Source organism: Lytechinus variegatus, chromosome 9 (genome assembly GCF_018143015.1).
Source record: "Lytechinus variegatus isolate NC3 chromosome 9, Lvar_3.0, whole genome shotgun sequence".
Classification (NCBI taxonomy): Eukaryota; Metazoa; Echinodermata; class Echinoidea; order Temnopleuroida; family Toxopneustidae; genus Lytechinus; species Lytechinus variegatus.
In genome coordinates this window covers 23,661,486-23,733,574 of record NC_054748.1, presented here as the reverse complement: position 1 = coordinate 23,733,574, position 72,089 = coordinate 23,661,486, and the positions used below count along the sequence as shown (strand labels likewise).

The window sequence follows — 72,089 nt, the reverse complement described above, 5'->3', positions numbered from 1 at the left end:
TTATTTCTTTGGTAACACCTGTATAAAAATGAGGGTGGGGGATTAAACATTTGCACGGGCCTATTTTACTTCATTTTGTAAATATGTTTAGAAAATATCAACTATTGCATGATTAGGTTGTTAATGTTGAAAATAAATCAGAATGACGGGGCAAATATACATGAATGACCGCGTGAAGAAGAGTGACGAGTCCTCCCACCTTTAACGTCATTTATTAACTAAAAAACCTGAAAATTAGTGACACCATAAATTTTTCCTTTCTTAAAGGAAAATTGTCGTGTGAAGTGAATGGTGTAGTCAATCCTATGAATTTTAATCGAAGAGGGGCTAATTTGATGGATCTCATTGTCAAGTATGAGGACAGATTGGGTCATTTTCACTACATGGGAAACATTTCGTCAACATTTTTGTACGAAACGTTGTCACATCAGAACTATCCTGTTTTCACATTGGCTAATAAGCACAGGTCATGTGGGAACTGTCGGATAAAACAGAATTTGTTTTATAAAACGTCTGACAAGACCTTTCATGAAAACGCTCCCCCGATCTAAGTGATGGCCCCCAACAAATCTATGCATACAAGACTCAGCGTACCTTCAAGACTGCAACTAACACTGACGTCTTGATTGTGATTGCAATCATAGACAGGGTTGAGAGGGGCCCCTTCATGGGGACATTGGACGATGCTAAGCTCGACTCCCATACACTCCACGTTGCTCAGTAAGATATCCCCCGTGCCAAGGTTCTGACCCCTAGGAATAACGGACGATTCCCCTCTGTATCCAAGCTGCCTGCACACAACTGTGGCGTCCTCACCGTCGAATCCATTGCCGCAGACGGTTCCCCATGCACCGTTGTATTGTACTTCTACTCGTCCATCGTTAGGAGTGTCACCGTCAACCAGTCGAACCGGAAGTGGAGTTGCTTTGAACGATGCAAATAAAAAAAAATCAATTTCATTATAGCTCTCAATTGTAATACCTTTTTCATTGTCGAGGGTTCCAGTTCTACGTTTACTTCGGTTAGCATAATTTTGTGCGAGGGTGTTTATAATTATGTCTGTTGGCGAATGCCCATGTTCACTATAGCTATTCCTTTGCCCTTTGAAGGACGTTTGCAAATCTGTTGCTGCTCTCTTTCAACCAGATAACTTCCAGTTTGCCATTACACAATCATGATAATATACCCAGACTATTTAAATTTTGATTCACTTCAGTCAACATTATCAATACGTTTAATTGGGGTCAGTCACAATTTTTGAGGAGCTAATAGGCTGGGGATATAGAAATTGATACTCATTTTCCGAATCCTGGGTTCATCCTAGCACTAGCGAACCTAAGGTGGGGGCAGGGGGTGCAGTCCCCCCCCCCCCCGACAAGCAACAACTAATCCACTGGCCCATCCTTTGAACCTGAAGACCTTTTTTAAGTCTTTTTTTTGGGGGGGGGGTTGAAGACCTTAAGTTTGTCAAAATATCCTAAACAAAATTGCCCTGTCCCCCTTTGGAAAATCCTAGGTACGCCAGCGTCCAACAGGGATCAATCCTGTTGGCTTACAAGGGCAAGTTGAAGATGAAAATCACCCAGATAAACAGGTTATAGTACAAATAGCAGAAAAAAATAATAAAGACACATTGGTGAAGGTTTGAGGAAAGTCAATAAAAGAATACAAAAAAAGTTGTTCGAATTTTAATCATTTGATTTGTGACGTTATATGCAAGCAGATTTCCTACATATCATATGGTTAAAAGTAAATGAAACGTCGATTTCTGAGAAAATTGGAAATGTTTTATTTTTACCCTTAGTATATCTATGCACAAATAATTTCACATCTGCTCCTTAAAAGAAAACGAAAGATACTTCATCAAGAACTATTAAACATGAAATTATGCATTTTATATTACAAAACAGATGGGGCAGCAGCTTATTTATGACGCCACAAATAAAAGAAAACCTCTAAAATTGTATTTAATCTTAAATGGATTTTCCTCAAACCTTCACTAATATTTTTTCTGTCATTTTTACAACAAAGTATTTGTCAGGGTGAACCCCCCCCCCCTTAATGCACACCAGGGACCTATTTCATAAAACTTATTGAAATACCAAATTTACAGTAACAGTTAAAAGCTACTGAAATCCCTTTATCTCATTGGCTGAAAGTAGAATTGTTGTAGAAATTAATGTGTTTGGTATTGTATCAAGTCTTTATGAAACGGAACCTGGGCTCCGTAACACAAAGATTAGCGATCAATCGCTAAATGAACTGACCAATCAAGATCTATTTTACAGGCGCAGTTGGTTTAAAATACTGACTAGAGACCAATCATCGCAAACCTTCGTGTTGCGGAGCCCAGGGTCCCTTAATACAAAGGTTAGCGATTGATTGTACGCTTGATTTTTACGATTGATTGTACATTTTAGTCAATGGAATCAATCCTAGAAAAATGTTCTACAATCATTGCTAAGCTTCGTGTTACGGGCCCCAGGTCTTGAATTTGTTGGTAAGTTCGAATTTGGACTCTCAACAATTATCGTGACTCTTCCAGGATTCAAGAGAATCAGGGGAAGGGCTGTTCACAATCCCGTCAACTGAATTGTTTGTTCAAATATTTTTTCAGGAGATAGTTTATCAATGAAAATCAAATATACAGTGCGTCCCAGAATAAACGAAACCGAGATTTAGCGATAATTTATCATAACTTAATCATAAATAGAATAGATAAATGACCTACCAATTTAAAGCTTAGAATCTCCTCTTTCATCTGATATTACTTAGCTTATTTCTTATTCACGCATGAAAAACAATTTGAAGAAAGGATACCAAAAACTCATTTGGCGAGGGGTATCTGGGTTTCAAAAAGAAAACCACATTTCTGAAAAGTTCAATATCTGCTCTTTAATTTGATACCTCAATTACAGAAAATGGTCAAGAAATAAAAAAGTTCTGGTCATTTGAAATAAGGCTTGTATTTCCATAATTTCATGAGGTAAACGTGTTTTCACCGGTTTCCCACAGAAGCTTTCGCATGGTGAACAAAACATTTAATGCATGGCTGATCGTCAACAAAACGGAGTGTTGAGTGAGCTTGAAAGCCAGCCTGGAGAACCTCTTAATTTTTTGAAATTATTGAAATTCAAGCCTTATTTCAAATGACCAGAACTTTGCTATTTCTTGACCATTTTCTGAAATTTAGGTATCAAATTAAAGAGCAGATATTGAACTTTTCAAAAATGTGGTTTTCTTTTTGAAACCCAGATACCCCCCGCCAAATGGGTTTTTGATATCCTTTCTTCAAGTTGTATTTGCTCACTTGTGCGTGAATGAGAAATAATCTAAGTATTATCAGATAAAAGAAGAGATTCTAAGCTTTAAATTGGTGGGTCATTTGTCTATTTCATTTATGATTAAGTAATGATAAATGATCGCTAAATCTCGGTTTCTTTTTTCTGGGACGCACTATAGTATCAAAATTACTAATCAATGATGACATACCGATTCCACTACATACAGCCGATTCACAATTAAAATAAAAAAAACCTCCAGGCCCAATGTTATCATAACTATGTAAAACGCATTTAAAATGTAATAATAATTATAATGAACTTACATCTTTGACTGAAGGAAGTAGCCACATAAAGGCACATGTCATGGACATCGCGAAACCCAGAGTACAGGGGAATATAGACATTCTCGATTTCTTCCATGGAAATACCTCCTACGACGCCAGTAACCACTCCAAGAGTACTCTGAACAACATCTATGCATTTCTGGTTATCTGTGAGGACAGTAAGGAAACTTGCAACCAGTTGTCCTGCACCGTCGATCACGGCTTCATCCCTTGAAATGGTCTGTATGTAGTCACAAAGCGATTCCCTGTTTGGAAAGTCTACCATTAAAGCAATGAGATCAGGTAGAACGTTTGTCAGAATTTCAACATCTACCCCAGGAGTATCAACGAGATCGTCGCGAATGGTTTGAACGAAGTCGTCCCAGTTGTCGCAGATCTCTGAGGCGATTGGGATGAAGCCTGCCAGGATTTGCACCATAAACTCTGTGGCAAGGTCGCGTGGTGGGATGTCTTCACTCGTCAAGCGACCCACTGCCGAGCATACACTGTCCTGATCGAGCGTGGTGATGTCCAGTACATTTTCGACAGCTTGAGTCAATATAGATACGGGGTCAAAGTTTCGAAGACCTTCAATGCCCAAAGGTGGGCCATCCAACAATGCGTAGCTAGGTCCAAAAGACGGTAAGGGATAAACACAAATAAATGGAGTTATGGGTTCGAGGAAAGATGGGAAACCAGTGGGGAGGTACCCTGGTGTCGAACGGCTTTGAGTACTTGTTGTCGGAGGGGTCTCAGTCGTTGAAGGATACGGGTTGAAGGGTTCTTGTGATATGATTGAGTAGATAAGTGCGCACATCTGTTCGCCATCGAAGGAAGTTCCACTCTCCAAAGCTGCCAGCACGGGGTCGCATATACCTCGGAATAAATCAGGGCCTATAGCTGCTGTTAAACGTGGCGCCACCAAGAGGCAAAAGTCGCCCATTCCTTCGACAAGGCCAGAGGATTCCCAAATGGCAGCGATAGCGTCGAGCGTGTTTGCTGCTGTCAGAAAAGGCATGAGCTCCCCGGGGAACTTGAGGATAAAGATGTTGCCCATTAATGTACTCTTGAAAGTATGGATGTTCACACTGATACACTGCATCCCAGTCAATACTTGGACCACTAGGAAGAGGGCATGGTGTGAGTTCTCCTGTATGAATAATTGAATACAAAGATCAAGCAATAAAAGAGTTTATGCACTGATAATACAATAATAATAATAATCATAATATTTGGAATGATAATGGTAAAGTTAAAGCTAGTGGCATTGTATGTGATAATACAATTACAATAATAGTAAAATTTGAATAATATCAAATAACAGTATGTTTTAAATCTAATGCCATGAAATGGATATGTGATCCTTATCTTGACAAAACACTTAGTCTGCGACTCTATTATAGTGAGTCTGCGATCGGAAGTAATACCTCCTTCTTCCATACAATGATGGTGATGATGAGGATGATGATGGTGACAATGACGACGATGATGATGACGATCATCAAAATCATGAATATGTTCTGAATATGGCTTCACTTACTTCGACAAAGAACACCTGCGTGGCCCCAGCTACCGCAGCCGCTTTGTCCAGGATCGGAATGTTGACAGGAAAGGAGGTAGTTCTCCCCGCCAGTACAGTCCAGACTGCGGAAGACGCCGGGGACTGTGCCAAATCCATACCGTGAGCAGCACTGGTGGGCGATGGCAGCGTCGAATCCTAACTGGCGGCAAACCACCTCGGCCTCTTCATTACCGAAGGCAGTGTCACATACCGGAGTCCAGACGCCGTTGTAGAAGATCTCTACGCGACCCTCCAGTTCAGTAGGTCCATCGGCCAAACGCAAACTGCCCTCACCCACTGACGTGAAAAAAGAAATCATTACTCTGGACTTAAAGGAGAATGAAACCATTGGAACAAGATAGCTTGTGTGAAAACAAAAATAAAAAAAACAGATCAACGAAAGTTTGAGAAAAATCAAACAAATAATGAGAAAGTTATGAGCATTTGAATATTGCGATCACTAATGCTATGGAGATAGCAAATTGGCAATGCGACAAAGATGTGTGATGTCACTTGTGAACAACTCTCCCCATTACTTTAGTATATATTTCACTAGAATTGCCTCTTTTATCACTATCTATCTATAATTCATGTGTTCTGTCTACATGAGGGCATGTAATACTTTTTAAAGAATACATCATGGATAAAGAGTTTGTATCATCATAAGAAAAAGCAAAAAGAGACATTTTGAGGGTACTTTATAGTCCACCAAAGGGAAAGTTGTTCATCAGTGACATCACACATCCTTGTCGCATTGCCAATGTGAGGATCTCCATAGCATTAGTGATTGCAATATTCAAATGCTCATAACTTTCTCACTATTTGTCCGATTTTTCTCAAACTTTCTTTATTCTTATTCTTTGATTTTTCTGTTTCTACACAAGCCTATTTGTTCCAAAGGTTTCATTCCCCTTTAAATTCTGCACTCAAAAGTATGGTAGATTAGAACGCACCATTTTATAGAAGGAGCAAGTCGTGAGAGAACAAAAGAAAGGGGAAATGGTCCATCCAAGTTGTGAGTCAGTTAAACTGATATGGAAAGAGACATGGACATAGTGTGAAGTTTATATTCACGAAAGAGGATTGTGTATTTCACTCATAATGATAATTTATATGAAATAGCACTGGGATAGGGCAGCAAGTAGTAATACCTTGGTCACATTTGCTCTACGGCGGCCGTACGGCGAATCGAAAACAGCCGTTTTCAAATTTTATGTACGAGCTACGTAGAAGTGGTTTGTATAAAAATGAATAAAATGGCTGTTTCGACTCGCCGTACGGCCGCCGTAGAGTAAATGTGACCATGGTATAAACACAGCGAATTGCACTTTTCATAAAATGGCGAAACACTACAAGTGCCTTTTTTTTTGGGGGGGGGGGTGACAAAACAGGTGAAGCATACTTTCATAAACTGAAACGGATACCATGAATCAAGTAAAATATTAAAATCCAAGCAATGACGCTCCCCCTTTATGGATTCTTAAAAATAGAATATAAACAGAATACACATTACATGATCTAATTATTATTTACAACAATATGATTTATGATGCCCCCGTCTTTCGTAAAAGGTGGTCACTTGTGAATAAGATCATCGACTAAATATAGGTATATATACACTCAGCAAAAAAAGTTCTTGGACACTTCTTGAATTCAACCAGGAGACACTCTTCAAGATGTCCGGCGTTATCTCCGAGAAGAATGCGACATCACCCCAGAGCAAGTTCGCCGACTTGTGACAAGCATGTGACATCGATGTGCTGCACACATTCAGAGCCAGGGTGGACAACATTGCATTGGCGGCGGAAGGAAAAAAAATTTGGGGGTGTCTACCTGAAATTTTGGGATGGACACATGTAAAAAATTGGACAAGTGCTACCAAATTTTCCACAAGCAAAAAAAAAAAAAAAAAAAAGGTAATCAACCTAAATTTTAGAGCGGTGACAACACACATTTCAATGGGGGTCCACGTGAATTTAGGGGGGGACGCGGAGAAAAAAATTTACAAGCAAAAAAAAAAAAAAAAGTTAGCAAAAAGAATTTTAGGAGGGAACCGTCCCCCACCTAAAATTTAGGAGGGGACACGTCCCCCCCGTCCCCCCCCCGCTTCCGCCGCCTATGGTGGACAAACGAGGTATTGAATTTTCTTTTGCTTATGCCAAGATACTGGAATTTGACATTTGTTTCATCGATAAACTTTGATTTAAAATTCTAGTAGAAGAGTGATGCATCCAAGGTGGATAACTTTCTCTTCTCTTTTAGAGTGGTATTTGACGTAAAGTTTGCTTTTATGCCACATAAACTTTCACAACCGATGCAATGGCTGGTCCATTTCTTGCAATTTTCTTTTACTGACATTGCTATTGTTTAAAGCATTTAACCACCCATGCATGACTGTTAACATGAAAATTTCATATCATACTGGAAGAGGAATATTGTCTGGTCATGTTGACATACAATAATTTGCCTTTAATCAAATATCTATATGGAATATTTTCACTTTTATAAGTGTCAAAGAACTTTTTTTGCTGAGTATTATATATATATTTTTTCTATCAGAATACTTTTCTACTTCTACTATTCTACTTCTATAGTTTTTATCAACACTCACTTCTAATATATCTCATAATAATATTTATGCCGTATTATATTTACTGCCTGGTTATGTTATAACGAGTAAATATATTAGTCATGATGATTTAGGAGGGGTGTATTTGTATATGACTCTTGTGAGGTCCCCGATGGGACCCGCTATTTGCAAAAATCTTCTCTCCGAATTGCCCCATTTGTTATTAAAATAGACCATGTAGACTGCCCGACTTTATCAATATCTTTATACCTTAATGCCTTAATCTCCTCGAATTGCACAATATTATTTCCAGATTTTATACAGATGTTAAATTTTCGCATGTTAGGACAATTGGGTATACAAATTCAAATCACTACATCCCAATGAAAACTCATTTCAATAGAAAGTCAATCATTGTTTATCAGGAGAGTAAATTCCCGAATAACTAATAATTAACAGGTTTTTGTCGTTAATCATGTGAAATCCACGAGCTTAAATAAGAAATCACAAGCCGGGCAACAAATAACATTCTGGGCAGTGGTTTCAGGAAACAAAACATGCTTTCACAACGACAAATCATGTTAGGAAACATTTTATTTTGTTTAGCATTGGAATATACTCACTAACAGTTGGTAATGATGCCTGAATATTTACATGATTTATCTGGCCAAATATTCCCCTCCCTTTCCAACCAAAAGGTAAAATTAAACGAATTAAACCTGAAATGAAACACACTAAACAAAGTTAATCATTGCCCTGCAGTGGAGGTGCCGAAGCACCCTCCAAATTTCATTGGAAATTGAAAAAAATGTAACAAAATGACTTTCATTTTGTAGTAAACCCTTTGTAGTGAAACTTTTTTTTCTTATCAAATTTGCGTCAGCACCCCCGGTAAAAAATAAACGTTCCCAGGGCCCTGAAGTTGTGTCATGGCATATCGAATCGCTTGCAAGTTTTAGCATTGCAAAATGAACCCTTCGCGCCACTTTGCGGGTAAACCAGAGAGCCGTCTTACAAAGAGTTACTATTGATCCAATTTACCTCAACTGTATGGAAATCCATCGGTGTCATATTTTTTTTACATGGAATTTGCATAATATCCTATGTAAGCAAAAAAGAAGCACACTGAATTTTCAAGAAAGTGATAGATGTATGGATACACAGCATATAGCTTTAGAATAGTTGGAAGAAACATGCATTTTAGATGTTGATGGCCATCCATAGTGTTGTGGTCGATCGGATCACTCACAATTTGTAAGACTGAGCCCAGAAGAGTTATGAAACTTACCCCCTGGAGGTGAAACAGCCGAGGTAGAAACGACAAAAACTATCAGGACGAAACTCAAAAGACTACCTGACATGGTCTCTCTATAGTAGAAGCACAACTATAAATACGACTTTTCGATGACGATGTTGTACACAGTAAAAACGCTGTTTTTATACAACGCCGTTTTACCGAAGTATAACTAGACAAGTGCTCACAATCCCAAACAAAAATATGAAAAAATAGATATTTGATTCTTAATAAATCAAGCAAGGTTGCTTCAACTATTAAACGGCTACTGTTATGGATATACAGTAAACAACGTTGTATCGAATTTTGAACATCGTTTTAACCGTGTAATTACCGGAGCTCGATCTGTCAGGGTACCAGTTTCAGTTTAGCAGCAAGAGAACCCAGACTTAGTTGACTGTAGCCTGGTTGGTAATATCTTCCTAATTTAAACAACGGGATCTCTCGGGGATCATCAACAGAATTCAAATCCATGTCCACGTCAAGATGTAATCCTAGGACAGGTGTCTTCTCATTGGATGAACAAATGACCAATCACATTTCTGTATCTCAGCCGAAACTACCATCAGAAATAGTGAGGCCCTTATATTAACACTTGGATTTCATGTAGGTGTAGGGTCAGCCGGGTAAAGGCATAGCAAGATAGCACTTTCAACTACATTTCAGAAGAACTTGATTATTTCCAGGTCCCCCTTTGAGTGCAGGTGTAATAATCCAGGTTTTCACCCACAAACAAAAATGAAAATGAGATAGGTCATGCTTTTAAACTAACTTCATTGTTAAAACAAAATAATAGGAATAAGAAGTAAGCGGTTCATTGCGACCTTTGCAAATTCTGCAAGAAAATGAAGTGAATGAGCCAAAAAGGGATAATTGTCAATATGAAAATAATTCTGCAGTAAATTCTGCACTAATAACTGGTCAATTCGGTAAGGTATTGTACTGAATTCTTTTTTATAACTGGAAACCTGACTGCTGGGATCCAGAGCTTTCTTCCAGAACTTCGGGTAAAGGTAAACACGTCGCACCAATGGACCGTAACCCATAAAAATCTGTAAATGTTTGTTGAAAGAGCTTTTATCACCACCCATGGATTCAATTCAGTCAAATTAAACATTTATTTCCAAATATTAAAACATTAATACAATTTCAAAAAATCAACAATACAATGGAGGTAGCAATTCTGTAAGCAATGCTTGTGCCGAGCATGCCGAGTACACCGTGACATAAAATCAATTAAGACATAATACATATAAAAAATATCCATACAAAGTACATGACATAACAATGAAAAAAGGGAGATAGCCCTATGACACAAATGAATATGATTACGATCGCGCCAACATGGCCAAAGTAGTTCTTTTTGTTGAAACAAGGCCTATATATTATTAATGGTATTAAGGCCTATTTATTAAGGCCTATATATTATTAATGGTATTAATGCCGATTTTAATACGTTGATCTTCCTTACGTCCCGCCCTTATCATCCTAGGTTCATTAGACGCCTGTTCTATATTCCAAGGTTCCGAAATCAACTTCTACCTACCAGTACTTGCCCACAAGAAGGCTTGAAAAGCCCTCGACCGTCTTTAGAGTTGTTTATTACACCTCAAAGAAAAAATATATCTACCCACGCTTCCTCTCTTATGAAGCGCGTTAATTGGTGTCACCTTTCCAAGCAGGTATTAACACTGATCAACATCTGAAAGACGATCCGGGCTTCTCATGACCTGGGGACGGGGAGGGGGTTGGGAGGTAGAACATCCATCACCTTTTTATCATTTTTTTTCTCTCTTGACAATTAAAGAGAAATGCCAGTAGTTGCAGTAAACACTGGTTTCATGAGAAAGTCTGTAAAACCAGGCTTAACTGTCAGAATATCATCGAGGATCTTGATCTGGTACAGTTACGTAAACTGAACTTAGTGAAATCTTGAAATCTACGCTGAAAAACGTTCACGCTGAAGATCACCAACACAGATAGGCACACGTGGGACAGTGTATTATTATTGCTGGAATAAAGACCCGACGGAAGTGACCGAATCCGCGCTTATTTTGATTATTTCTCAGCAATTACACAAGTTCTCCCAGAATCCTTTGGCATATATGTTTTATTCATACAAACAGACACTTGGGTGGTCATTATTAGATTCTGTAAAAAGTCATTTTGAGATCGTTACCAAAACTGGAATTTATCTTTAATACATCTTGTTGATATTTCATTTTGTAATTGTTGAAACGCATAAGTATTAATTTCCAGTATCTTTGAAGTTTGATGTATAATTTGCATAACAATATGGGAAATGGATTTATTGTATAATTTATGATCATGTTTCAAATAATTTTTTACAACTTGTTTATGGAATGTGAATGTGTATTGTGATCTGGCAAAATACAATAAAAACATTCTTAAAAAACATCAATCCTGATTTGCTGGTGGTGACGTTCGGTACATGCATAACATATAGGCGGATCCAGGGGGGGTGAGGGGCCCGAGCAAGACAAAAAAAGGAAAAAGGTAAAAAGAAAGAGATAAAAAGGGGAAAAGGCGAAAAGGAGGGGAAAAGAAGGAAAAGAGAGAAGAAAAAAGAAGAGGAGGAAGACGTGTGAATAAAATACGATGTGGGGAACACTTGGAAAATAAAAAGAATCTTTCATGCCACATATATTTTTACCGCTCGCGCTTCGAGCTCGCAATACCTGTTAGTTGCTTTTCATATCTTGTTCAATATGGTGACAGCCCGCTAGACCGAAGGTCCGGTAGACCGAGGGTCCGGTAGACCGAAGGCCCGCGAGGCCGAAGGTCCGCGAGACCGACTTTTTTTCCCTTCATCGGTTGCCGGTTGAAAGCTTGATATTCCAAGCATTTTGGTAACAGTGATTAAGATGGGTAACTAAAAGAACAATATTGACGCAAGCGCGCGAGCTGAAAATTTTGATATTTTGATCTGAAAAAATTGACAGTTTAATGGATGTTTTTAATAAAGAACAAGATGTATATCCAACCAAATAATATTATTGCAAATCGAAGCGGAAGTTTTTTTTTTGAGGTTTACCTGAAAACGGGACATTCTATTCACCTATTTAATCATGAATAGGTTTATTGCTAAAGAAGTGATGCTAGTGCAAAACGCGAGCTGAAAAAAATTATATTCCACTCTGAAAAACGGACATTTTGAGCACGATTTTGAATAAAGAACGAGTTGTGCATCTCAATTTCGCTTGCCGATTTCTGTCTAACATTACAATCTTATTTGATTTTTACACATCCGGAATTATTGGGGGGGGGGGGTAAAACGATATGTTTGCCCCCCCATCCCCCAGGTTCGACGCCTCTGATCGTAAGTTTATACAGTAGAAGAAACACCCCCTCCCTGCACCACACCCCACCCCCTAGAGAGACGTTTCGTACGCGCATTACGTGTTTCGAACCACCGCTAGGGTGGTGGTGAGCAGGCGTGCTCGCATGATAATTTATTGGTGAGATATGTGTCTCTTTCTCATGAGTCATGAAATCCTAGCAACGCCACTGATTCTATTTAGTTACCGGGAATTATTTGGCACCCCCTCCCGTTAACAGACACCTATTATACGCCACTTCAACGAGGCGTCTTAAACCACTCGACCGCGGCAACCGATGAAGGGAAAAAAAGTCGGTCTCGCGGACCTTCGGTCTCGCGGACCTTCGGTCTCGCGGACCCTCGGTCTCGCGGTCCCTCGGTCTCGCGGACCCTCGGCCTCGCGGACCTTCGGTCAAGTGGTCGGACCCCGTTCAATATGGATTTTGGAAGTTTGTAAGTCAATATACAAAACATCTTTCACCTCAGAAATTGAACTTTCATTATTTTGTGTGATTTACAATTTTTTTTTTAAGTGCTCTGTAAAAATGTCAGTTTTATGGTCTGAGTTACTAACCTTTTCTGCTCGTGCTGCGCGCTCGAAAATTTTTGATGTATTAGGTACCTATTATTTTCGTGTATTCCATAAAGTTGTCAAAATATCCTTTTTCAGGTCTGATTGTCAAAACGTATTAGCCAGCGCTACACGCTCGCATTTCGATTGGCGAGTTGTGTATGTCTTAATATTGATTATACGACAAACTACTTAAAACCCCCTTTCCATGACAAGTTTATCAAAAAATTTGGCTCGCGATTTGCGCTCGCTTCAATGATTAAGATGTATTAACTGATGCATCTTATTCTTATTTACAACAATGCTTGAAATGTCAAGTTTTCAGGCCATAATTTCATCAGATTTCGGAACCTCATTAGGCATTAATGAATAAGATATTATTCAAATTGTCCCTTTTGTTTCATCTCTCAGCAAAAGGAATTGGAAGATAGTCGTCATTTTCATATGAATATCTTGAGGATGTCCCGGTGCTATGTTAAAATTCAAAGTAATAATAATGTGCGATTCACATCCTCCTTACAATTTTCCTACAATGTGTTTGAAATATATAGAGCTGAAATCGACTCTTTTTTTTGGATCGGAATATCAAATAGCTTAAGCTCGCGCTTCACGCTGGCTTTTATTTTCATGACAAAAGATGTATTTAGAATGCCTAGATTCTAGGTCAAATGTGAAACACGAGCTCGCGCATGTTTATTCAGATACTCTACTTGTTCTCTGTATTATCCAGTGTCAAGTCACAACATCATAAATTGTCTGATTGCACTTTGTGCTGGCATTAATAATGTAGAAAGATTCCCTTTTACTCATTCTTTTCATGATTTACAAAACATAAATAGAGTGTCCCGTTTTCAGGTCTAAATCTGGATTTTTCCCGCTCGCACTTCGCGCTCGCATCAGTTGCTTAGTTATATACCTATCACATTTACGATTTCAAAAATTGATTGAATTTTTACATTCTTCATGTAGTAATGTCAAAAATTTTCAGCTCGTACTTCGCGCTCGCATTATTTGATTGTTTATATATGTATTCGTGGCTATAATTGCAAGCAGTCCTTAACAAGTACCTTTTCGATCAGTTCAAAACGTACATAAAAAATTCTGCTTGCGCTTTGCGCTCGCATTGTTAATGTAAGGGAGATCCCCACTTACTCATTCTTTCCCTGATTTACAAAACTTCAATAGAGTGTCTCGTTCAGTAGGTCTAAATCTCGAAATTTTCCGCTCGCGCTTTGCGCTCGCATTAATTATCTAGTTATATACTTATTCTGTTCAAGTGCTTGGAATTTCCATTCCTTAGATAAAAATTTGAGCTCGCGCTTCGCGCTCGCATTATATGGTATTAAAAATGTGTTACGTCTCCATGGCTAAATACAAGCAGTCTTTAACAGTATTCTTTCCATCACTTTATTTCTGCTCGCGCTTCACGTTCTTAGTAATTATATATTTGCGTATACATCTCTTTCAGGATAACAATCATTGCCCAGAATGTTCAAAATTATAGGAAAAAAAGACATGAGTTTTCCAAAAAATAAATTATATAAATAAGAATTATGATATAATATATTTATGTCTATACATAAAAACCAAGAAATGACTATTAGGAATACCCCTTCAAAGAAACCAAAAATCATCTTCGAGGGGCCGATAAACCAAGACTTAACATGACTTGAATTCACATCCTGTATTAATACATATCTAAAATAGTAATGCGTCGTACGGACGCCGAAAAAATGGCTTTTTTAGAAACCTCATGTTTGTGCTCAAAAGTCTGTGAGTTGGGCAGATAAATTTCATTGAAACTGAACTCAAATTGACACTCACTAACCCAAGAACAAACACATTTATAAAAGAAACCAAAATAAACATTCATGAATAAATAAAGCAAATTATAATTTTCTAGAACATTGTGACGTACGGGACATTCAAAATGTGTCGTACGGGACATCTCTAAATTGAAGCCAAACTTTCTTACTTTATGTCATTTTGACTTCTTCAATCACATTATTTGGCTGATGATAATGATAATCCTATCACACTAAGACATTCATTAGGTAAGAAACCGCTATTAGCTGAATATTTCTGTCAATACATCATAAACAAAATAATGTGTCGTACGGGACAATTGTGTGTCGTACAGGACACTTCTGTGTCGTACGGGACACTTGTGTGTCGTACGGGATACTTGTGTGTCGTACGGGACACTTGTGTGTTGTACAGGCACTTGCGTGTTGTACTGGGCAGCCTGAATAAAAAAATGAACTTTTTATCAATCAGAAGGAGCATTGCCCCTAAATTCTTCCTTTTTTATGAAAAATCTTTTAATAAGTAGTCATTCAGGACAATATACCTAAGTAACCTCAATATATACATTGGGGCATGTTGGGAGCAATATGTTATATTTTTTTCATGATGGGAAATGTACAAGTGTTCACAGCATTTCACAACTGTCCCTTGTAATTCCACAAAATTTTTCCAAAGAAATGCGGTTCTACTTTTTCAAACCCATCTGCATTTCATGAAACCATATGGTTTGTCTTATTTTCCAGATTTTTTTTTACAACTTGAAAAAAGTAAGGAGTTTCAATACTGTATATAAAAAAAAAAGTGATCATCAAGGGAAGTCCAAATAGATGACCATGATGATTGATATGTATTTTTTTGTTACATCTTATAATAATTCCACATTAGCATGCAAGAGGAAGTCATCTTTCAGACTAGTTTTCATGCTCAATGAAAAGAAATTAACCTGCTCTGATCAGTGAAAATCACAAGTTTAGCTGAAGGGATTCACAAAAGAATAAGCCTACATGAAATCAATTAAATTGTTTGGAATCACCTATTTCATGTTCTATGGAGATAAACAAAGTACTTTTTCAGTTCACTTTATGTTAAATCAATTAAATGAATTTAAATATGCCTACTATTTATGGTTTCTGAATCCAAATCTTTCAATTAAATGCATTATTATATTGTGTGTCGTACGGGACAACTTTTAATAGTATAATAATTGAAAAATGAAGGGCAGTAATTAGATCCTTATGGGATAAATCGATCACCCATGGGTCAAACAAATAGAAACTGATTTTATGAAATTGCATTATAAAAAATAAAATTGTAGGAAAAACTTTTTCATTGTCATGTGTCGTACGGGACATTGCCAAAAATAGGTTTGGAAAAATCAGGGCTGCCCCTATTATGGATCATGAAAATGTTGTAGATATCATTTGGAACCATCAATGATATATTATTCTATTGACCTGCAATATTTTCAATCTTCTCTTGCTTTGCAAATAATTGTTTCAGGCTGAGTTTGTACTTGACTATTCAATTAGCAAAATTATTGAAATTTAAAATTCCATTGTTCCCCCAAATTAAAACTATATATGTCTTCACCTTTGGTTAAAACTCATGATTTTCATAAAATTTAGGTATCATAGTGAAATATTACACTACTTGTGACTTATTGAAAGCATGTTGGAATTTATGATATTTTTGAAGTTCTAGTGTGGAATCGCCCTCTTACGTATACGTAAACTCCCAAAGGGAGCTAGAGAGGGAAGAACTCTTCCGTGCGTTTTCATTTTCCATAGGTTTTGTACATACCAACATGATGGCTGCCGGTGGCAAATTTGGAGGTTGATTTTGGAGGGTCAATATTTTATTCATGAGAATGACGTCAAATTACGCAAAATACACTTTTATGATTGGCTAAAACGCTCATGTTTTATTCATATCTTATAAATTAAACGCGTTTTTTCCTTCCCACAATTCCACACCAGATCAGTGCGAAGTGTTGTTCTTTTGGACTCTGCAAATTTCCAGTTTCTACAACGATATAGCTCGACTAATCATCTGTTTATACATGTAGAATTGATGTTCGAAATCATGATTTCTGAGTGAACTTAATCTTGGAGGAAACATCAATACTAATCTAATGACATTCCATAGGAATAAAAGTAAGTTAAGTTCATTTTCACGTTTTGACCTCACTTGCAATGGTAATGCGTTTCCTGGAGTTCGGGGCTCATCCCGTATTACTTTTCTACGCAAACCTCACGTTCCATACATTCCCATTTCTTTTGCCTGATTTCCAAATAAATCTGTCATTGAGTTTCTGAAATAATAGGCCTATGCCTAACTTACTCTTTGTCGTAGATCTAGACCTTCATCGTAATGTTTCATGTAGGCCAAAAGTAAACCTGTATTTCAGTTTAATTGTCAATTATCAGGGGTAGATGTGGATTTGTTTCATACCTCTTATTTTAGTAACGACAAACTGTCGATTTTGGTCAGAGCAGGATCCGGCCTTTGATGATATCGCCAGTGCTAGTCAGCTAGCGAGATTGTCGATGTAGTCATGCATGGGGTATGAAAATAGCGGGGACGGACTAGGCCAAACTTCAAGCTTGAAAGTTGAAGTTTAGGCCTAGTCCGTCATCTTCATATAAATAAGTATAGCGAAATTCTCAGCAGTTTCGTTTATTCATTAAATCTTTATACTTCAGAGTAATCAGTGTTGCAGTCCAAATGATAATGTTGTAGTGTTAGATTTGAATGAAATGGCTTGGCCTAGACGTAATTCAAGTTTTTATTTGAACAGGATGCCCTGGGCCTGGCCTGGGGTGGTATTTTGAAAATGTTCTAAGTGTTTACTTCATTCAAATGTGATGTGATTCTTTAGTTATTATATACTGGAACAGCATAGACCAGGTCCTGATTTAGCTATACAGCTGGAGCAATATGTGGTTGGAAATATTTTATTTTAATAAACAGTCGGGTACCTGGTATGCCTGTCTGTGAAACTTTATGATAGAGAGAGGATGAAGTTTTTGGACCAGATACTTTTTTTCCAGTTTGGAATATTCATAGGCCAAGGATATGGGCAGCTTGAAATTTTTAAAATATTGTTTAAGAAGAGTAATTTTATTTATCTGCTCTAAAACTCTCAACTGTAAAAAATTTAATTGAAGATCCAATGGGACCAAGTTCTTAGCAGTTTACACCCAGTCAGAAAGACAAAATTGAGAACCATGCAGATCAACAAGTGTGAGTTACAATCTAATGAGGAACAGGATATCTGAATTGGAAAATTGCAAGGTATGTTTGTTGTTTTAATAATAATACAGGCTTTATCTAAGGTCATCATCCCCCCCAAAAAAAAACAATACCCCCGGTAGTCTAAATAAATATCCCCCCTTTGGAGGATGGGGGGGGGGGCTATGGCCTATTGAGCTGAATCAAGATAAGATATCATGTAGAATTAAAGCTCCATTGAGAGTTAATATTTTTTTTAATTCAGATTTACCAGTATTTCCATTTTCACCAATGCATACTAATTATCCATACCTTCTATGTACTTGTACAAAAAAACCCCATGATATTAACATTTATCTGATAAATATTTTAATTTGCACTCTTTATTATTAAAACATACTGTAAATAGTTATATTGATCTATTAATTTATCTGGATGTAGGACAAAAGTGACTACATGTGCTAAACACATGTAGTCACTTAAGCACTTAAGAGTATTAAATACTGCTTAAATCTTCTTAATAAACTGGACTAGATGAGTTAGAATAATTTACATCAGCAGCTTATTTTGTTCTTTTCTCTATTTGTGTTCGCCATGCAGGTTTCCCACTTCCCAAGCTGTTTAAAGGGGTGATCCGGGCTGAAAATACTCATATTTTAATAAATAATAGTAGAATTCACTGCACTGAGTAAAACGCCGAAAATTTCATCAAAATCGGATAGCAAATAATAAAGTTATTGAAGTTTAGAATTTAGCAATATTTTGTGAAAACAGTCGTCATGAATATTAATTTGGTGGGCTGATGATGTCACATCTCCACTTTCCGTTTTCTTATGTTATTACATGAAATCATATTTTTTTCATTATTTCATACTTGTGTGAATTATATGTCTCCCTTATAATGAAATAAGTTGTAGCAATATATATCTAGTTCACTATATCAGTTGAGATTTGAGAGTAGAGTATTCTTTCTTGAAAATAGTCCTGAAAAGGACTGTAAACCAGAAGGAATTGATGAGTTGAGAACATCTCCTGAAGACGGAGAGTCAACCTGTCCGTCGAGTCTCTCTACTACTCATCTCTACTAGCCGACTCAAGCCAACATCTCCTCATCAGCTCTACTACTCAAGCTGTTCTCAACTCATCAATTCCTTCTGTTTTACAGTCCTTTTCAGGACTACTTTCAAGAAAGAATACTCTACTCTCAAATCTACACTTTCTCGCCTATCACTTTCTTCTCTTCTATCCACTGTTTCTATAACACTCCACATGGTGTACCGTAAACCACATCAGCGATCAAATATCATGTATAAAATATGAAACATTTATGTCTTTATTTTTCCTAATATAGTAAGTGGTGATGACTATGATCTTATGATGTTGCATATCAATTATCAAAACAAAGATATGTGTGGTTGTTATATATAAGAATTGCAAGAGCAATTACATTCATTTATTTAGTCATTTCCTCTTTAAGGATATTTGTAGCATAAAATGTTTAAGAATGTTCCAGTACAGCTTTATCAGACATGAGTAATCTTAAATAATCTTTATTTCTGGAATTTACAATCAATAGATAATGCGGACAAAAGACTGATTGTTAGTGGAAATGAACAATACACAGCAAAAACTGTGGTGTACACAGAGGACCACACCAGTGATTTTACACCGGTGTTAAATTGGTGGTGTTAGTTTTACACCTATAGGTGTTATTACAGCACCTTTGCATGTTACATTTACACTCTTTGGTGTTATGTTCAATCTCCAGGGTGTTATTTTAACACCTCAGGGTGTGGTCCTCTATTAACACCAATTAGTGTCAGTTTTAACACCACAGTTTTTACAGTGTGTAGGATTAGCTACTTTGCTTAAAATTGTGAATTTCACTGAGGTCATTCAAGAATGTTCTAAAATAAGACTGCTCCAGAAAGGAGAATGTTCTTTTTGAGGACAGTACTCGAAGCTTCCAGAATAGGTCAAATTTGTATATATGAGATGGCAGTTTCTTCAAGTATCATCATATTAGATCACATCACATGATATCAGATCTCAGAGTTTCACGCCAGTCTTTATTTCCACCTGAAATATTTATCTTCTGTGGATTTGCACGCCATCAATGAACTGTTTGCAGTTACTTTGAGAGAGGAATTCTCAGTTCTCATCGAGATCATCAACCTGTTTTAATGAACGCTTTTCAAGCCATGGATTGCTGAAATTGACTGTTAATCATCATCAACATCGTCTTCACGGAGATTTCAACTCGTTACATTGACTCTTATTATCCATCGTGCTTCAACATCAGTTTCATCATCGCCATCATTGTGAACATTAATTTACGGAATCTTCGCCAACCAACTTGGATTTTATCTGGATCATAACACTGGATTATAATCAATACTTAAAGAGATGTACATGTAAGATCAATAGTTATTTATATTTTGTCAGTTCATGATTCTTTTATTTCCTGTAATAAAAAAAAGGAAATAAAATATTAAAATATTTCATTGTTATTTGTTGCAGTATAAACAAGGTTGATACATTTTTCATCTAAATTTCGCTGCACCACATCAATGCGCCTATACAATTCAGCGCATGGTGGTTTACCGGATGGTGGTATCTGGAATTCTGCATGAATGCTTTGATAAACTGGTGCAAAGTCATAGCATGAAAATGCCTGTGACATAGACCTTCGCCCCTTGATAATTCATAAGTCAATACCCGTCAGAATATACATGGGTCGATACTGATTTCGGTCTATTGTTAGGTCTAACGATGGACTAGGTCTAGGTCTTGCCTTGGCTTTGCTCGTGTAGTGGCCGCATTCGATCTCATAACAACTGAGAAAGTGCGCTTACTATTGCGTATGGGCGTCGTGCAACTCTGCTGTCTAATTGGCTGGAAGTTGGATTGAGCTTGCTATCCAGTCATAAGGATTCGACATGTAAAATCCTTACGATTTTCCTTGCTACATGTCTCTGACCGGACACGACTCTCAAGCTGACAAGAGCTCTAACGTCACATCTCCCTCACTCATTTGCAAGCCAGTCGTAGACCAGACGGGTCGTAAGGTGTGCGGTGGCCTTTACTAGTATGTCAATTGTTATTGAGTGAACCATCACGATCAGGGAGCTCTATCATTTATCTCCATGGTATTATCAAATATTTCCTCTAGAGGGCGTCTTATGCTGTCAGATAGATGTAGGTAGAGGCATCATGACTGCTTTCCCAGAACTATTCGCTTTTTGCCCATGCCAATAATATGGAATATCAACAGAGTGAGCCTTGCTTGATGCATCCACGTGGTAATGCTGCATCATTTCATAAGCCAAACGACAAACCTGTGATAAAATGAGAATGAAGTGTTAATTCATGTGATTTCTTTATGAATAGGGGTTTGATCAGTTATTTTCATTAACACATGTCCATGTTTAAATACTATCAAATGCCTGGCCTGGGCTATGAATCCATCGCGCATAAATTGGCAACTCCATTATACCCTCGTATTCACACCAGTGCAAACACACATATAAGCACATCCAAACACACGAGCAACCCTATCTTCTAAATCAGTTCTCTTTCCACTTTAAGTTCTTTGTAGATAAAAAAAAATAATATTTAATAAACCTATAATATTTAATGAACCTAATTTCATATAATAAAATACAAAAAAGTGGGGATAAGACGTTATTAATTTGTTCACTAAATTTTATCAAGACATGCCTAGAACTGTTTCACCGGAATAATGCATATCTTTAAAATGCCATAACTATGTTATTCCTTTTCCGAATTCGATCAAATTCATAGTGTTTTTGGTCTGATTTTTCTTTATCTGTTTAAATTTATAGCCCGGAACCCCCCTTAAGAAAAGATAGCATCTTGAATTTAATATTTCGATTACTTGATCAGATGCGTCAAAGCGCTAGCTTTATTCCCTTCATGTGACAGCCCTTGGTTAATAGTTGTACAATCAACCCTGTACGCTGTAAAACAACCCTGTTTAAAGCGTTCAGCATGCTCTCTAAGGCATGGTCACACCGCCCGAGCGTTGTGGAGCGGTCGTGGAGCGGAGAGAAAAAAAATCAGAGAGAGGGGTCGAATTTCGCTCACAAAATTGGGGAAAAATCGAAAGAAAAAAAAAACAATCGAAATCGAAAATGGTGAACGGTAGCCAGCGGTGACGATTTTTTTTCTCCGCTCCACGACCGCTCCAACAACGCTCGGGTGGTGTGACCAGGCCTTAAACCTTTATCAAGTTGTTTCGTTCTGAATAAGTTATTCAAATAAAATTAAAATAAACGAGTTGTCTAAAAGGTTAAAGCCATCTTTAAAAGAATCCATTCGCGTACCAGTGTTAGCAATTATTTAAAAGTTTTAACCAGCATAAAACCTCTGACCTCTTATTAATAGAGAGTTTTCGCTTTTACTACGGCCATATTCTTTCCGACTTATCGATTCCTTTCAAAAATGCAAATAAAATCACAATGTACAGCTGAGTGGCTTTTGTCGAAAACTGTTTAAAACGTTCTGAATAAGTTATCAAAAATAATAATCAATATTTAAACAAGTTGTCTAAAAAGGTTTAAGCAACCTTTTAAAAATTTCCATTTTCTTACAAGCTTTAACAATCGTTTTAAGGTTCAATATAACCTCTGACCTCTCATTGATAGGGAGTTTCCGCTTTTACTACGGTGAAATTCTGTACAACGCATCGATCCCTTTGAAAATGCAAAAAAAAATCACATTGGACAGCTGAGTGGCTTTTGTCGAAAGTTGGTGGACTTGGACAGCAGATCATCCGAAATTTGGCCGAGGAAGGACATTTGCAAATTTATCGTTTTCCAGAGTCAAGGGATTCCGATGCTGTATCGGTCCACCACCTTCCGTCAAATGCCTCTCAGCTCTCCACTTTGACTTGGCTTGCATTTTCCAAGGAATTGGTGCGTAGTAGAGAGCTTCCTCTTAGGAAATGCGAAAAGTTCGGAAAGATATTCCACTGCACACGGTGGTGACAAAACTAACATTTGGTGTTTTGGGAGGAACAACCCCTTTGATTTTATATCTGAGTGTTTAATTCATGGTAATAGTTAAAAAATATAATTGTGTTATACGAAAGCTTAATATTTTATTATTGTAACACTACTCGGTGCTATGTTCGAACTCCCTTCGTGTATTTTTCTTAACAACTCAGGGTGTTGTCATCTCATAACACCGAAAGGTGCTGTATTTAACACCATAAATTTTCGGTGTATAAACATGGCAATACATAAGTGAACGTACGTTTGAGGAGAAAGTGCAAACAAGAAAGTCAGAAGAAGCAAGGAGGTGGATGTCACTGATGATTCCTTGTAAGGACCCCGCTGACGATCTCAATGATTTCTGGGCTGACCCGGTGATATTCACGTCGTTTAGAAACATGTAATCAGGATATCTGCCAAAACGACGATAACGTGAATAAGAGATCGTGATAATAATGCACCAAATTAACATACTTCGCAGCTTACTTTGTTTACCAGTGAAAATTTTTCAAACGTCTATTAATTGTTTTTACATGTCAGTATAAAGTGGCCCCTTCATACTTTCAACAGCTTCATAGTATACAATGTCATACGGGCAAGGATCATTTCAATATTCAGTGCCTCATGGAATAAACTTTGTAAGTCAATGTTAAAGTGTTACCTTTTCCAAAGATTAATTCAAATTTCCTAATGGTGTATTACCTACTTCCAAATCGTCAAAATTCAATCTCAAATATGCATTGCATAATGATGTATTTTGGCTGTTTCCTTTCTTTCTCTCTCTTCTTTCTTTCTTTCTTTCTTTCTTTCGTTCTTTCTTATTCTTCATTTAAGAGTGCTAAGAGACTTAACTGTAGTTTGCTCTATATGCAAAATTAAGTATTATTAATATTATCATTATTATTGCTGTTAGTATTATTACATTATATTGGTCTCAAATTGGTTCAATAGAAATGTCACCATAAAAAAAAACATTATCAATATTGCTATTTTTATTATCATTATTATTATTACCATTGTCCTTCTTATTATTGTCATCGTTCTTATTATATCATGGTCATTATAATCATACACATTGCAAAATTAACAACCTATCAGCAGTAGTAATAATTATATAACGGTAATAATGTTAAGAATAACGGATATGTTTGCAATGCCTGCTTTTAGCGAAGATGATGATGTTAATGATGATGATGATGTCAACGCCAAGTATGATCATGATGGTGGTGATGATGATAATGATGATGATGATGATTATCTTGATGGTGATGATGATGATAATTGAGGATGGTGATGATGGTAATGATGATGATTATCTTGATGGTGATGATGATGATGATAATTGATGATGGTGATGATGATGATAATGGTGGTGATGATGATTCTTGGGGATGATGCTGATGATGATTGATGGTAATGATGACGGTAATGATGATGATACCATACTTTTTCCTGGCTTCGGCAAGAAGACCAACGTCATCCGTTGCTAGGAAGATTCTCCTCTTGCCTATATATCCTTCCCTCCTTTCATAGTCCTCGTAGAAATCAATAGCATGCACCATGTACTCTTCAATGCCATGGAATTTGGCTTCCCATATAAGTTTATCAGTCCGCCTTACGTGGATACTGTCATAAGATTGTTGTAAAATTAGAAATTGGAGAAAGAAAGAAGTTATTTTCTGACAAGAAACGCATGCAAAACATTAAATGTGTTTACAAAACAATGTGAGGAATAAACCATTTAAAATTGGATTTGATATTGATTCATGATATTGTCGCTAGCCCCCCCCCAAAAAAAAAAAAAAAAAAAAAATAAGACAGTGATACTGTATGCATATACAGCGCCTCCCAGAAAAAAAAACGAAACTGAGATTAAGCGATGATTTATCATAACTTAATCACAAATACAATAGACAAATGACCTACCATAAAAGCTTAGAATCCCTTCTTTCATCTGATATTACTAAGATTATTTCCCATTCACGCATGAGTGAGTAAAAACAATTTGAAGAAAGGATATCAAAACTCATTTGATGGGGTTATCTGAATTTAAAAAAAAAAAACACATTTCATTAAATAAACGTGTTTTCACCGGTTTCCCACAGAAGCTATCGCATGGTTAAGATTTAATGCATTGCTGATCGTCAACAAAACGGAGTGTCAAGTGAGCTTGAACGCTAGCCTGTAGAACCTCTTAAGTTTATGAAATTCTTGAAATTACAGCCTTATTTCAAATAACCAAAACTTGTTATTTCTTGAAAATTTTCTTTAATTGAGGTATCAAATTAAAGAGCAGATATGGAACTTTTTAGAAGTGAGGTTTTCTTTTTGAAACCCAGATACAGCCCGCCAAATTCTCTCTTCGAATTGTTTTTGCTCACTCATGCGAGAATGGGAATGGGGTGGACTTTTCCTTTAATGAATAGAGTAGAATTCACTGAGCAAAATGTAAAAAATCTCATCAAAATCGGATAACAAAGTTATTGAAGTTTAAAATTTAAATTAGGTGGGCTGATGATTTTAAATTTCGCTTTATTTCACAAATAGTTATATGCACGCCCTGGTCGGTATGCAGATGAGGCGACTGAGTTGTACATATCACCGTTTTGTGAAAAATAAGCGAAACTTTAAAATGTAATAAGTTTCTTATTGTACATCTGATTTTGATGGAATTTTCAGCGTTTTGCTTGTTTGATATCACTATTTGTTGAAATCAACATTTTGCTGTGGTAGACTTGCCATTTAAGCTAAATACTTTCAGCCCGGATATTCCCTTTAAAGGCTTAGCTTTTGATCTGTTGATGCATTCATGCAACATTCTACATGATCAGTGAAACAACGAGGCTTGTAACGCCAAAATATAGACAGGTTTCCTCCAGATTCTAATTCAAGGAATTTTGTCCAAATTTAAGGAAATTTTGGAGCTCAAATAAGGAATTCCAGTTTTAAAATGTGGAAGCACTGGTATTAGTAATTGTGTTTTGAAGTTCATCTGATATTCTTACCCAACGATCGGATGCGTAAACCCCAAGCCAGCCATCGCTTTGTCAATGAGATCTTTCGTGTGGTTCTTGGGCCTCATAATGTAAGTCATTATTTCACCAATCCACCAGATGGATGGGTTGCTGTGAAATCTTCTTAGTTCATCTGCGATGTCCGCTGGTATTGCCAAAGGCAGAAAATCTGGCTGTAGATCCTCAGTAAGGTACCCTGCGAGAGGGGGTGCCAGAACTTGAGGGTTTTCAGTGTTATCAGGAGCTGTTAATGAAAAGAAAAATAATAGCCTAAGATAAAGTCATGAATTCACAAAAGTGAGTACACTCCCCCCCCCCTCCCCCTTCCCAGCCATAATCAATATTACAGTCACTATGTGACATCATAATAACGCAGCGCCCTCTTTCACAGCCTATATGAATGCATGCAAGCGCAGTTGTCAGAGATACGCCAGCTGGAGATTGTCACACGCAAGACAATGAATGGCGCCACGATGAGGTCAACTCTTTAGGTCTATTGAACAAATTTATTTTTAAAAGATGTATGTTATCATGGTACTCAACGTCTGTTTATGTTCTTTATGGGCTTAAGTTGAAGTTTACCATGATATTAAGTTAGTTTCAGTAAAAGCAAAAATTAGATATATTAGTGAAAAGTTAAATGAAAATCCGTCAAAGATCCATGGCTTTTTGCATTCTTATCAAAATATCACCGATGCTGTTATCTATTTTTTCCATTTATTAAAAACAACTTATTATTGAGATAAACCTCTCTTTAAAGGGTACTGTTTGACGTCAACAGCACGCGTTTTGATATTTTGTGCGTTACCGCCTTTATACGAAAATTTTGTTTTAACACCAATTTATCAGACCTTCTTTCTCTATAATGCATTTGTAGATGTAATGAATATAAATATGATAAATATAACATGTAAAATTACATAAATGGGGAATAGGGTGAACTTGAGCTGGATGTACTATGAACAGTGCTCACATTCAAATCGAGTTTAAACTGTTAGTTATAGTCTCTTGTCCTGCCATTCTATTTATAAAGAAGTGCTAATTATGTTACGCACACCTTACACACTAAGAATTTCTAACCTAATTGAAACACTCGTACCAACCTTTTAAGGTGTAATCTTGCATCCCTAGTGGGAAAGGAATGCAAAAACGTGCATTTTTATTATTATTCGCACCCAGAAATGTTCGTTTGCACCCTAAAAGATGCAACTTTTCAGCTTTTATAGTGTGCATACTACTTAAAATTATTTGAACCTTTATCCCATGTTCATTGTCATTTAAAGGGCATTTCCAATACATTTACTGTGGTTTTAAATCTGTGTGCCTCGCGGAGCAAAAGCTACCTATCATCAATTTACAATAGCGATTGAGGAGGCCAAAGAATGGGATACCTACTTGTCCATTTTCCTCGTGTCACTCCCGTTGGATCACGACAAGTCTCGCTTAGGGGCTGGAAGAACTTTTCCCATCCTTCTTTGTCATAATCCCAGCCCTTGGATTGTAGGATAAGCGTTCTCCCCGTGCCGTATGCCATTATCATACAATATGAGACATGGTGGGTCTGGCAGCCGAATCCGCATCTCTTGTTGAAGGTGCACACAATTTTCCTGGCCTTAGCACAGTCAGAGGGATTCTATGTAATCATAAACTTTTCCAATTAGTCTAATGCCAATTAGTCGAATCGCCAACTCGTCTACTATCATTTGGTGTACCGTCAGTGGTCAAGAAAATGTCTTGCTGCCGGGTCATATCCTGTACGGAAGGCCCAGAGGACCCCACCTCACTCTGAATGGTTTTTATGTGGATACGCTGAGTGTGCGTGTGTCATGTAAAATAAATTATTTTCATATTTTTGCACAAAAATGGCAAAGAAATGAATAAATACGCATTTCACAATTATTGGTAGGTCCATGATGTAATACAAGCTAATGTGAAAACCACTTTAATTACTATAACTAGAACAATGTACTATTTTGTATAAAGTTTGACAAAAAAAAAGAATGTTACATTAATATTCTTTCCTAGGATTTCCTATCACTTCAGTTTCATTCATAGTAATTATTCGATTCGTATTTGATTTAATAGGCAATGTTTAAAATGAGTAGTTAATTCTTTAGCATACTTTTTTAATATGCATTTATATTTATTATTTTTTTTGCAAGTACTGAGCAATGGAAGCAGTGGATGGGTGGGGTGATTGTTGGATAAATCAACCTAACATGGACAGCACACCAATAATTTTAATGTGCATGCAAGTTAAAATTGCATTCGAAATATGTGATAAACTTGCAAAACTCAATTGTTGTGTGCTCCCATTGGATGTCCCAAAGAAAATTGAAAATCCAGTGCCCAGAACGGTATAGAGACAGTCATGAATGTAAGATTTGATATTCTTATTTTGTCTTCTGCTAGGTTGTTTGTGATCAAGCTGGGAAAATAACAAACATCGTTGCCAGATGGCCTGGCAGCACACATGATTCCCGTATTTTCTCGGAGTGCTCACTGAAGGAGCAGCTAGAGGCAAGACCAGATGGTTCTGAGTGGCTACTTGGAGATAGTGGATAATATGTCTTTAAAGCACTTAGAGGCGTTGTTTTGATGTATTAAGCACTATATAAATGCGGAGCATTATTCTTATTATGTGGATTTCCATTTTTGTCTCGCCCATCAGAGGTGAAGGCGGGACTAAGGGATCCAAATGTTGTCCGTCACAAACATTTTGACACACATCTCCGTAATCGTAAGCCACCTTTCAACTAAACTTGGATGATAGATGTACTTGGGGGACCTGCATGTTATGTTGCAGTCGGAGGTCACATGGTAAGTTCAAAGTTCATTTTCAGGTCATCATTAAAGTTTATGTGCAAGGCTCTTATGAAAAGTGTTATCCCATTCCAGTCATTTCACAATGAAGTTTCAATACAATTTTGTTTTGTGCGTTTGCAAATCACGATATTTCTGGTTATTTTTATGAGTGGGTGAAACAGAATTGCTTTTGCCATGTTTTATTCTAGAAATAGTAAGCATAGTATGAAAAAAAATATTGAAAAGCTGGCCCGATTTGTCCAGGTCAGAAAAGGGCAACACAAATTCTGTTCAGGCCTTAAGTGAGTGCATTCATACAATCTTCCATGTGTTTGGGAGTACATGTTTAAATAGCCAATCAGCGTTCCTATTGTAATGTATCTACTGATTGTTTTCTAAATTTATTATGTATTTCTTTGTTTTGGACTTTGTGTTTTCATTGTTCTTTCATTGAAATTTTTCCGGAACTTCCTTTCGACCATAAACAAGATGAAATTAATTGATTTTAAGCACAAAAAGTAGACATAAAGATAAATATTATAAATTTTGGCTAAAAACACTATTTGCATAGGATTTGAACACAAATTCACGTTTTTGAGTTAATTTTGGGTCTGCATCGTCTGCATACACTCACGAATGCTGCGTAATTTCGGAACCGCACACCTGGTCTCAAAAGTTGTGCGAGACTTCAAAGTAAAAACTCAGCGAGCGACGAGGTCAAAAAAATCGAGCGGCGGATTTATCGCGAAAAATGTCGAGGAGAGGAGGCTGCCTCAGCCCCCAATCTTCTTAGGGTTAAAGCATATGCCCGCGATTAAGAGCCTGTCGAAGGTATCCCACCCTTTTCCGTTGCTTGACTTTTACAATATCTTGCATTTAGGAGCCCTCAATATGGCAAAATGATGCTTCGGTAAGATAACAAAAAATTTTCTTGAAAGAGCAGGTCTTTCTCTATCAGCTACATATAAAGAATTGAGGGCACAGCAAACCTACCCTCTCAGGGGGCTGCTCCAAGTCGCCCAGCCCCTGTTTTTCAAAATACGAAATAAGGGTTGGGTAACTTCAGCCGCCCCCTGAGGGGGCATTGTGCCATCACTTCGTCATATGTAGCAGATAGCGAAAATACTACATTTTGTATCCAAGTGGTTTTAAGACAATGAAAAGTGGATTGCTATTTAGCAGAAACATCCTTTTGCCTCAGTTGGGGCTCGAAATTTGCATATTCCATAAATTTGCACAATACGGAGAAAGGGGAGGGTGTTTTCGGCAACCCACTGACAGGGGTGGCTTCAATGTACCAGCAATTCTTAATATGTAGCAGATGGAAGAAAATCTACGCTTTTATCTCCAAGTGGTTTAAAACAATAAAAATTGCTTCACCTCATAGTACCATAGTACCATTTCCTCAAAATGGCTCCGAGATGGCGAATTTACAAAGAAATTTGCAAAATACGAAAAAGGGTCTAGGTGAAATGGGGCAGCCCCCTGAGAGGATATGATTTGCTGTGCCCTAAATTCTTTATAAGTAGCTGATAGAGAAAGACCTGCTCTTTGTTATCCTAGTAGTTTCAAGAAAATAAAAGTTGTGTTTTTTCCCCTTACCTAAGCATCATTATGCCAAATTGAGGGCTCCAAAATGCAAGATATTTTAATAGTCTATATAGCTACGGGTAAAGGTGGGGTACTTTCGACAGGCTCTTGTGGAACTATGTTTAAAGGTGCCTGAATGTTATTGCTTGTGACATGCAGAGCAATGCCTCCTTTAACTTTTTCAAGAGGTTCCATTAACATCATAGTTGTTTTAAGATGTAGAAAAAGCCTTTTGTCCTCATTCCCATAATATACACTTTTCTATCGCTACGCTCATTACATGTATTCATGTGTGCTAGTCACGCCAATCAACGAGAGGCAAGACCGATTAAAGTCTATTGTACTCTTTTGAAAGGTATGCAAGCGAGTGCATTGTAGTCGGTATCACTAGTGTGACTAGTGACGGGGGTTGCTTTTTGGTGTCATTTTATCGCAACATCGGGGAATAAATTTGGAGGTATTTTTTCCTTTATTTTAGCAAAATAAGACATTGATACTGTCATGATGCATATCAATGTTCTCTTTAATATATCCTCTTTCGTACTGAATGCTGATATTTTGCATTAGTTGTTGGTATTGATGACATAAAAGAAATATATCAATGCACATGCAAATTTATGCCCAAAACCATGGAAATTTTGGCATAAATTCTCATATTTTTCAAAAAATATTAACCGGAGTGTCCAGAATTTTTTTTCTACTATCTAAACCATTGTGAAATGCGTATTTATATTTTCCCATTGTCTGTGCTAAAATATGAACATAATTGATTTTCATGAAAAATCCAAGGTGGCCGACCAAAATGGGGTCGGCCGTGCCTTCCGTACAGGATATGACCCGGCAGCAACACATTTTTTTGACCATTGATATCATGCCAAGATGATGGGACCATCAAACCTTGTGTACCCCATCAGCTGAATCAATTCTCCCAGCTCCCGGTCTACTTTCATTTAGTCTAATAACCAGCTGATCCTACATATTCATTCAGTCCATATACCATTTGGTCTAGTTAAACAAGAGTGTTAATTGTTCAAAACGAATGAAAAGAAAATGGGAATAGACCAACTGTTATTGGACGAAATGGTAATAGACGAACTTGTGATTAGACAAAGTGTTGATTTGACCAAATGGTTGTTAGACGAAACGTTAATGAACCGAATGGCATCAAACTAAATGAAGGTAGACGATGCGGTGAGTGGATGATTTGGCAGTGGACGAATTTGCAATCTAATACGAGGACGGTCACATAATTATGCAATATGGGGGCGTCAGCCTTTACCCTTGCCTTTATAAGTGTTTCGGGGGTATTTTTTCAATTAAAAACACCTGTTTTTGTTATTTCTACACTATAAGATTAGATATTGATTAATAGATGAATTTGTATGGCAAATAAGGAAATCAAAGCCAAAGCATTAACAATTTTCAATGATTCATCCAAATAAAATTCTTTTCAAAGGATATCATAATTATTAATATTTTATTTCAAAAGCTACATCTTTTTTGAAAGCTGGCTTGGAATCATACATTTGAAAATGACGGGGGTGATAAACGTGATGAATGAAAAATCAAAATGATTTAATTGTGCCTGAATGAATTTCTAAAACTATACGCAAGGCATCAATACCCCACCCCTCGCCCTACTTACCTGAAGGGAATAGAGCCTCTTTTGTATCAGAGTTGAAAGCCTCTTCGACCCACTTTCCTTCCAAGACGAGTCGCCTCCCGTTCGACTGTGAAAAAAACGAACATACATACATACATACATACTAGTATACGCATACATACATACCCATTCATAAACACACACATGCAACAAGCATGACAAGTAAGCATTTAACTAAAGAAAAAAAAAAAAAGAAACATGTCATTTTGGATTTGCATTCGGATATATATATTTCTAAAAAATCACTGAAGCAGTGGGTTTTCTGTTCTAGATGACTACATGAACAATATAAAGTACTATTTCAAAATCATTGTTACATGTACATACGCATGCCGAAACGCACAAATTAGCGTCCTGTATCCCTACTTTCAATCTTTGATAAATAATTTGAAAAGCTGATTTATGCAAAGATAATATCTTATATATGCAAACGCAATATTTTATTTTTAAAAATAGTTCGGTTTTCGTTCTGGGCATTCTACAACTATGGTTTTAATGGCATTTATTAATTATACAGCTTTTGAAAATCAGAATATCAGTTTTGGATTTTTTTGGATTTGTCGAAAGCTTTCGACTCGATTAATCATGATATTGTATTACAGAAGTTGCAGTTTTTTTAATTTCCCCCAGTAAAATTTGACAAGCAAAGAAAAAGGTTTTTAGGCTGAAGTTAAGTTCAATTTATCCTGCATAAATCTGACTAGCAAAAAAGAAAAAAAAAGTCCTTACTTGTGTTTGAACGTCATATACCCATTTCAATATTTCTTGTCTCTCGAAGTAGGGGCAAAATTTTGTATTAAGATTAAGATGTTGACTAAGGCTCTCAAAGAAGGCGGGCCGGGCACGGACTGGATGCACCCCCTGGATCTACTGCTGTTACAGGGGCATTGTAGTTTGAGAGGAAAGATGTTTCTTTCAATGATTAAGTATATAACAATTGGAATTTATTTGAGGGAGTTGGTGGGGCTCCGGGAAGTCGTGTTGAAGGAAAGTAAGTCTAAAATAAGATTTTTGTTTAAAATATCATTGAACTAAAATAAATCACCAAACTACTTTTTTGTATTACATTTGCCCTCTCCCTCACTTGTTTTTTTTTATAGAAGTTAAATTTGCCTCATATAGCGTGTTGGACCCCTTTTAATTTTTATTGCTCTTTACAAGAAAAATGTGAATTGGGATTGAATTTTTATTTACCTGATTCTGTCGACTGGTTTCACCGGGTTATAACTCGTTTGCGATGACCAACTGGAATATTCGAGCAAGGCAAAGAACAAAGCAGATGTACTGAACACCATCACATTTATTATCTTACCCATTACTGCGCATACGAGAGATTCACGATCCGTAGAATGCCTCTATACTGAGCAAATTAAACAAGAAAAGAACAGGAAAAAGTGACGACATTACTTTCTCTATAGATGGAACCTTTTGCATGCCTGAAATCTGACCAAACTTCGGGATGCATAATGATAGTTTATGATTTTTTCGTAATAAAAGTCTTGCCTATTTGTTAAACATCTTTAAAAATCCGAAACTGTACATACTGTAGTCTTCTTATTCGTAGTGCACAAAGCGGTGGTTTAATTTTGCCCAAAGTTAAAACGGAAATGGGCAAGCAAAGTGTTTCTTTTGCCCCAAAAATGAGAGGCATATTTTTTTCGAGAAAAAAATTGACAAGCCAACAAAAATAAAAAATTAACCAAAGATATATGACATTTGGTCCCCGAAAAAATTTGACAAGCAAAAAAAAAGGTCTTTACTTTCAAGGGGAGCACATTTTTGTTTTAGCGGCATTTTTACATTACAAATTTAATTTTTAAAAGGGAGCATAGGTTTGCTGCCCCCCCCCCCCCGGATCCGCCAGTGGTTCTCTTCTATACAGTTTGTCTTAATTTCACATTGTATGCGTTTTATGATTTCGTTTGTAATGTTTGTATTTTCGTTGTAGGGCCTCCAAGGACAACAGATGGAGCCAATCTACTAATAACAAACCTATCAATAAATACATAAGAAGACAAATCAATCAATAAATAAATTAAATAATTATTTTTTTTTTAAAGTAAAATAATCACGAACCCTACTACGTTGCAATAAGCATGAACGGGTTTTGAATCTGTAACACAAGGCTTGGCAATGATTGTAGAACAGTTTCTATATGTACATTTAAAGTGATTGGTTAACATTGGTTTGACTTTTAAAAAATCTGAGCTAGAAGGTCACACTTGTCACCTGTGTCTGTGATATGTTACAAAAATGAAGCCCAGAAAAAATTGCGTTCGAAAATATTTATTTAGTGCTTCAAAAATTAAAATATAATGTGCCCGGAAACACCATCTTAATTTCACCCCATATACTTATGTGTACTATTTAGGCGTCTATAAGACGCCTATTTACAAAATCGGGGTTTGCCTTGTAGTTTTAGCTTTTCATTCTCAATAATGGGTTTTTTCAGTGTTTATTGGTTCTAATACATGCACTTGTACACATGTTTCATCTTGGTTTGAGAATTTTTTAAATCGGCTGCTCACAAAGTTAACAATACCTTTAACCATTGTGTTACGGGACAGTAATGACTGCGTCATCGAGATTGCAGAATCGGTCGCACAGAAACATTTATTGCATACTCTTATGAACCTCGAACACTGCGGGATGGAGAATGAATTTTGATACTAAAAACTCTCTTTTTTGAAGGAAGGAAAGGAGAAGAAGTGTTTCAAAAGTGAAAAGCAACAGAGCTGATAATTTGATTATTAAGATGTGTTATAATCATGCAACGAAAAGAAACTAGAATGAAGGAACTAGAAGACGTTCATGGAATAATCACCCTTTCTTTATTTGTTTTGTGTAATTCGAAGATATATAGACCTATATAAATATTTTTTGTTTCCTTTTAATAAATTTTGATTAGAGCCTAAAGTGATTCTGACTGATTGTACAGGCTGTTCCTTAGGCCTTCTTATATGCGCCAAGTAAATGTGATAAAAATATAGGCCTATACTAAAGATAGCCTCTTCGATTTTTTCCTTTTTTCTGTTTCTCCATTTCTATTTTATATTTGTGGGAATAAGTAATAACAAAACTTGAAGTTCAAACCAAGAGAAAAGGAGGAAAGAAGGAAAAGGATGTACTAAAAAGTTGAATAGGGAAATATTAGCAATTGTGAGTGTCACACCCACTGTAAATGACAAAAAATTTATGTCAACGACATTCTCTGTTTCTATTTGTATATTTAAAAAGATATAGGCCTATTATTGATTTTCTTTTTTAATGCTAAAAAATACTGGATAGGGAACTATTGGAAATTGTATCACATGCACTGTTCAGTGCAAGGTAGGAATGTTAACAAGAAAAATAACATTCTCAGATTCTATATTTTTTTCTCTCTCTTTTTTTTGCATTGAAAACGTTTACTTTTTATATCAATAGAAGCTTGCTACTGGTAGTGTATAACATATAGTAGGATTTTGTTATGTAAGAGGTGAAAGTCATTGAGAGGTTTTTTTTTCATGCATAGTTGGTTCTGACACGGTCCTTATATGGCTTTTTTCAAAAAAAAAAACTTGATTAGAATAGAGATCGTGCCGGATCGGGTGGGTGTGGTCTCTTCGTGATCACACATGAGTTGCCACAGGTCATCAACCACATGTAAGTGTGGTGTGATCTTTACTTTCTCCGCACTCTGAGAATTTTGTAAAAAGCAACTGCAAGGGGGTATAGGCATGATAATGAGCAAGCCACTGTCTAATGGTTGTAATTTGATTCAAAGTTTTTAAAGGAAAAAATGTTTCTTGGAGCAATGATGTTTGGGTCTGAAAGAAGGTATTCCATTCTGTTTGTCACTTAATTATGTTGGCCTGTTGTGTATGTACTAAATGTTGAATAGGGCAATATTAGCAATTGTGAGTGTCACATCCACTGTAAATGACAAGAAATGTATGTCAACGACATTCTCTGCTATTGTAAACATTATATTTAAACAGATATAGGCCTATTATTTATGCTAAAAATACTGGATTGGGTACCATTGGAAATTGTGACTATCACAGGCACTTATCAGTGCAAGGTAGAAATGTTAACAACATTCTAAGATTCTATTGTATTTTTACGTGACTTTTAGTTCCCATAACTCTTTATTTTTGTTGTTATATGCAGTGGCGGGCCGTGACCCGGAGGAGGCGGGGCGTGGGGGGCACTGCATTGTTTGTGAACAATGCCGTGCCCCCCCCCCCCCCAGTGCTTTGTCTCCTCGGGGTCACGGTCGGCCACTGATTAGATGTAGATGCATTGAAAACGTTTGCTTTTTATATTAATAGAAGCTTGCTACTGGTAGTGGATAACATAATTTAGGATTTTATTATGTAAGAGGTGAAAGTCATTCCGAGGTTGTTTTCATGCATAGTTGGTTCTGACACGGCCCTATATGGCTTTTTTAAACCACTTGATTTGAATAGAGATCGTGCCAGATCGAGTGGATGTGGTCGCTTCGTGATCACACATGAGTTGTCACAGGTCATCAACCACATGTAAGTGTGGTGTGATCTTTTCTTTCCCCGCACTCTGAGCATATTGTAATAAGGAACTGCAAGGGGGTATAGGCATGATAATGAGCAAGCCACTGTCTAATGGTTGTAATTTGATTCAAAGATTTGAAAGGAAAAAATGTTTCTTGGAGCATTGATGTTTGGGTCTGAAAGAAGGTATTCCATTCTGTTTGTCATTTAATTATGTTGGCCTGTTGTGTATGTACTAAATGTTGAATAGGGCAATATTAGCAATTGTGAGTGTCACATCCACTGTAAATGACAAGAAATGTATGTCAACGACATTCTCTGCTTCTATTGTAAACATTATATTTAAACAGATATAGGCCTATTATTTATGCTAAAAATACTGGATTGGGTACCATTGGAAACTGTGACTATCACAGGCACTTATCAGTCCAAGGTAGGAATGTTAACAACATTCTAAGATTCTATTGTATTTTTACGTGACTTTTTGTTCCCATAGCTCTTTATTTTTTATTGTTATTATATGCAGTGGCGGACTGTGACACGGAGGAGACGAGGCATGGGGGGCATTGCATTTTCTGTGAACAATGCCGTGCCCCCCCCCCCTCCCCAGTGCTTTGTCTTCTCGGGGTCGCGGTCCGCCATTGATTACCGCCACTGATTATATGCATTGAAAACGTTTGCCTTTTATATCAATAGAAGCTTGCTACTGGTAGTGTATAACATATTTTAGGATTTTATTATCTAAGAGGTGAAAGTCATTCCCAGGTTGTTTGCATGCATAGTTGGTTCTGACACGGCCCTTCTATGGCTTTTTTTAAACCACTTGATTAGAATAGAGATCGTGCCAGATCGAGTGGGTGTGGTCTCTTCGTGATCACTCATGAGTTGCCACAGGTCATCAACCACATGTAATACCATGGTCACATTTGTTCTACGGCGGCCGTACGGCGAGTCGAAAACAGTCGTTTTATTATTTTTTTATTCAAACCACCTATATGTAGCTGGTACAAAAAGTGTTAAAGCGGCTGTTTTCGACTCGCCGTACGGCCGCCGTAGAACAAATGTGACCATGGTATAAGTGTGGTGTGATCTTTTCTTTCCCCGCACTCTGAGAATACTTTAATAAGGAACTGATAGGGGTATAGGCATGATAATAAGCAAGCCAATTGGCATAATAATCCAGATTTAGATATTCATTCCGAAGTTGTAGATAAATTATTAGAGAAAAGGAAAATTAGCAGTTTTGCATACTCGATATTTTTCGATCGATGTCTCCCAGATAATTGTATTTCCTTTTGGAAAGAGTCATGCCCTCCTAACGACAAAGTAGACTGGGAGAAAACACATTTGCTGAATTTTAAGAGTACTATTGATAGCCGCCTTCGATCATTTTATTTCAAGGTGTTTCATAAGACAATCGCCCTAAATGCATTTTTATTTAAAATCAAGAGAAAAGATTCCCCAAACTGTTCATTCTGTAAAAGAGACCCTAAAACAATTGTACATATATTTGTGATTGTCCTATGGTTAACATTGTATGGGACGATCTTTTATCGATAATAAACCAAAAACAATATTCGAATATTATTCTTTCCCCCTTTGTAAAGATTTTTGGTATTCAAGGTGATAATTTTTTAACATTCATTTTCCTTGCTTTCAAATACTATGTTCACTTTTGTAAATTTAATAACAAAACCCCAAATATTGTGGAATTCAAAGCTCGTATCAAAGGTATTAAGGATATTGAATCTGTTTTGGCGAAGAAGAATGGTAAATTACCTGCACATTTTAAAAAGTGGAGATTTGATATCTAATTTGATTTATGTATCTGTCTTGACAAGCATGACAAGTATATACCTACATGTATGTAAGTGTTGCTCTTTTTGATCATGTAAATAGCTTGTTAATTTGTTTGATTTGTACTATGATTTAGTTTTTTTTATCAATAAAGATTGAAAGAAAAAAAATAATGAGCAAGCCAATGTACAAAGGTTACAATTTGATTTCAAAGATTTGAAAAGGAAAAAAAAATGTTTCTCGGAGCAATGATATTGCATGGTTCTTAAAGAAGGTATCCCACTCTGGTTGACACTTAATGGCTTTGACCGCTTAAGCTCCATACCCTTGGCATTAAAAGCCAGTGCTGGGATTTTGGTATGGTAAAATTCTAGTTCGATTCTATTTTTTTTTAAGGCAATTAAAAAGTTTCAAGGGATATGTTCTGATAGTGTTTTAACCAGTGTTATTGTAACAATAGTCATATAAGACCGACATAGGAAATAATTTGCCCTGGTTATTAAAATATAGCTCTAGGCATTCGATTTGATTTTGATGGTTTCATAAAAGACAAGAAAGGAAAGGCTTGTTTATTCGAAGGGCATCGTTTCTTAACTGAAGTCAGGTTACAAAAGAGGTCGGCGGACATGCCTTGTGATGTTTTCTCAATGAATATTCTTGACTGATAGTTTTGAATTTGTTTTGTTTTATGAGCGTAGTTTCGGCATTTGATTAAAGCTAGTTGTAAATACAGTTGTAAATATGTAAATAGATGAACGAGAATAGATACAAAAGATAGGTAAAAATAACTTTTCTCTTTATTAAATGCTTTGTTTTAATTCTACAAAGACAGACAGGTGCCTTAGTTAATGAGGTTTTTTTTATTTAGGGGAGAGAAGACTTTAAGAAATGAATGGGAGGGGGGGGGGGGTGGAGCGTGTAAAGCTATCAGTCTCTACATCGGTGCGTTTTTTTGATCTCTCTTGTCGTAAATAATCTTTCGAAACCCTACTCGAAGGGCCCTTTTCGAAACAAGCTTCGTCTCAGCATTTCTGGAATATTTTGAGGTATATAATATCTGTCATTCTTTTTTTTTGTTAATGGATTTGGATCGTTTATCTGTTAATTGCAGTTTTCTTTCTTTGAATGTGAAAGGTTTAAGAGATAAGTTAAAAAGAGAAAGAATTTTTACTTGGTTGAAGGATAAGAAAGCAGACGTAGTTTTCTTGCAAGAAACTTTTAGTACAAGGGAAATCGAAGAAGCGTGGGGTTCTGAGTGGAATGGAAACATATACTATAGTCATGGTACATGTCATAGTCGGGGGGTTAGTGTACTAATCAACTCCAAGTTAGGTATTCAGATTCTGGACACAAAGACTGACGAAAACGGAAGGTTTATAATTATGGAATGTATATTACAAGATATAAAGTTAGCTTTAGTTAATGTGTACTTCCCTGTTCAAGGTCATAACATGGAGCGAAATACAGTCTTACACAATTTAAATACAGTTTTAAAAGAAAAACATGATCGAGGTGTTCCTCTCATTATGGGGGGAGATTTTAATTTAGTACGGAATATTGACTTAGACTACATGGGAAATAATACAAGACAGTTTCAGTCTTCTTTTCAGAAGAACTTTGATAATTTTGTATGTGATTTAAATTTAGTTGATATTTAGAGGGAAATTAATGGCGTTAAGAGACAGTATACTTTTAGACAAATTAACACCTTTATGCAAAGCAGGTTAGATTATTGGTTTATTACAGAAAGTTTTAGAGAATTTGTTTTAACATGTGATATAATACCGTCTATAGCACCAGATCACTCGGCGGTTGTATTTCAACTCTTTAATAAACCCTCTCAGTCAATTCAAACATCTAAAGGCACTTATTGGAAATTTAACAATAGTCTGTGTACAGACGGTGATTTTACTCGACAAATGAAAGACGAAATTATCAATTTGAAAGAAACTTTTAAAAAAGAAATCAAAGATAAGAGAATTTTTTGGGATTTCTTGAAAATGAAAATCGGCAATTTTTCTCGGAAATATTCAAAGGAAAAGGCTAAGAAACGAAGAGAGAAAATCAAAGATTTAGAAAAAGAAATTGATGGTATTCAAACGAGATTAACTACAAATATGAATAAACAATCAATCGATTTATTAGAGAATAAAAAGACAGAATTAAAGGCATGTTATGATTATGTAAGCGAAGGTCTTAAAATCAGATCGAGAGCTTCTTTTTATGAAAGCGGGGAAAGGGATACCAGGTACTTCACTCAGTTAATGGAATCCAACAAAAAGAAAACAAATATACGTAAATTATCAATAGGAGATAGATTAACTTTTGATCAAAAGGAAATAAAAAATGTTTCAAGTATTTCTTATAGCATGTTATATGCAAAGAGAGATGATAAAATCCTTGATGACTTTTTCTCCGATGTAACAAAATTATCAGAAGAATCGATGAAATCATGTGAAGGGAAAATTACGGAAGATGAATGTTTAGCTGCTTAAAAAGGGATGAAGTTAAATAAATCACCGGGTAATGACGGGCTTAGCGTAGAATTTTATTTAGTGTTCTGGCCGCTGATTGGGGATGTTTTAGTTGATGCTTTGAATAATGCTTTTATGAGAGGAGAACTTTCGCCATCACAAAGACAAGCAACTATTACCTTAATTCATAAAGAAGGAAAGGATCCATTACATATTAAAAATTATCGGCCCATCTCACTGTTAAATGTAGACTACAAAATTTTGGCGAAGGTACTATCAATAAGAATAAAGGAGGTGTTGCATGAAATAATCAATGTCGACCAAGTAGGATATTCAAAAGGAAGGAATATTGGGGAAGCTATTAGACTTATAGATGACATGAATTTTCATTCAGTAAAAAATGATATATCGGCATATCTATTGGCCATTGATTTTGAAAAGGCATTTGATTCGGTTTTTACATTGTTTTTTGTTTAAAGTCTTGCAAACGTTTGGTTTTGGACCCTCATTTTGTAAATGGACAAGTACTTTGTATAAAAAAGCTGAAAGTTGTGTTTTCAATGGCAGTATTTCAACAGGTTACTTTGATATAGGGAGAGGGGTAAGACAAGGAGATCCGTTATCCCCCTATCTCTTTATTTTATGTATTGAAATTTTGGCTAACAGAATAAGACTTGATCCAGAAACTCACGGAATTAAGTTTGGAAATACAGAAGTTAAGCAAATTTTATACGCAGATGATATGACAATTTTTATAAAAGACACTCGGTCCATTGAAAAGTTAGATATGCTGTTCGAATGTTTTGCCGAAACGTCAGGTTTGAGGATGAATAAAGATAAAACCTTTATTATGTTACTGGGACACCATGAACAAATAGATCAAATTTTACCTTTTGGTAAAGTGGAGCAGACCTTTTGGTAAAGTGGAGCAGATGGTTAGGATCTTTGGTATATATTTTTCATTAGATAGAGAAAGTCAAGTAAGAATAAATTACAAAGAAATACTTAGTAGAATAAAGAAAATTTTGATGTGGTGGAAGCAAAGGGATTTGACATTAATGGGCAAAATTCAGTTAATTAAAACATTTGAACTATCTAAATTGATATACATTTCTTCTCTTACCATTGTCCCGACATGGGTAATAGAGGATTTTAATACACTGATCTTTGGATTTTTATGGGGTGGTAAAGATAAAATTCAGAGACATTGTTTATTTAGATTATGGTCATGCTGGTCTAAAAATGACAAATTTTCAGTTATTCATTAAGACACAAAGAATTATGTCGATTAAAAGACTTATAATGGGAGAGCCAAAAATGAAATGGAAACAATATTTCAGATACTTAGCACACGATATGGGAGGATTGCTATTTTTTTTTAGTAACCTCACAATGAATTTGATAGGATTTGAACTGCCATAATTTTATACAGAAATGTTAGATGTATGGTTCAATAAAAAATTGTTTTTACTTAAAGAAGAGAAGAATAAAAGAAATGAGATCATTTTCAATAATAGGTTCATCCGTTTGAAAGGACAAACATATTATAATGAAAAGCTGTTAAAGAAAATTTATAAACTCCATCATATTGTAGATAAAGATGGGAAGATTAAGTCTATCTTGACCTTTCAAAAAATGGGTTTGGATCGTTTTGAAATAGAAAATATACTCGAAAGTTTTAATAACATTCCATACTTTTGGAAGGACTCGCTGAAAAAAAGGGGGTCAAAGTTCCATAGATAGTGAGTTAATTTTGGATTTTCAATTAAAAGGCAGGACTTTTGACTTGCAAGACATCACATCAAAAAGAATATATGATATTCTTGTAAGTATGAAATCGGATATACCCCAAGAATTTAAAAAACTTGAGGAAAAATATAATATAACAAAAAAGGATATATCTGATATTTTTCTAAGACCACGAAAATCGACTCTGAACAGCAGAATCAGAGGATTTCAATTTAAGATATAACACAATATACTATACACAAAAAAATATTTATATTTATTTAAAATGACAACAGATGATTTATGTTCATTCTGCAGTAAAGAAGAAGAAACATATGATCATATATTCTTTTCATGTGATAAAATAAAAACTATATGGATAGAATGTGGGAACATGCTTCAACTCCCTATCATTACAAATATAGATAAAAAAGGTGTACACGTAGGCGTGGAAGGGTCAACTAAAGGAGAGGCTCAATTATTAAATCACATAATAATCCTCATAAAGTATATGATTTTAAAAAATAGTAGAAACACAAAAGATCCACCGACTCTTAACCATATTAAGGAAAAAATACAAGAAGATAGACTTGAAGAAAGAAAACTAGCTGAACAGAGAGTTCTATTAACAAACCATTTCAGAAAATGGGACAAGTTTATTTTCTAGGGATGCTGAGGCTAAGAAAGTTCAACCATACAGTTAGACTGAAATGGAGGGTAGGGTTGAGGGGAGGGAAGCAGGTCGCGCTTCCTGGGCTTGGATGGGATGTGGGGGGAGGGGCAGTTGGGATGGGAGGGCTTTACCTTGTTTACTCATTCAGTTCAATTGCGTCACTATGAATTATTTTGTTATAACTATTTTGTTCCTGATGACTCGAATGTTATATTCCGTATTTTTTTGTACAATTCTTTTTTGTATTATGAATAATTGTTTATTTGACTTTGTGAACAATGTTTTGTTAATTTACTATTGTATGTATGATTTTGAACTGAATGTTTTCATAAATACTACTTCAAAACAAACAAAACATTATTGCCGAAACAATTTGATTCTTTCTCTACATCATGTACATGTCTTCGTCAGCCGATTATCGCACCGCTATGCTGAACGAATTGTAGAACACATGGAATTGTTGATTTTAATCAAGAGAGAAAAATAAACAAGGATAACGCTGAAATATCATCAAAATCAGACGTTCAAAAATGAGAAAGTTATGACATTTTAAAGTTTCGGTTATTTTCACAAAACAGTTATATGCACGACTCAGTGATATGCTAATGAGAGAGTCGATGATTTTTATCACTCATTGTTTCTTTTGTTTTTATTGTTTGAATTATACAATATTTCAATTTTAACAGTTTATGTTACTTCAATAATTTTTCAGATTTTTTTTTATTTTATCAAACCCACAGCGTATAACTACAGTTTCGGACCATAAATCTGACTTCTTCTGTCATGTCTGTAGAGAGAAAGCAAAGGTAAGCTGAATTTGTGGGCCTTTTCTAAACATCATACTGCCCGTGACATGGACCTGGGAAGCGGGCGTGCTGGGGGTACTTCAGCACCCCCAAGATTTTTATTTCGGGTTGCTGCCTGTATTATTTTCCATAGGCAGCATCCCCAGGAATTGGACGGTGTGACAAAATGGGAAAAAATGTAACAAAAATTACCTACATTTCCTTTTATACCCCTTTTCCACTAGGGCCAGGGCAGCGTCAGGACAAGGCGCGGAATGTAATAATTACAATCCGCGACCCTTCCGCAACCTGTCCGGACATTCCTGGGAGTGCCGCACGCTGTCCTAAACCCTTCCTGGTGTTCGGGAAAATCAAAATTTGTCCGCATCCATATGTTGGTCTCGACCAAAATTTCGACGCGGATATTGAATTCCTGACACCTTCGGGACCTTGTCCTAACGATGTCCCGCCCTTCCTAAACCCTTCCGCGTATTCCGGAAACCATCCGCGATCAGGTCAGCTTCAGGTAGCAAAGAAGAAGCCATGCGGAACGTGCGGATTGGAATAAGAAGGCAAGCAGACAGTTCCAGGAACGTGCGGACAGGAATAAAAAGGCAGGTGGACTGTGTCAGGAACGTTCGGACTGGAATAGGAATGCAAGAGGAGTGATTCAGGAATGTGTGGATCCAATGCTAATATGTATGGAATTTGTGGTCAGTGCGCTAGATTGGGCAACGGGATAATTCAAGACCAGTAACGAAGTATGGGTTCAAGGAAGTCTGCAGGCACAGACCCTCATTGGAACTTTGATCAACAAGTGTGCCCCCACGCGAAGACTAGCAGACTAGGTTCAAGGGGCCTAATAAGATATCGCTAAACAAACCTGAGAACTTGATATTTCAAGCAGTGTTTTAAATATATAACGCGAGCGCGAAGCACGAGCTGATTCCTTTTTTTTGGGGGGGGGGGTTACAGACTTGAAGGAGGAATATTTCAAGCATTTTCTATTGATCCGAAAAGTGGACTTTTCAAATGTTTCTTGCAATATTTAAGCTGGCAATGATGCGAGCAGATTATTTCGTTCTGTACTGAACATTTCATGCAACGTTTGATTATGAACTAGAGTATTTTAATGTACTCGACTGAAAAAAGGATCGTATAGGCAGCGCTTGACTTTACGAATAGGACAAATATCATAACAAAATTAATAATACAGGTATAGATTTCAAACTGAAATTCAAGTTTATATTCCCATTGCATTTTAAGCACTTTGTTTGATCGTGAATGAGATGTCATGAATAAGAAATAAATGATAGCAAGTTTATAAATATCGCTTTCCTTTGAACGGCTCAAAACGATTTACAGCATATTATTACCCAGGATTCATTTCAATCCCGCATTAAAAGTGCACGATTTCCACACCCTGGGAAGCATTCCTTGCATTCATCGTAGCCTCAAAATGGCGCTGGTAAATTCAAGCATGCAATAACTTTCGCATCCATCCGGGTACCCATTTAGCACCTGGGTTGAGAGTGGCAAGGTGTGCAATACGTCTTGCCAAAGGACGGTATATAGACCGCGGTGGGAATCGAACACACGACTCTCCGTTTACAAGGCGGGAGTCAGAACCACTACACCACGACTCTTAAAAAAGGCCTTCCTGAAAAAAGTCGTTTATAAAACATGTTTCTCATAAACATAAAATATGAGCGCGAAGCGCGAACTTCTTTCACACTTCAGGGACGAAAAGACGAAAGTACTTAAGTATTTTTCGTATAAATGAACAGCGTGCACAATCTTCTTAATCAAACTATTGAAAGTATGAAGAGCGAAATGAACCATTAATTTTTTTACAAATTGACCAACTGAAACGCTGATATTCTCCCCGTCTGTCAATTTTTTCACTCTTCTTTTTTTTCCACTCTTCTTTGGTTATTCCATTTTTTTCGTTTTACGCAGCCAATAGGGCGTAGAGATTTTGATTTGATTTGATTCATTTATTTATTGACGGTAAAAGCCCTGTTCAGCTACTAGGCTGGTTTACAAAGGGGCCGTGCAAAATAACAAATACATAAAACATGCATGACAATAGAGATACATATTATACAGAACTCAAAGAAAATAGGAATTACCGATGATACAATGATAAAGGAAAAATAAAAAGTAAAATCAAATTTCGCATTCGGCCTCCTGGAATTGCCAATTTACATTATCTTTCTATATTTTAATTGATACAAGAGGAGGCAAAGGCGATTAGACACTGGATTCACAATTCACAAACTGATATTTCTAATCTTACACATTCATAATCTCGGCCAATTATTTTCTGTTCATCATAGTGATTTTTTTCTTACTTGATTCTTTTTCACCTCATTTCAAACATCTATTTTGTTTGTTCCCATTTCTTTGTTTAATACTGAAAGGGGTAAGCCAGCAGCAGGGAGAGGAGGGCCGTATCAGCACGGCATCCCCCTTGTTTGTCTTTTTCACCATATCATTTTTTAAGTTTCCCTTTCTATTTCACTTATTTTTCTTCTGTTTATACTTTTTTTAAAGGGGGGAGCGAGACCACCTCGCCCCTTGGTCCGCATGTGCCTGTCGAATGCAATTTGCATCCTTACTTCCCGTTTTCTTGGTCTTTTATGATATATGTATCAATTTGTACATCTATTTGCCAAATAAATTGAATTTAATCGAATTGAATGTGTGGAAAAAATATTAAAAAGTAATGTTTTAAAGGGAGCCTCGACTTTGCTATGAACATATGCATTCATTTTAAAGTTACCTTAGATCTGAGATAACTTATTGTTATGTATAAAAATGCACAAAATCTGCTTTCAAAAAGTGAATGATACATTACACCGACACACACAATTATTTTTAGCCTACATATTTCAACAATCAAAAAATGTGGGCGTGAAGCGCAAGCTGAACATTTTTTTTATTCCAACCTAAATACAGGGCATTCTAAGCACCTTTTAAAATCACGAACAAGATACGGTTATATGACTATACACTTAATCTGAGCGCGAAGCGCGAGCCGTAACGAAATTTGAGATTTCACGTTTTGTAATTCAGGAAAAGGATGGATAATTGGATAAATGGATAACATTCTGTTACGATACTGCAACAAATAACAATTAGATTTTAAAATATGAAGTTTTAAATTTTCCTTTTTTTATTACAGGAATTATACATAAAATAAAACAAATAATGATCTTACATAAATCTCTTGAAGTGTCCGATGTAAAATCCCGAAGTGATGATGCTATATCCAAGTAATAATCCAAATGATAAAAATCCCAGTTGACTGGCGAAAATTCACAATGATGGCGATGATGAAACTGATGTTGAAGTCCGATGAATAATAAGAGTCACTGCAACGAGTTGAAATGTCCGTGAAGACGATGTTGATGATGATTAACAGTCAATTTCAGCAATCCATGGGTTGAAGCGTGTTCATTGAACAGGTTGATGATGTTGATGATCTCGATGAGAACTGATAATTTCTCAAAATAACTGCAAACAGTTCATTGATGCATAAACTGCTCTGATCTGATCTGGTGAAGTGATCTCATATGATGTGATGTGATCTCCTGCTCTCATATGATGTGATGGTGTGATCTAATATGATGTGATGATCATCTTGAAAAATCTGCAGCTTTATACTAATTACAAGTGTTCTAGATCATTCTAAAATTTCGACTAATCTACAAGCTTCTAGAATTGTCTTCCAAAAGAACTTTCTCCTTTCAGGAGCAGTCAAAATCCAGAACACTCTTGAATGACCTCATTGAAATCAACAGTGTAAACAAAATACCTAAGCCTATTCATTTCCACTACCAATACAATTCTATTGTTTGGCTTTTCCTTATTCAACAGTAAAACTCCTTGGCCTTTAAATAGGCAAGGCCTGCATAATAAAAAGACATCCTGGAATGTTCTTTACAATTCTTGGCTATCCTTAAAGGGAAATAACTAATAGATAAATGTAATTGCTTTTAAAATTCTTTTACAATTATTCATATATGTAACACCTCCCCCACCGGGGAAAAGAAAGCTTTACCGTAGTAAAGGTTTCTTTATGATTATTTTTTCTTTTAACTGTTCAAAGTCATCTTGATAAATCATTTACAGTTATCGTGTACAAAATATAGTACTTAACGAACATGTTAAAATAAATGAACATCAAAGATGTTTTCTTCAAATGACACACTTGGTCAAAATCATGAATAATTTCACTTTTTATACTCTTGATAGAGCATCAGCAATTACATTATTCTTTCCCTTTATGTGTACAATTTTCAAAGGGAATGGTTGGAGCATTAGGCTCCATCTGTACAGTCTTTGATTCTTTGTTTTGAATTTCTCCAAAAACACAAGAGGATTGTGGTCTGTATAGACTGTAATCTTTCCATTGGTTAGATACACCTCAAACTGCTGAAGGGCTAGTACGAGACTCAGGGCCTCTTTTTCAATAGTTGAGTATTTCTTTTGAAACCGATTGAGTTTCTTAGAGAAGTAGCACACTGGTTTTTCGATGCCTTCTTCATCTTCTTGGAGCAATACTGCTCCTACTCCAACATCACATGCATCAATAGCTACTTTGAACGGCTTTGTGAAGTTTGGAGCTGCCAAAACAGGCTCATTCACCAAAATGGCCTTTAATTTCTCAAACGATCTTTGACTTTCGTCAGACCAAACATACTTCACTTTTGCCTTCAGCAGGTTTGTCAGAGGACTAACCACTGTACTGAAATTTGGAACAAATTTCCTGTAGAAGCCACTCATACCTAAGAATCTGAGCAATTCTTTCTTAGTTGTGGGAATTGGGAAGTCTAAGATAGCTTGTATCTTGGCTTCTCTTGGTAGCACTTGCCCTTGACCAACCACATGACCAAGATATGTGACTTTTGCCTTGGCAAATTCACTCTTCATCAGATTCACTACTAGATTGGCTTTGTCCAGCCTGTCAAACAGTGCTTGCAAATGATTCAGATGATCATTCCAAGTATCACTGTATACTAGGATGTCGTCAATGTATACGACACAATTGTCAAGTCCGGCAATCACTTGATTTGTCAACCTTTGGAAGGTTGCTGGTGCATTTTTCATTCCAAAAGGCATGACTTTGCATTGAAATAAGCCTTCAGGTGTGACAAAGGCTGATATCTCTTTGGCTCGGTCAGTCAGTGGCACTTGCCAATATCCTTTAAGCAAGTCTATCTTTGTGATATAGGCAGAATTTCCAACTCTATCAATACAATCTTCTAACCTAGGAATTGGATACGAGTCAGTCTTAGTTACTGCATTCACCTTTCGGTAATCAATGCAAAATCTCTGAGAGCCGTCTGGCTTTGGAACCATTACAATGGGAGAACTCCAACTACTCTGACTCGGTTCGATTATGTCATTATCTAACATAACCCGTATTTCCTTATTCACCATTTCCAACTTGCTTGGATTGAGCCTATAAGGATTCTGTTTGATAGGTCTTACATCACCTACGTCTACATCATGTACAGTTAAAGGTGTACGACCTGGTTTGTCTTTACATACATTCTCATATTCTCTTAACAGGCCAGATATATCATTTCTTTGATCTTCAGGCAGGTGTTTTAATGCCTCATCCATGTTTCCTAACATCTCTGAGTTAGACAACTTTACACCACATGGTTCGTTCTTGGATACATCTGTATAAGACAATTCATTATCTGTCTTTCCATAACATTCTTCTTCATGAACATCTACATGTTTTTCTTCTTCTTTGACCTGTGTTGTACCTATTGGCTGACTAGCCTCTCGCTCAAAGTATTCTTTTAACATGTTTACATGACAAACTCTTTGAGACTTTCTTCGATCAGGGGTACTGATCACATAGTTGACATCATTCAATTTCTTTTTGACTATGTAGGGACCACTAAACCTAGCTTTCAAGGGCTCACCTTGCAAAGGCAACAACACTAATACTTTGTCTCCAGGCTTGAAACTTCGCTCTTTTGCATTTTTGTCAGCTTGAGCTTTCATTTTTCCCTGCGACTCTTTCAAGTGTTCCTTAGCCACATCACAAGCTTTTGAGAGCCTTTCTCTAAACTTTGACACATAGTCTAGAAGGTTTACATCATCATCCTGAACCATAAACCTCTCTTTAATAAGCTTTAGAGGACCCCTAACCTCATGACCATAGACCAATTCAAATGGACTGAAACCTGTGGACTCATTCGGGGAATCCCTGGTTGCAAACAGTAGGAATGAGATCCCTTTATCCCAGTCTACGGGATAGTCTTCACAATAAGCCCTAATCATGGTCTTCAAAGTCTGATGATAGCGTTCTAACGCTCCTTGGGACTGTGGGTGATAAGCAGAGGATTTGATCTGCTTTATTCCCAACTCCTTCATAACTTGCTGAAATATTCCTGACATGAAATTTGACCCTTGATCAGATTGAATTTCCTTCGGCAGACCGTACCTAGTGAAAAACTGCACTAACGCCTGCACCACTGTCTTTGCAGTGATACTCCTCAAAGGTATCGCCTCTGGAAACCGTGTAGACAAGTCCATAATCGTCAGGAGAAATCTGTGACCCGACCTCGTTCTGGGTAAGGGTCCGACACAATCAACAAGAACCCTAGTAAAAAGGTTCATCAAATGCAGGAATGGGTATCAATGGAGCAGGCTTGATAGAAGGCCGTGCCTTACCAATAATCTGACATGTGTGACATGTCTTACAGAAATGCACAACATCTTTGTGCATCTTAGGCCAATAGAAATGCCTCATAATTCTATCTTCTGTCTTCCGAATACCGACATGACCTGCCATAGGTAACTCATGAGCCATTTTCAGAATATCTGTGCGGTAACAAGGAGGAACTACAACCTGGTGAATTATACACCAATCTTCATCAGCTGGTCTCCGGGGAGGTCTCCACTTCCTCATCAAAATGTCATCTTTGACATAAAAGCACTCAGGAACCTTATCAGCCTCAGCCTCAGAACATGCTTTCTGTGACAAGCTTTTTAATTCTGGGTCTGCCTGTTGTGCCTGTACAAGGGAGGATTTACTAAACAAACTACCATTGTTAGCAACAGAGCCTTCAACACTATCCCCATTCAAATCCTTGAAAAAGGTTTCAGCTAACCAGACATCAGTACTCTCCTCTACATCAGCAGATTCCGCATCATCCTTTTCAGCTCTACGAGTCTGAGACCTAGTAACAACACAATCCGGGAAAATCCCAGGAAAATCTTCCTGCAACAATTCAGTTTCAGCTACCTCAACGGGCTTTTCCGAAACCACTGGAGATGCAACAACTTTATCTCCAGCCAAGTCGTTACCTAACAAGAAATCAACACCTTTCATGGGTAATTCTGGAACGACACCAACAGTCACAGGACCACTAACTAGGTCACACTTTAAGTCGACCTTATGCAAAGGAACCGACATGAAATTTGGGCCAATACCTTGAACTAAGACGTTGGCATTCTCTGAACTCTTCGGAGGAAGAGCCGAATCCCCTGGCACCATCAGGGACTGTGCAGCCCCTGTATCCCTAAGGATCACCACTGACCTACCAGCAGCACCAGTCGAACAAGGAGATACTTCACCATCATGCAAAAAACTTCTAAAAGTTTCATCAACCTGTTTAACTTTATCAGCAAATACTAGAGAAACACTCTCAACATCTTGATTGGGCTCTGATGGAACAAACTCCATCGAGGGAACACTTGTTTGCTTGACAAAACCCATGTCTTTCTTAGTTTTGGTTGGCATTCCAACCAATTTCCAACATGATTCTTTCAAATGTCCCGATTTATGACAATGAGTACAAATTTTGGAACTACGACTCTCAGACCGTTTGGTTGATTCTGTGCCCCCACTAGCCTGATCCTTATTAGCGTCTTTGTCCTTGCTTGCATATTTTCCCTCACTAGGTTTATTGTGGGATTCAAATGACCCTTTACCTTTCTTTTTCCAATAATTCTTGAAAGGAGGCCTATCTCCACTACCTTTATGTGTGACCTCAAATTCATCAGCTACTATGGCTGCTTTACTGACTTCAGTAACTCTATGGTCATCTAAGTGAGATTTAATGCCAAAAGGAAGACTCTTTTTGAATTCTTCTAGGAGGACAACTTCCCTAAGGTGAACAAAATCTTTGTCAACTTTCAGTGATCTGTACCACTTATCGAACATCATTTCTTGTTCCCTAGCAAATTCAACATACGTCTGGCCTGATTGTCTTTGAATGTTCCTAAATTTATGTCTGTACGCTTCTGGTACTAACTCATATGCATTGAGAATTGTTTCTTTTACTGTAGCATAGTCACATGATTGCATTTCAGAGAGCGAAGAATAGACTTTTGCAGCCTTTCCAACGAAAACACTTTGGAGGAGAAGAGTCCAGTATTCCTCGGGCCAATTCAGTCTCTTGGCCACTTTTTCAAATGACACAAAATATGTATCAACTCCCTCTTCATCAAATTTTGGCACAAGGCGAATATTTTTCGCCACATCAAAGCCTTGGGGAGATTTATCTTTAACAGAGTTAGTATTAGTATTTGCATGAGCTAACTCCATTTCTTTCAACTTTAACTGGTACTCCAATCTCATTTTCTCCATTTCAATGTTTTCTCTGATTCTTTCCTTTTGAAGGTTTTCTTTGATTCTTTCCTTCTCAAGGTTTTCTTTGATTCTTTCCTTCTCAAGGTTTTCTTTGATTCTTTCCTTTTCCAATTCAATGTTTGCCAGTTGTATCTGAGCATCGTCTGAAATATTGATAGAAGTTTCAGACTCCTCTGTAAGCTTCATGTGACTAGCTAACAAGTCAATTATCTCTGCCTTCTTTAAACCCGGGGCTAGAGATACACCCAAACGATCACAAACTGTTATCAAATCATCCTTCTTCAGTGACTTCAAATGATCATATGACAATTCTGTCATTGCAAGAAATTCTTCAACATCAAATGAAGCCATAGTGAATATATACAAATACAAGCAAGTAATAACACAGTACAGTATATTCTAGAACTTTCCAAAAATCTCCAAAATATTTCCAATTCAAATTGAGATTTGTTTCAAATTGACTTTCGTCTCAAATTGGTTTTCGTTTCCAGGAAAAACTGTTTTTAATTTCAAACTGGCTTGTACAAATTTGGTTTTCGTTTCAGATTGCCTTGGCTTGTACAAATTTGGTTTTCGATTCCCAGACAAGCCCCCAAAATTATTTGTTACGATACTGCAACAAATAACAATTAGATTTTAAAATATGAAGTTTTAAATTTTCCTTTTTTTTATTACAGGAATTATACATAAAATAAAACACATAATGATCTTACATAAATCTCTTGAAGTGTCCGATGTAAAATCCCGAAGTGATGATGCTATATCCAAGTAATAATCCAAATGATAAAAATCCCAGTTGACTGGCGAAAATTCACAATGATGGCGATGATGAAACTGATGTTGAAGTCCGATGAATAATAAGAGTCACTGCAACGAGTTGAAATGTCCGTGAAGACGATGTTGATGATGATTAACAGTCAATTTCAGCAATCCATGGGTTGAAGCGTGTTCATTGAACAGGTTGATGATGTTGATGATCTCGATGAGAACTGATAATTTCTCAAAATAACTGCAAACAGTTCATTGATGCATAAACTGCTCTGATCTGATCTGGTGAAGTGATCTCATATGATGTGATGTGATCTCCTGCTCTCATATGATGTGATGGTGTGATCTAATATGATGTGATGATCATCTTGAAAAATCTGCAGCTTTATACTAATTACAAGTGTTCTAGATCATTCTAAAATTTCGACTAATCTACAAGCTTCTAGAATTGTCTTCCAAAAGAACTTTCTCCTTTCAGGAGCAGTCAAAATCCAGAACACTCTTGAATGACCTCATTGAAATCAACAGTGTAAACAAAATACCTAAGCCTATTCATTTCCACTACCAATACAATTCTATTGTTTGGCTTTTCCTTATTCAACAATAAAACTCCTTGGCCTTTAAATAGGCAAGGCCTGCATAATAAAAAGACATCCTGGAATGTTCTTTACAATTCTTGGCTATCCTTAAAGGGAAATAACTAATAGATAAATGTAATTGCTTTTAAAATTCTTTTACAATTATTCATATATGTAACAATTCCTACATTAATAATTTGATATTCTGATCTGAAACTGGAACAAGATTCGTATCTAAATAAACGTGCGTGTATGTGTTCAGATTCAAACCTAGAATATCGACATTCTAATTGCATTCTTTTGTATAATATCAATAATAAGATCGCGATGTGCGAGCTAAAGATATTTGATTTTCCGATCTAAAAATATGAATTTAAGCGCAAATGCGAATTGGATATGGATTGCGCTTAATAAATCTATTTATTTGCTTGAATTGTTGTGTTGTTGTTTCTTTTTGATATGTTATCTTTTAGCTTTGAATATTCCTTTTATATTCCTTCGGGTTTTTTCAACCGAAGTATGAGAGAGCGTGTATTTTTTTTTCAAATCCTTTCATTGTGTGCTACAAAGGTTATGATGCCTTTTGAACAGTGCCATACAGATGGGCGGGGGCTCGGGGATGCTCCCTCCCCCCTCAATTAAAGAAAATCATGACCACGAAAAATAGTGGGAAGGAAATAAAAGGAAAAATAGAAAGTAAAATATGATATAATTTTCTGAATATTATGTCCAAATCTATAACAAAATGTGATATTGTAATAAAGGAGTGGGAATATATTTGCGCGCTCGCTTCGCTCACAACTTTTTAATACATTTTACCCGATCAGCCCTATCTAGCTCCTTCAAAATTGACTCAATACACCATTGCCATTGGAGGACATGAATCCCTTCCTGTTGGTCCTGTCAAGCATACAATCTAACTTGGTGAACTGAAGTAATCAACAACCCCTTGAAAAATGGATTCATGCCTTTTAAAGGACAAGTTCACCCCAACAAAAACTTGATTTAAATAAAAAGAGAAAAATCCAACAAGCATAACAATGAAAATTTCATCAAAATCGGATGTATAATAAGAAAGCTATATGACACTTTAAAGTTCCGCTTATTTTTATGCATAACTATAGGTGAATAAGTCGATGATGTCCATCACTCACTATTTCTTTCGTTTTTCTATTGTTTGAATTATACAATATTTAATATTCATATATTTGACAATAAGGACCAACTTGACTGAAAAATATATTATTAAATAATGCTAATTTCATATGTTCAGGGAGAAATTAATCGTTGTATCACTTAACAATGAGGACAAAAATTATAATATTTCATATTTTGTATAATAAAATACAAAAGAAATATTGAGTGGATGACGTCAGTCTCCTCATTTGCATACCAGCCAGGATGTGCAGATAACTGTAATGTGAAATTAAGCGAAATTTTAAAATGTCATAACTTTCTTATTATACATCAGATTTTGATGAAATTTTCAGTGTTATGCTTGTTGGATTTTTTTTTTATTCAAATCAAGATTTTCTTAGGGTGGACTCGTCCTGTTAGGTACCATGACATGATTTATTTCACATTATAAAAGGATTTGAATTTTGAATAAGTTTTCCCACAATTAATAATGCAAATCCTCTTGCTTGGGTTGACAAAAAGTCTTCTTTTCTTACTTATGAACGAAAATTCAAAGGAAAAGCGGTTGAAATTAAAAAAAACAAAATAATTCAAGTAAATAAATAAATTTGTAAATAAAACTTGACAACATAATTCGAAAATTATGGAACAGATGATGAAAATGTTAACTGATCATCATAATACTCATATTCTTCATGTTCTGTCATTCTGGCGCAAGCCTCTCTTTGAACCTCCGACAAAAACGTCCCGTGCTCGCAGAATGCTGCACGAACAAAGATTTTTTTAATTGCATTTCAAAGATTAGATTTCAGAGTATTTATTATAATCAAAATATAGTTATCATAATTTGAAACAATTTTTTATAGACTTTTCAAAACTTTCTCGTTTTTTTGGATACGCACTGTATATCTATGTTGTTTTATATCAATAAAGCTAAGAAGTGTATATACATATATATATATATATATACATATATATATATATATATATATATATATAATTGTGATGAGCAAGGACCTAAACATTGCGTGGGTGCTTCAGTTAGTGATATATTGGCGAAGAAGCTCAAAAAGCATTGAAGCGGGAGACGTAGCCTGGATTTCTTCAACTTTTATTAATACAAGCTTTCGGCCATTTAGTTCGGCCTTCTTCAGGTATCTGAAGATGTAAAAGACATAATGGCTTTACATGTAATATGCATATATTTGGATTAATTTACTAAATAGAGGTATATCTTAAAAGAATATGTTTTACATCGGTAATGTTTAATTAGGATTATCCAATAGCTATTGAAATTAATTAAGTTTACGCAGATTTTTATTACGAACATTTTTTGAAAGTATTGGGTTATGTGTGTTGTATAATACATATATCTCAAAATGTATAATAATATATAATAGTATATATATCTCAAAATAATACATATATAAGGTATTGATTCATATATACATTCGTGTCTAAGCACGTGAACTTATGTATGTAATCACACTCGCAGTCACATACATACATAGGCGCAGACACCCAAACCAACCCTACTCTAATTGGTAGTGCTGGTAATTACACAACGTATCATATAATAGGTAGAGGTAACAATGATATATGTGGTTCTGCGATAAATAAATGATGTATACAAAAAAGATACATTATAAATGTCTGATTTCTTACCTCCAAGTTTTACTGTAAGTGCTTGACCAGGTTGGTGACCAGATGGTGACCAGATGGCCGAAAGCTTGTATTAATAAAAGTTGAAGAAATCCAGGCTACGTCTCCCGCTTCAATGCTTTTTGAGCTTCTTCGCCAATATATATATATATATATATATATATATATATATACACATATAGTTACCTTTGAGGAGAGATTTCTAAATGTTCAGTACCTCCAGTCAAAAAATCGTCCATCCATGGAAGAGAGTAGAGACTACTGAGACCGGGTGCGCAAGTATGACTGTATGTGTATAATTATGGACGTCTACCGGGATAAAATAAGGGCACTTATGCGTGTGTGTGTGTCCCCCCATCGATCTTTCTCTCCTACCATTACCAAATGCAATATACAAAAGTTTCCCCTTAGGTAAAATATATTAACCTATATATGCATTTTGTTCGGGCATATGTGCGTGTACATAATTTATGTACGCCCTTCTGAGCTTGCCAATCCCATGCAGTATAGACTAAAAATTCAAGATTTATTATTACTATTGTTTTCATTAATACTACGAATTAATTTATTTGTTCATTCACTTACCAATCTTTTCTATTAAACTATAATCATCATTATTTTCATAATTATTCTGTTTTTCCTTCTCGCACTTTTCACTCCCTTTCACACAGCCCCCAAATCCAGTTTATTTTTTCTCTCTCCGTGCGGTAGCACAACATAGCAGAAGAAAGGTACTAAACGAAATGATTAATTGCAATCAAAACAAAAGGAAACAAAAAATGGAAAAATGAAAAAAAAATCAAAATGGAAGAAGAAAAGAAAAAGAAGAGAAAGCGGGAAAAATGAATGAGGAAAAAGAAGAAAAAGATAAGTAAAAATGATTAAAAAGAAGCAAAGAAAAAATAGAAGAAAAAACAAAAGAGGAAAGAACAAGACAAAGAAAAAAGAACAAGGAGAAAAGGAAAGAAAAAAAGAAAAGCTTAAGAAAATAGGCAGAAAATAGATAAAGAGAAAAGGAAGAAAAAAAGAAAAGAAGTAGAAAATAATAAGAAAAATAAAAGAAAAAACATAGAAAAAATCAATGCTAAAGAAAAGAAAAGGAGAACAAACTGGGAAATTAGAAGGAAAAAGAAAGTAGTCCGGCAGCCCAGGAGGTTTATTCAACCAAAAGCTGGACAAGCAAATGACCCCATAGCTGGATGGCATGGACCTTGAAGTTTACAAAAATGCATTGCTGCCGGGTACTATGCGTGGTCTTCTCTCCGAAATGACGTAATATATGACGTCACTACAAAATGGCCCTATTTCACCATTTTTCAGACATTGTACACATAGCATGAAGTCAAGGGAGAATATCTCAGCCAAATCATGTACGTTTTGTATGAAACTTTCACAATGTATTGTTCAAGTAGTGCACAAGAGATATGTAAAATTTCACGAACAGAAATTATTGTTTACATATGCAAATTACGTAATGAAATTTGCATATCATTAGTTTTGGAGATTTCTCGCATAAAAAATTGTCAAAAATCGATTTAGAAATTTATTTTCTTTTGTAGTGTACTTTATTTGATATTTTTTCTCTCAAGCATAATATCATTGTCTTCATCTATATCTCTACTTTAAGAAAATATATAACAGTAATTGAAAAAGACATTATAGACTGTGATTTCAGCCCCCTTTCCAATATGGTGCGCACGTAGAAATCGTGCGTTTTTGGATATTTTCACCATATGACTGAGGTGTGCGAAGGATATGCCTACTTTATTGATGTTTCCTGCATTTTGCATGATATTAAATCTTCCAAACAACATATTTTCTTCTTCATTATGTCTCTGGTGATCAATCAATGATTTCAGCAAAAATTGATTGCCCACTGGGCAGTCTATAGGCTACGTTTTCAGCCTAGTTTTCAACAACGAACCTATACCATGTAAGACTGCATCGTTGTAGTCGAGTCGGATAAGAGGTTCCTGTGTACCATCAAAATATTTTTCACTCAATTTTTCAATCAACGTTTTGGTATTTGTCTAAACTGTCTCGTTAATGAATCTTGATGTTCCCTTCCAAATATCGTGTCCAACGGGGTTCAAAATTGATATCTTTGGCGGCCCTCTTGGACTTTTTTAAAATGAAAATCAATTATTTTCATATTTTATTGCACAGAGTCTGACAATGGGACAATCTTTTAATCAATACGCATTTCTCTATATATTTTGAAATAAAATTTATCCCGAAATGGGCATGATTTTGGTCAAAAATTTGCATGTGCATTGATATCTATCTATTCAATCATTAACATCAACAACTATTTCAAAATATCAGCATTCGACACGAAAGAGGATATAATATACCGATAATACTGTAACGCTTCATGACAATATGTATGTCTTTATTTGCTTAGTTAAAGGGCAAATACCATTATTACCCATTTATTGGAAAATATGCCACTTTGGAGCCCATATTAAGGCAAAAAACGTTTCTGATATGGAATAAAGCCACTTTCATTCTTTTTAAACTACATTGATTGATTGATTGATTATTTTATTTCCATGCAACAACTGAACATACAACATAAAACGAATTAACAATATTCAAATATCAGAACAATCATTACATGGGAGGGGACAGTCATAAGCACAGAGGCTTGAAAAGGACACCCCTCAAGAAATGACTATACGGCCCTGAATGCGTCTTTTTTTTTTTTTTAAATAAAAATAAAATAACATTTACATTCTCCATATACGCAGCAGGGCCAAAATGAGAAACATCAAGCATGCCACAAAGATACAAAAATAAATAATATTACATAATTATAATGATGATATGTCAGCCGTGTATCGAAAGATAGTAATTTGTTTATTTTTGTAAGTATTAAACAAAAAAAAACAAAACAAAACAAAAAAAAACCAATGACTTAGATCGAATAGCTGTTAATAATAAAATGTTTGAAATCGAACTTAAATTTATTCAATGTAGAAGCGTAACGTATTGTTATGGGTATATTATTCCAGGTATCAGGACCAGTATGTCTTATTGACCTATGAGCTAAAGCGGTTATTGGGTTTAATAAATGAACATTTGTCGAAGTTCTCGTAGGATAATTATGAATGAAAGAATTTAAAACGAACATATGATTAAACGTGGTTGGTAATTGACGACAGTAAAATCGATACATAAACAAAGCAATTTGAAATATATGTATGTCATCCATTTTCAAAGTTTTAAAACGATTAAAGAGGGGATCAGTATTTTCATAATAACCAACACCAGCACATAAACGAACAGCTTTCTTTTGCAATAAGAAGATATGATGATTTTTTGATTTGAATGAGCCCCAAACAATATTACAGTAAGTTACATGTGGCAGTAAAATAGAATTATAAATTGAGAGTAATGCTTGAATAGGCAAATATTATTTTACTTTAAACATTATCCCTATGCATTGTGACATAGATGTGAGTATTTTAGATATATGATCATCCCACGTTAAGAACTCATCTATAATGACACCTAAAAACCTCACATTGTTTCTTTGTGCTATAGAAATATTACTTATTTTTATTTCTTCTGTATATTGATCAGATAATGCTTTAGAGCTCTTGAAATTAACATAATATGTTTTTTGCAAGTTTAACGATAATTTATTACTTTGGAACCATGTGGATATTTTGGGCAATTCATTATTCAAAATTTCAAAAAGCCTTTTTTTATCAGAGCTCGAAGAAATAACTGTAGTGTCATCAGCATAGAGGATATATTGCAATAGAGGTGAAGAATAAACAATATCATTAATATAAAGAAGAAATAAAAGGGGGCCTAAGATTGAACCTTGTGGTACACCACAATTTATATACTGCAAACGAGAACTAACTGAATTTATACACGTAAATTGTTGCCTATTAGAAATATAACTTTTAAACCAATTAAGGGTAGTACCTCTGACTCCGAAATATTTTAATTTATAAAGTAAGATATTATGATCCAGGGTGTCGAAGGCTTTGCTTAAGTCCATGAAAACACAAATTACATGCTCCTTTTTTGCCAAAAGAGAAGATATTTTATCATAAAGATCAACAAGAGCTAAATCAGCAGAATGAAGTTTACGAAAACCATATTGGGATGGATTAAATAAATTATGTAATGACAAAAATGAGACTAATCTGTTGTAAACAAGGCGTTCTAATATTTTTGAAAATGATGAGAGAACAGAAATGGGGCGATAATTCGCAATAAGTGTCCGGTCGTCCTTTTTATATATAGGAGTGACTTTTGCAACTTTCATGTCACAAGGAAAAACTCCAGATGACATTGAAATATTACATATATGAGTAAAAGGAATTATGATTGTTAATATAATATTTTTAAGGAGATTGTTACTTATCTCATCATATCCATAGGAACGTCTGGTTTTAAGATTATTAACAATTTTTAATATTTCCTCAGAATTTGTTGGATTAAAAAATAATGTATGTTGACATGAATTCCGTAAGTAATCTGCAAAATTAGTAGTAGTATTAGGTATTTTTGATGCTTGTTCTTGCCCAACATTGATAAAATAATCATTAAAACCGTTAACAATATCATCCAATGTTTCATATACAACATCGCCATGTAAATATTTATGATTTACATTAACATCCTTTGTTTTTCCCAATAACTCGTTAATATTTTTCCAAGTAGCTGACATATCGCCTTTGGTATTTTCAAATTTTTGCGAATAATATGATTTCTTTGCATTTTTAATAATACATGTTAAAACATTTCTATATCTTTTATATTTAGTAATATTTTCAGGAGAAGAATTCTTTAAACTAATCTTATAAAGTTTATTTCTTTTTCGAATTGATTTTACAATCCCAAAAGTAATCCATGGTTTTCTGGGGGTTTTTGATGACTTCTTCAGTCTAATTTTTGGAATGTTACGGTCTAAGTGATAATGCAATTTTTCAATGAATAATTTATATGCTGTATCAGCAACGTTACAAGATAAAACATCTTCCCAATGTTCGGATTGAAGTTCGGTTACAAAAGTTTGAATATTTTCAGGAGACATCCTTCGAATGTATTTAGATTTTGCAATATGCTTTTTGTTTTGTCTAAGTGTAGTGATCATGAAAATAGGAAGATGGTCAGAAATATCTGAATATAATATACCAGACGATACATGTTGCTTGTCAGTGTTGGAAAAAATATTATCGATTAAAGAGGAACTTGCAACAGATATACGGGTAGGTTTATCTATAAAAGGGTATAATGCATACGAATTTAATAAGTTGACAAACGTTTGACTCTGTTTGTTTACATCCAGAATATCAATATTGAAATCACCAGATAAGTATATGTCTTTATGTTCATTTGCAAGTTTATGAAGAACAATATCTAGATCAAAGAAAAAAGATTCAATATTTAAATGAGGTGGTCGATAAACAACACCTATCACTGAGTTTTTTGAATTACAGTTGTCAACCTCAATAAATAATGATTCAGCACTATTATTCTGAAAATTTAAGTCTTTCCTAATTTTAAATTGATATGTTTCCTTAATATATATAGCAACACCACCGCCTTTCGTATTATTTCTATCAACATGAAGAAGTGAATAACCACTGATATTAAATAATTCTGGAGATTTGTCATTTAACCATGTTTCAGTTACACATATAAGACTATATTCATATTTAACAGAAGAGAGCAATTCTTGAAAAGCATCAAAATTCTTACACAAACTTCTTGCATTGACATGAAGAATACTAAAGTGTTCATCTTTGAAAGTAATCTTATTTTCGAATTCATGGGGTAAATAATATTGGCAAGGAGAAACTTCAATAGTTTCATTTAGTTGCAAATCTGTATTACTTTCCATCATGAAATAAACATTCATATAAAAAATACTTGCACACATTAATGAGAATGTGCATAAAGGCAATCACCTTCCTTGCATCTTGTAATAAATAATTGTAACAGTAATATTTATGAATCGATACACGACTGACACAAAGATATACTAAAATTACTTGCTGACTTGTGTTTATATAAGTAAAGTAATAATTATTGTAGATTATTTTAAGACTGATAATCAAATTAAGTACAAAAATATTGTGACATGCTAAAAATATGGCACAGCGATACGCAATAAGGCATTTATACGAATATAAATACAGTAAAAAACAAATGTTTTTGTTGAATGCTATTGTAAGACTAGCTTGACCTCAGATTACAGAAGAGGAACTTTCGCATTGAATTAGAATGTGGTAGGGAGAACAAAAAAGAAAAAAACAGATCCACAAAGAATTTGTCGTTTTAAAAGTTTATCAGCAATTCGAATTGCAGCTGGCGTTTAATCAGTTTGTCATGAGCAACACAGTTTTGTTGTAATTGTTGCTAATCAGTGAAACTAAAAATATAACTCAGCTCCATAGTATGCTGTGACAAATATGTTTAAAGAATGTAATCACTAATTTATTTTCCTAAAAGGTCAATATCCAGCTGTTGTCGTTCATAACTGCATGAAATATAGTAACATCGTTTCTAGCAGGTGTAATATACTTGTAGTCAGAGCGAGTTCAAAGAGTTAAATCAAATATTGTACTTATAGAGATCATTCATGTTTCGATAGTGAAACTGATTGCTTTCTAGATTAATAATAGAGATGTAGTAAATAAAGATGGCGGACAAAATGGATTACCTCATCATTCAAACTTATAAGGCTCTCCACCATTCCCTCTCCATTTCCCCGCGTAGAAACGTAGCTTAGTTCCTGCGTTATACATGGTCTTGACTCGTTCAGCCCATTTTCGTTTCTCGACTAGATCCACCTTGGTGAGGTCATCAACAACAAAAAACCCGGCATTCTTGAGCTTTTCCCTGGCGCTTTTCATCACTTGTATTTTATCGCGATATGACAGCGACTTGACGAGAATATGGCGTGGTCGATTTTCGCGTTTTGCTCCATCGCGATGAGCCCTCTCGATGCGTGCAGCTATTCCGAACTTATCACGTAGGATCTCTTCGACGAGGGAGACACAATCTTCCTGCGAAGAATTCTCGGCTTCTTTGATCCCCACAAGTCGAAAATTATTTCGTCGTGAAAATCTTTCTCCCTTGTTGATGTCTCCTTCTAGATGCACAACGTTGTCGCGAAGCAGGCTGACTTCTTTCTCTAAGTTTCCCACTTTCTTCTCAAGACTTACATTCTTCCTCTCCAAGTCATCTATTCTTTTGCTCTCAAACTCTATCACTTTTCCCAGTTCAGTTTCAACTCTACGGACATTCTCAAGTAAGCTATCCATTGCATTTCGAATCATAGTTTGAAAACTGGCGGTAGTATGCCGAAAGTAATCGTCAATAGCGGCTTTGGTTGCCTGCGGGATACCACCAGAGTCGGCACTCCCAGCTGGCGCCGTGGCGCCGCCATTCCCCGGTGCGGTCACTTCAGTCGCTGATAACATTGTGGCACTCACCTCAGTTACTTTCTCAGGAGCAGATATTCCGTGTTTTTTAGCCTTTTTGTTGGGTTTCCGGAGATTATAATTGCTCATAATCAAATGTAGAACATAGGAGATAAACAAATCACGTGAAGTCCGAATAAATCCGAGAGTTTGAGAGGCTCGAGTTCAAAATTAAGATTATGAGGTCTCCGCACACGTCTTAACACCTACGCCGCCGCCATGGAGATAAGAAGGGTAGAGTTTCCTCTATCTGCTACTAGCATACTGAAGCATACCCCCTTCAGGGAGCGTCGAAATCACCCACCCTTTTTCATATTTTACCTATTTGTGGGAAAATATGCTTTTTCAAGCCCACATTGAGGCAAAAAGTGTTGCTGCTATGTAGTACGGCCACTTTCATTGTTTTTAAACTATGTGGAGACAAGAGTAGAGTTTTCTCTATCTGCTACAAAATAAAATGTGTGCTGTTACAGCAAAGCCTACTCCCTCTGAGGACTGCTAAAGTTACCCGATAATGATACGCATTTTGCCCATTAATGGGAAAATATGCTATTTTCGAGCCCCCATTTGGGCAAAAAGTGCTTCTGCTATTTAGTAAAACCACGTTTATTATTTTCAAACTATATGGAGACCAAAGAGTAGAGTTTCTTCTATCTGCTACATATAAACAGGTGTTGGCATATTGGAACATACCCCCTTAGAGGGTCTCCGAAATCACTTACCCTTTTTCCATATTTTACCTATTTATGGGAAAATATGCAATTTTCGAGCCCCCAATGAGGCAAAAGTGTTTCTGCTATGTAGTAAGGCCACCTTTATTTTTTTCAAACTATATGGAGACGAAAGAGTAGACTTTCTTCTATCTGCTACATATAAAGAAGTGCTGGTACAGTAAAGCCTACCACCTTTGGGAACTGCCAAGGTTACCCGCCCCTTTTACGTAATTTGCAAATTCATGGGAAAATGTGCTATTTTCGAGCCCCCATTGAGGCAAAAGGTCTTTCTGCTATGTAGAAAAACTACTCTTATTGCTTTTAAACTATATGGAGACAAAAGAGTAGAGTTTCCTCTACCTGCTACATATAAAGAGGTGTTGGCATATTGGAACATACCCCCTTGGGGGGTCGCCAAATTCAACTACCCTATTTCATATTTTAACTATTTATGGGAAAATATGCTATTTTCGAGCCCCCATTGAGGCAAAAGGTGTTTTTTGCTATGTGGTAAAACTACTCATTGCTTTTTAGCTATATGGGGACGAAAGAGTAGAGTTTCCTCTATCTGCTACATATAAAGAGGTGTTGGCATATTGGAAAATACCCCCCTTAGGGGGTCTCCGAAATCACTTACCCTTTTTCCATATTTTACCTATTTATGGAAAAATATGCAATTTTCGAGCCCCCATTGAGGCAAAAGTGTTACTGCTATGTAGTAAGGCCACCTTTATTATTTTCAGACTATATGGAGACGAAATAGTAGACTTTCTTCTATCTGCTACATATAAAGAAGTGCTGGAACAGTAAAGCCTACCACCTTTGGAAACTGCCAAAGTTACCCGCCCCTTTTACGTAATTTGCAAATTCATGGGAAAATGTGCTATTTTCGAGCCCCCATTGAGGCAAAAGGTCTTTCTGCTATGTAGAAAAACTACTCTTATTGCTTTTAAACTATATGGAGACAAAAGAGTAGAGTTTCCTCTATCTGCTACATATAAATAGGTGTTGACATATTGGAAAATACCTCCCTTGGGGGGTCGCCAAATTCAACTACCCTATTTCATATTTTAACTATTTATGGGAAAACATGCTATTTTCGAGCCCCCATTGAGGCAAAAGGTCTTTCTGCTATGTAGAAAAACTACTCTTATTGCTTTTAAACTATATGGAGACAAAAGAGTAGAGTTTCCTCTATCTGCTGCATATAAAGAAGTGCTGGTACAGTTGCCCGCCCCTTTTACGTAATTTTCAAAATCATGGGAAAATATGCTATTTTCGAGCCCCCATTGAGGCAAAAGGCGTTTCTGCTATGTAGTAAAACTACTCTTATTGCTTTTAAACTACATGGAGACGAAAGAGTAGAGTTTCCTCTATCTGCTACATATAAGGTGCTGGTACCATAAAGCCTACCCCCTTTGGGAACTGCCAAAGTTACCCGCCCCTTTTACGTAATTTGCAAAATCATGGGAAAATATGCTATTTTCGAGCCCCCATTGAGGCAAAAGGTGTTTCTGCTATGTAGTAAAACTACTCTTATTGCTTTTAAACTATATGGAGACAAAAGAGTAGAGTTTCCTCTATCTGCTACATATAAATAGGTGTTGACATATTGGAACATACCCCCTAAGGGGGTCACCAAAATCACCTACCCTATTTCATAATTTGACTATTTTTGGGGAGAATATGCTATTTTCGAGCCCCCATTGAGGCAAAAGGTGTTTCTGCTATATAGTAAAACTACTCTTATTGCTTTTAAACTATATGGAGACGGAAGAGTAGAGTTTCCTCTATCTGCTACATATAAAGAGGTGTTGGCATATTGGAACATACCCCCCTTATGGGGTCGCCGAAATCACCTACCCTTTTTCCATACTTTACCTGTTTATGGGAAAATGTGCTATTTTCGAGCCCCCATTCAGGCAAAAAGCGTTTCTGCTATATGGTGAAGCCAGTTTCATTATTTTGAAACTACATGGAATTAAAGGAGTAGACTTTCTTCAATCTGCTGCTAATAAGTGGTTGCACAGCAAAGTCTATCCCCTCCGGGGGTTCCGAAAGTCACCCACCCCTTTTTCATATTTTTTCCAATATGGGGAAAATCTGCCAATCTTGGAGCCTCTGAAGAAGGTAGCAGTCGATGTGCATGTAGCTGATAGAAAAAAAAATGCCTCTTCTTTTATTTCAAAGTGGTTTCCAAAATCAAAGCTAGCTTTACTATATAGCAGAAATGCCCTTTTGTCTGAATGGGGGCTCAAACATTGCATTTTTTTACAATAAAGAATGAAAATAGACATATGTAACTGATAAAGAAGATCCTACTTTGTCATCGTTATGTGGATACAAAACAAAAACAAGGGCTTTACCCCAAGGCAGAAACACTGTTTGCCTCAAAATGACTAATTTTCCGAGAAACTGGCAAGATACGAAAAAAAGATTGGGTGACTTTGGCAGCCCCCTGAGGGTTAGGCTTTGCTATGCCCCAATTTCTTTATATGTAGCTGATAGAGAAAAGTGATATAAAGGAAAAAATTACATACTCAAAACAAAATGTTACCACATTGGGGGCTCCGAAAAGCACGATATGATAATAGTCAAGCTATGGATAATGGTATGGTACTGTATGTAACATTTTACTGGTTCTTGTGGGACTATGCTTTAAGGTGCCCGAGAGGAATTGCATGCAAAATGAAAATGCAGAGCAATGCCTCGAACTTCTATCTTTTTCAAGAGATTTCATTATCATAAAAATTGCTTTGTGTAGAAAATGCCTTTTACCCTCATACACATGATACAAGTAATACATACCTTTCTATCGATCGCTAAGTACGTTATTTTCTGCAAGTTAGGCACATCAACAAAGGCGATCGGATGCAAGATCAGATGAAACAGATAGATGTCAATGCACATGAACATTTTGGTTCAAAATTTTTGATGAATTCTTTTTTTTTAATATATTAACCGGACTATTCAGAAAACAATTTCAACCGATTTCTACTATCCAAATCCTAGTGAAATGCGTATTGATTTAAAATTTCCCATTGTCAGACTTTGTGCAATAAAATATGAAAATAATTGATTTTCATTAAAAATGTCCAAGAGGGCCGCCAAAGATATCAATTTTGAACTCCGTTGGACACGATTTTGGGAAGGGAACATCAAGATTCATTAACTAGACACTCTAGGCAAATACCAAAACATTGAGTGAAAAATATTTTGATGGTACAGAAACCCCCTTATCCGACTCGACTACAACGATGCAGTCATACATGGTATAGGTTCGTTGTTGAAAACTAGGCTGAAAACGTAGCCTATAGACTGCCCAGTGGGCAATCAATTTTTGCTGAAATCATTGATTGATCACCAGAGACATAATGAAGAAGAAAATATGTTGTTTGGAAGATTTGATATCATGCAAAATGCAGGAAACATCAATAAAGTAGGCATATCGTTCGCACACCTCAGCCATATGGTGAAAATAGGCCAAAAACGCACGATTTCTACGTGCGCATCATATTGGAAAGGGGGCTGAAATCACAGTCTATAATGTCTTTTTCAATTACTGTTATATATTTTCTTAAAGTAGAGATATAGATAAAGACAATGATATTATGCTTGAGAGAAAAAATATCAAATAAAGTACACTACAAAAGAAAATAAATTTCTAAATCGATTTTTGACAATTTTTTATGCGAGAAATCTCCAAAACTAATGATATGCAAATTTCATTACGTAATTTGCATATGTAAACAATAATTTCTGTTCGTGAAATTTTACATATCTCTTGTGCACTACTTGAACAATACATTGTGAAAGTTTCATACAAAACAAGCATGATTTGGCTGAGATATTCTCCCTTGACTTCATGCTATGTGTACAATGTCTGCAAAATGGTAAAATAGGGCCATTTTGTAGTGACGTCATATATTACGTCATTTCGGAGGAAAGACCACGCATAGAACCCGGCAGCAATGCATTTTTGTAAACTTCAAGGTCCATGCCATCCAGCTATGGGGTCATTTGCTTGTCCGGCTTTCGGTTGAATAAACCTCCTGGGCTGCCGGACTAAAGTAAAATAAGAAAAAAATCCGAACGGAAAGAAGGTTTCATCCTCTCAGTGGAGGCTCCAAATTAAAGCAGTGGCAAAAACAGTCATTATTTGACTGGTTGCCAACACATCACAAGACAGACAAAGATGAGGAAGTTATAGGTACTGTGAAACACACAGCTTTTAATAATTCCTGCTAGCTCATTGAGTAAGGCGATGGACTCGAAATGCCTCGGTATGCAACCAGGTTCGAATCTTGGGATAACCGGAAGTAAAAAAAAGAGAAAGCAAAATTAATGAAGGAGTATTTGTCACACATTTGATGTAATATTCTCACCTGAGTTAAAATCACGTGAAACTGATCTGATCCACCGCGGCACGTTATTCTTGCAAGGAAGTCCTCGACTTAACAGATGCTCAACCATGTCAGGGAGTTAAAAAAATCACGGCGTCAGCGCAAAGGCTTATATTTGTGGGGGACATGGGCGGAAAACTCAGGGGGGACAGGGGGACGTGTCCCTCCTACTGCAAATAGTAGGGGGCACAATATAGAATGCCCCCTCCTATTTGTGCTATTTTATGATGGTAAGAAAAAAAGTCATTCAAAATAGAAATAAAACATGTATTTTAGGACGAGATGACCTCACTTTTTTATGACAACCCTTTTTTTTTGCTTGTCAAATTTATTTTCGTTGTAATCACCTTAATTTTTTTTTTGCTTGTCAGTTTTTCCAGCCTCTTGTCCCCCTACCTTTTGGGAGATATTTCCGCCCCTGGTGGGGGAGGCATCCATTGATGCACGCCCCTGTTACACCCACAAATGTAATAATCGCCCACAAATGTAATAACGCCCACAAATGTAATAACACTTTACTCACAAATGTAATAATTTCGCCCATAAATGTAATAATGCACTTTACCCACAAATGTAATAATTTTTGACCGCCCACATATGTAATAATGACTTTACCCACAAATGTAATAAATTTGAAGGGATATTTGACGAATACGTTCTAAAGTAAAATCCTATAGGAATGTATTCATATAGCACAAAAGTGCAAAGTCTTTCTTGGGGATAAGTCCAAAGGTTTTTTCCAGACCCGATTATTCAAAAAATTATTATATAAGTCCAAAGTCTTTTTTCCAGACCAAGTTGTTTCAAAAACTAGTATATAAGTACAAAGTCTTTTTTCCAGACCCAGTTTTTTTTAAATTGTTATATGAGTCCCAAGTCTTTTTTCCAGACCCAGTTAATTCAAAAATTATAATATCAGTTCAAAGTCTTTTTTCCTGACCCAGTTGTTTAAAAAATTATTATATAAGTCCAAAGTCTTTTTTTCCAGACCCAGTTAATTAAAAAAATATTATATAAGTCCAAAGTCTTTTTTCCCGACCCGGTTAATTCAAAAATAATAATATCAGTCCAAAGTCTTTTTTCCATACCTGGTTGTTTCAAAAATTATTATATAAATCCAAAGTCTTTCTTCCAGACCCAGTTGTTTAAAAAAATTATTATGGAAATATGGTGTAGTCTTTCTCCAGACCCAATTATTTCAAAATAACAAAAATTATTTTAAAAAAGAACAACAGAATCTAAAACCCAACTATCCTTCAAACTAATAACCTTCAATAAATAAAAGTTTAGAGAGTTTTCTTTATTCCAGACCTTGTCATTTTCAAATATAAGATAAATGAAATCTTCATAACTAAGACTCAATCTTATTCTCGTGCCTGTTCAACATGAATAGGATGATTGTGGGAGTATTTCATCAACATTAATGTCCGACCTTGATGTTGATTGGCTAAGATGCAGTGCTTCCATGGTTAGTGTCGGATAAAATGGGACTTGTCGGATTAAACGTCAGACAACTCCTTTCATGAAATGCTCCCCGGGCTCTAAGTTTTGATGGTTTTTATTAATTATAAATTTCTTTGCCTGGAAGAAAAAGTGAATGTTTAAATACATTATATATTACAGGATCTTAGGCCTGGAAGAGGGTTTCAATTTTAAATGTTTGTTTTGTTGTTCTGTTTTTTTTTACTAAGCTGGTCTGGTCAAATTAAGTATGCGTTATCACGAGGGTTTTATAGTTTGGACGATGTTGGGGTCTAACTTTTAAGATTAATGTTTTGCTTAATTTGTAATTTAAGAGAACTGGGTGAGGGGTAAAAAAAGACATAACTCTAAGCCCAAGCATTTATACTGGGTTTAATTTTGAAGATTGGTCTTAGCTATGATTATTTTTTCAATATTTGTTTATCTTTTAAATAACCGGGTCTTGAAGAAAGACTAAGCATAATACTCGTCTTATTCCACAAGAATAAGAATATGACAAAGTCTTATGTTTTTAAGATTGTTTAAATCATTTTTAAATGACTGGGTCTGGAATAAAGACAACGCTCTAAACATGTGCTTTTCTACATGCATGGTCTTAATTTGGAGGATTGTTGGTTCTTAGATTCGTTGTTGGGGGTTGGGTTTTATTGATTTTTTATTCTTGAAATAATTGTCTGGAGGAAAGTCGATCTTCGACAATTGGTCTTCGTTTCATTCCACAGTAATCAGATTATTGGGTCTTCGTTTTAAAATATTTGTAAAAACTATTTCATTTTTTTCAAATAATAACCAAGTCTGGAGGAAGGATGTTTGCTTCACCCATGCATTATTGCAATGTTTTGTTGGGGTCTTAGTATTATTAAAAAAAACTGGGTGTGGGGTAAAGACATTTTTCTTTACTGGGTGTAACTTTGGAAGATTGGTCTTAGATTGGAAGTTTTGTAAATTCATTTTTTAAATAGCCGGGTCTGGAGAAAAGAGTACGTTTTAAAACTCGCGTTATTCCACAAGAATAAGAATATGATAGGGGGTTATGTTAGAAGATTTTTTGCGTATTTGTTTTGATGATTAGGTCTGGACTAAAGACAACGCTCTAAACTTCTTTTTAAAACATTTCTTAGGTTGGATTGTTTGGTCTTAGATTTTTATTTTTTATTATTACTATTAGCGTAATTTTGAAAAATAAAACTGAGTGGGTCGGGCTGAAAGACTACGCTACATGTATATTGGACTGAAAG

General features: G+C 35.9%; 2 protein-coding genes across 3 annotated transcripts in view; both read right to left on the bottom strand.

Annotated features, from left to right (window-relative positions):
- LOC121421612 (deleted in malignant brain tumors 1 protein-like) overlaps positions 1 to 9,543 on the bottom strand; it is a 16,265-nt gene extending 6,722 nt beyond the window's left edge. The window contains exons 1-4 of the mRNA XM_041616372.1: positions 9,026 to 9,543; positions 5,148 to 5,465; positions 3,608 to 4,757; positions 595 to 924 (exon numbers count right to left, since the gene is read on the bottom strand). Of these exons, the coding sequence (XP_041472306.1) occupies positions 595 to 924; positions 3,608 to 4,757; positions 5,148 to 5,285 (1,618 nt within the window). The 5' untranslated portion in view covers positions 5,286 to 5,465; positions 9,026 to 9,543. The remainder of the gene's footprint in view (positions 1 to 594; positions 925 to 3,607; positions 4,758 to 5,147; positions 5,466 to 9,025) is intronic.
- Positions 9,544 to 20,489: 10,946 nt separating this feature from the next.
- Positions 20,490 to 57,029, bottom strand: LOC121421472 (alpha-(1,6)-fucosyltransferase-like). 2 transcript variants are annotated; one of them, XM_041616173.1, is made up of 8 exons: positions 56,989 to 57,029; positions 33,261 to 33,426; positions 32,049 to 32,133; positions 27,404 to 27,641; positions 26,000 to 26,252; positions 24,441 to 24,620; positions 23,257 to 23,407; positions 20,490 to 21,317 (listed from the first exon to the last, which is right to left on the bottom strand). In XM_041616173.1, the coding sequence occupies exons 2-8, from the start codon at positions 33,380 to 33,382 to the stop codon at positions 21,168 to 21,170; spliced, it is 1,179 nt and encodes a 392-aa protein (XP_041472107.1). In that variant the 5' UTR covers positions 33,383 to 33,426; positions 56,989 to 57,029; the 3' UTR covers positions 20,490 to 21,167. The 2 variants fall into 2 exon arrangements, with proteins under 2 accessions (XP_041472107.1, XP_041472108.1); XM_041616174.1 differs by lacking the exon at positions 56,989 to 57,029 and adding an exon at positions 56,806 to 56,826.
- Positions 57,030 to 72,089: the final 15,060 nt, after the last annotated feature.

What these genes read in the sequence shown, in the direction of transcription:
- LOC121421472 (XM_041616173.1), bottom strand. Translation starts at nt 33,382, where the DNA reads ATGGGTAAGATAATAAATGTGATGGTGTTCAGTACATCTGCTTTGTTC. An exon ending in TTTACGCATCCGATCGTTGG is followed by an intron (nt 24,621 to 25,999) that starts GTAAGAATATCA and finishes ATCTTATGACAG; the next exon opens with TATCCACGTAAGGCGGACTG. An exon ending in CTTGCCGAAGCCAGGAAAAA is followed by an intron (nt 23,408 to 24,440) that starts GTATGGTATCAT and finishes TCGTTTTGGCAG; the next exon opens with ATATCCTGATTACATGTTTC.